The 72089-nt window shown below is 41.5% G+C and overlaps 1 protein-coding gene across 1 annotated transcript; it reads left to right on the forward strand.

Moving 5' to 3' along the window:
- Positions 1-9936: 9936 nt before the first annotated feature.
- LOC123750850 (uncharacterized) lies at positions 9937-49198 on the forward strand. The gene is made up of 4 exons (XM_069325037.1): positions 9937-9949; positions 10612-10729; positions 10898-11066; positions 48250-49198. The coding sequence occupies exons 1-4, from the start codon at positions 9937-9939 to the stop codon at positions 48460-48462; spliced, it is 513 nt and encodes a 170-aa protein (XP_069181138.1). The 3' UTR covers positions 48463-49198.
- The last annotated feature ends 22891 nt before the right edge of the window (positions 49199-72089 follow it).

Consider the following 72089-nt stretch of genomic DNA (forward strand, 5'->3'; position numbering starts at 1 on the left):
GGGAATGTATTATACACTATACACACTACCTGGCATTGCCCGAGTCTCTCTCTGTCTACTATCTGTCCATTTATCTATTGATCTATCCATTTACCTATCCAGCTATCTATCCATCCATTTATCTATTTATTCATCTATCTATCCATCTATGTATTTATCCATGTTATTATTCATCTATCCATCATATATTTATCCATGTATCTGTCTATCTATCAATCTATTCATCTACCCATACATCTATCTATTCATATATCTATCCATGAATCTATTCATCTGTTTATCCATTAATCTATTTAACTATCTATTTATCCATCTATCCATCTATCTATCCATCTATGCATACATCTCTCCATCATCTATCCATTCATCTATCATGTATCCATTCATATATTTTCTTTCACATTAATCAACAAAAAAGAGATTTGAAAAGGACATTGCAGCAAAAGTAAAGAAGCAACCCAAATTGCTTTAGAGCTTCAACAGGAGTAAAATAACAGTTTGGGAACAAGTGATCACACTCATTATAGGGAAGGACTCAGTCGTTGAGAACGACAGGGAAGTATATGAGGAACTCTACTTGAGCTTCCGAGAGGTCTTTACAGTATAGCAACAAATCAATTTCCTGAGTCAAGAGGCATGGCACCAAATCATGCAATACTGGAGGATGTTGATCTAACATAAGACTAACTAAAAAGGCACTTGGTGGAGCTGGACTATTCTGTGGCTGTAGGAACAGACATCATATTACAATGGACACTATGAAAGGTATAAGAAGCCTTGTACTTACCGCTTACTTTAATATAATCCAAGTCACTAGGAACAGGAGAAGTACCATTGTGTTCGAAGACACCCAAAAATATTGCCACTATCCAAAAACATGTATAATAAAAACGTTAATATTGAGAGAGGTAATTAGCGCCAGGTATGAACCGCAAGGAGATGGGGCATAAAGAGCTAGATCTCACTTCCCCCATAGTCACTGACTGGTAAACAGAGAGCCACACAGGAGGCATTAAACTACAGACCGGTGGCTCTCACTAGTATATTATGTAAGGCGATGAAAACAATCCTTAAGAATAGGCAAGTTGAACATCTGGAGAATAGGACCTCTTTAACATAACATCACCAAGGGTTCAGAGACGGCAAACACAAATCTGATAGAGTTCTGTGAACGAGTGATTGAGATTATACAAAAAAAGATGGCCACATTGCATATATTTTCATTGAAACCTTTGACATAGCACCCCACAGGAGACTGATGCATACAATGGAGATAGAGACAGGAGTGACAGGGAAGGTACTCCACTTGATAACGGAGTACCTCGGCAGCAGTAGACAGAGAGCCACAGTGAGAGAAGAAAATTCAGATTGGTTGCATATTACCAGTGGCATCCCAAAACGATCAGTACAGAGAACAGTCATATTCCTGTTATATTCTTGACAGTCAAGGCTCCTTTAAGAGTGCAATAAATGCACCAGACAAGATGAGAACGAAGACAAAAAATTCTTTCCAATTTTTGTAGCCTGAATAAATATAATATTATTAGTTGATAAACCTTAGTATGTCACCTACATATGTGTATTTGCCTCCCTACATTTTAATAGTACAAAATATTACTACATAAAAAATTGTGGTGCTCTTAAATTTATGACGTAAATACTAAATTTTCTTCATAAATACTATGGTGCTCTTAAGGGGGCATAACTGCGTTCCTTACAAGTTGTTCAAGTTCAACCAATCTTTTTTGACTAGTTGTTTATGAAAAGAGCTGCAATTGTTCCAAGTTTCAGTATTGCAGCCTAAATAGAAAGTTTTTTTTTATTTTTTTTAACGAATTTTACACATTTTCAAATCGAAACTACAACCACAAGTTTCAAATGAAATAATTTCTAGGACACTTTCTATCACATTAGCATATAATAAAAGGATCTGTTTAACGGATTTTTAAAAAAATATGTTTAGTTTTACTAATACAAATAGTCAAAGTTCCATAAAAAAAATATGCAAATATATCATGGTTTATTACTATTATAAAATCAATAAATGAACTTAGGAAAATATTTTTTTACAGATTTATAGAGACATACATTCTACATATAATGTGTAAGTTTCATGTAAATTGAATAAAAAATGAAAAAGTTATAGGAACGTTTATGATACTTGAAAATAATAAGTAAAAAATAAAGTCTAAGGTGCTGCCATCTGTGGCTGAGGTTGACATCAACCAATTTCCTGTCACCATTACAGATAGGTTCACGTGCAGTCAGGTGTATAAGTTTCATGCAAATCGTCCGATAAAAAAATAAAAAAAGAAAGAAAAAAAGAAAAGAAAAAAAATAATATTTTCTTGGATAAAACTAATTAATAAATATTTTTATTATATGCTATTGTGATAGCTGAGAGCCATAGACATGATTTCAGTTGACACTTGTGTTTGATGTTAATTTTTAACCATTTTGTAATTTTGTTGACACATAATTCAATATTTTTTCTCCTTTCCTATTTATGATACGATGCTGAGACTTGGACCAGATAAAACCCTTTTTCATATACAACTCAAATATTGCATATTTTTTGACTGATGACTGATGACATGAAATTAATGACAAAAATACAAAATTTCTACATAAACACTATGGTGCTCTAAAATTAATATAATACAAAATACATGTGAACTTGAATGTGTGATTTCATGTGTTCTATACAGAGAATATGTGCACGTTGTGGGGGCCAGGCCTGGGTGTGAACACCGGAGTCTTCACGTACATCACACCTGTGTCGCCAGACCACCTGCAGGAGGTGCCCCAAGGAACCGACGCCTACGCCAGCCCTGACTATGTCGAGTAAATACTTAGGTCTTTGCACCGGGTCTTGTGTGTGTGTGTAATTACCTAAGTGTAATTCCCTAAGTTTAGTTGCACGATGAGAGCTACGCTCGTGGTGTCCCGTCTACCCAGCACTCTTTGTCATATAACGCTTTGAAACTACTGACGGTTTTGGGGTTTTGTGTATGTGTGTTTGTGTACTCACCTAGTTGTACTCACCTAGTTGTGTTTGCTAAGGTTGAGCTCTGGCTCTTTGGTCCCGCCTCTCAACCGTCAATCAACAGGTCTACAGATTCCTGAGCCTATTGGGCTCTATCATATCTACACTTGAAACTGTGTATGGAGTCAGCCTCCACCACATCACTTCCTAATGCATTCCATTTGTCAACCACTCTGACACTAAAAAAGTTCTTTCTAATATCTCTGTGGCTCATTTGGGCGCTCAGTTTCCACCTGTGTCCCCTTGTGCGTGTGCCAATTGTGTTAAACAGCCTGTCTTTATCTACCCTATCAATTCCCTTCAGAATCTTGAATGTGATGATCATGTCCCTCCCTAACTCTTCTGTCTTCCAGCGAAGTGAGGTTTAATTCCCGTAGTCTCTCCTCGTAGCTCATACCTCTCAGCTCGGGTACTAGTCTGATGGCAAACCTTTGAACCTTTTCCTGTTTAGTCTTATCCTTGACTAGATATGGACTCCATGCTGGGGCTGCATACTCCAGGATTGGCCTGACATATGTGGTATACAAAGTTCTGAATGATTCTGTACACAAGTTTCTGAATGCCGTTCGTATGTTGGCCAACCTGGCATATGCCGCTGATGTTATCCTCTTGATATGTGCTGCAGGAGACAGGTCTGGCATGATATCAACCCCCAAGTCTTTTTCTTTCTCTGACTCCTGAAGAATTTCCTCTCCCAGATAATACCTTGTTTCTGGCCTCCTGCTCCCTACACCTATCTTCATTACATTACATTTGGTTGGGTTAAACTCTAACAACCATTTGTTCGACCATACCTTCAGCTTGTCTAGGTCTTCTTGAAGCCTCAAACAGTCCTCTTCTGTCTTAATCCTTCTCATAATTTTGGCATCGTCCGCAAACATTGAGAGAAATGAATCTATACCCTCCGGGAGATCATTTACATATATCAGAAACAAGATAGGACCGAGTCACCAGTGGAGTCCCTGTGGGACTCCACTGGTGACTTCACGCCAATCGGAGGTCTCACTCCTCTCCGTAACTCTCTGCTTCCTATTGCTTAAGTACTCCCTTATCCACTGGAGCACCTTACCAGCTACACCTGTCTGTCTCTCCAGCTTTTGTACCTGCCTCTTATGCGGTACTGTGTCAAAGGCTTTCCGACAATCCAAGAAAATGCAGTTCGCCCAGCCCTCTCTTTCTTGCTTAATCTTTGTTACCTGGTCATAGAATTCTATTAAGCCAGTCAGGCAAGATTTACCCTCCATGAACCCATGTTGGCGATTTGTCACGAAGTCCCTTCTCTCCAGATGTGCTACCAGGTTTTTTCTCACGATCTTCTCCATCACCTTACATGGTATAGAAGTCAAGGACACTGGCCTGTAGTTCAGTGCCTCTTGCCTGTCGCCCTTTTTGTATACTGGGACCATATTTGCCGTCTTCCAATTTCTGGTAGGTCTTCCATCTCCAATGACCTACTATACACTATGGAGAGTGGCAAGCAAAGTGCCTCTGCACACTCTTTCAATACCCATGGCGAGATCCCGTCTGGACCAACAGCCATTCTAACATACAGATCCAGCAGGTGTTTCTTGACCTCCTTTCTCGTAATTTCGAACCCTTCCAAGGCCGCCTGGTTTACTTCCCTTTCTCCTAGCACAGTGACTCACCTTGTTCTGTTGTGAAGACCTCCTGGAACCTCTTGTAGAGTTCTTCACACACCTCTTTGTCATTCTCTGTATACCTGTCCTCGCCTGTTCTAAGTTTCACTACTTGTTCTTTCACTGTGGTTTTCCTTCTGATGTGACTGTGGAGTAGCTTTGGTTCGGTCTTGGCTTTGTTTGCTATATCATTTTCATAACTTTTCTCTGCTTCTCTTCTCACCCTGACACACTCATTCCTGGTTCTCTGGTATCTCTCTCTGCTTTCTGGTGTTCTGTTATTCCGGAAGTTCCTCCACGCCCTTTTGTTCAGTTTCTGTGCTTCCATACATGCCCTATTATACCATGGATTCTTCTTTTGCTTCTCGGATTTTTCCTTTTGGGCCGAGATGTACCTGCTTACTGCCTCCTGACACTTTTGGGTGACACAGTCCATCATATCTTGTACAGACTTAGCTCTGAGGTCTGTGTCCCAAGGTATTTCCCTTAGGAAGCTTCTCATCTCGCACATCTGTGTGTGTGTGTGTACTCACCTATTTGCACTCACCTATTTGTGCTTGCGATGGTTGAGCTTTGGCTCTTTGGTCCCGCCTCTCAACTGTCAATCAACTGGTGTACAGATTCCTGAGCCTATTGGGCTCTATCATGTCTACATTTGAAACTGTGTATGGAGTCAGCCTCCACCACATCACTGCCTAATGCATTCCATCCGTTAACTACTCTGACACTGAAAAAGTTCCTTCTAACGTCTCTGTGGCTCATGTGGGTACTCAGTTTCCACCTGTGTCCCCTTGTTCGCGTCCCACCAGTGTTGAATAGTTTATCCTTGTTTACACGGTCGATTCCTCTGAGGATTTTGTAGGTTGTGATCATGTCTCCCCTTACTCTTCTGTCTTCCAGTGTCGTAAGGTGCATTTCCCGCAGCCTTTCCTCGTAACTCATGCCTCTTAGTTCTGGGACTAGTCTAGTGGCATACCTTTGGACTTTTTCCACCTTCGTCTTGTGCTCGACAAGATACGGGCTCCATGCAAGGACCGCATACTCCAGGATTGGTCTTACATATGTGGTGTACAAGATTCTGAATGATTCCTTACACAGGTTCCTGAATGCTGTTCTGATGTTAGCCAGCCTCGCATATGACGCAGACGTTATTCTTTTTATGTGGGCTTCAGGAGACAGGTTTGGTGTGATATCAACTCCTAGATCTTTCTCTCTGTCCGTTTCATTAAGTACTTCATCTTCTATTCTGTATCCTGTGTCTGGCCTCCTGTTTCCACTGCCTAGTTTCATTACTTTGTATTTACTCGGGTTGAACTTCAACAGTCATTTGTTGGACCATTCACTCAGTCTGTCTAAGTCATCTTGTAGCCTCCTACTATCGTCCTCAGTTTCAATCCTCCTCATAATTTTTGCATCATCGGCAAACATTGAGAGAAATGATTCTATACCCTCTGGGAGATCATTTACATATATCAGAAACAGTATAGGTCCAAGGACTGACCCCTGCGGGACTCCACTCGTAACGTCTCGCCAATCTGAGACCTCATCCCTCACACTGACTCGTTGTCTCCTGTTGCTTAGGTACTCCTGTATCCAACGGAGTACCTTCCCTTTCACTCCAGCCTGCATCTCCAGCTTTTTCACTAGCCTCTTGTGTGGCACTGTATCAAAGGCTTTCTGACAATCCAAAAATATGCAGTCTGCCCACCCTTCTCTTTCTTGCCTTATTTTTGTTGCCTGGTCGTAGAATTCAAGTAACCCTGTGAGGCAGGACCTGCCATCCCTGAATCCATGTTGGTGCTGTGTTACAAAGTTCTTTCTCTCCAGGTGCTTCACTAGCTTTCTTCGCACAATCTTCTCCATCAGCTTGCATGGTATGCAGGTTAGGGACACTGGCCTGTAATTCAGTGCCTCCTGTCTATCCCCTTTCTTGTATATCGGGACTACGTTAGCTGCTTTCCAAATATCTGGCAGTTCCCCTGTTGCCAGAGATTTGTTATACACTATGGAGAGTGGGAGGCACAGTTCTTCTGCTCCTTCCTTTAGTATCCAAGGGGAGATTACATCTGGGCCTATAGCCGGTGTGTGTGTGTGTGTGTGTGTGTGTGTGTGTGTGTGTGTGTGTGTGTGTGTGTGTGTGTGTGTGTGTGTGTGTGTGTGTGTGTGTGTGTGTGTTCCTTGGCAACGGAATGCCTTGACAGAAACATAATCTAAAACCTCCTTAATGGCAGAGTTACACTGAATGATAGACCTCTCTGGTGCACCACAAAATTGCTCACAAGAAACCACCGAACTAAGAACGGACCGAATTCTACAAGCTAACAACATAGAAATGATTTTATAATCAACATTCAGCAGTATAATCGGTCTCCAACACGCCCCCCCCCCAAAAAAAACGAAGATCGCCATGGTTAGGCAAAAGCCTCACAGCCCCCATATTCTGGGAACCAGACAGTCGATTAGACAGTAAACAGTCCCTTATCCTCAAGAAAGTCATCGCCAATCACACCCCAAAACCACACATAAAACTCCGCGTGCAGCCCCCCCTCACTCCCTGGGGATTTTACCTTTCTCTTAACCCCGTACCAAGCCCCAGACTTCCTCCGCTTCCTCTTAAGTAATCATGGACGCACTATTCCCTGGAGAAATCAATGGAGAGCAGTGACTCATTAACGAGTCCCACAAACGAGCATTCACCCCCTCCACCTTTCGATACAAAGTTTCCAATTCACACGGAAAGTATTGTAGCATTTCCAATGTGCTGGAGGCCTCTACTTCATCCAGCGTTCTTAAACCAGCCACCAAAGGTGAAGTCCTGGGAGCCTTCTCTTTCTGCAACAAAAACTTGACAAACGTTCCCAATAAAGGCGTTCATTCAAACGCATCCGTATGTTCACACCCTCTGTCACCTCAGCCCCCCAAACCATTTTGACCTGCTTAACAACGACCAATGTCTTCAAAGTTATTCAATCCCACAGACATCTGTCCATACAATTCAACTCAACGAGCCTTCAAAAGACTGAACAGGCCAAAACGCTCTGCAGCCTTCCTCTTTGCTAAAGACATTATAAAACGTTTACAACGACCTTACAAAAATTCCATTACTCCAAAAGACAAACAAACTCATTCTTACGGCCTACTTGGCGTGGCCATAACTCCTTAACACCCTCAACAATCTCCTCCTCTTGGGACAAACTACAGTTCAATTTCCAGAAACCCTTACCCACCTCATACTGCTGACTTACCACCACCCTTAAAACAACCAAACTCTGATCGGAGAAACTTACAGGACACAACACCAGCATTTGATTTGTGAACATACAAACGGTCCAGATAGGACACCTAATGACGAGAAACAAATAATGAAACTCTCAGATAATCAGTAACACTAACAACATCAATTAAGCCACAACACCGCAAATTGGCAACAAGCGTCCTTGATACGCCAGCCTGTGCCTGGCTACTACAGTTCCGAGGGGACGCCATACAAGTAAAATCACACCAAAATGATGCCCCAGATGTCATGCTGGAGATAGTACAAAAGTCACTCACAAAATGAAGCTTCCCGCTTATCCCTCCCCACTGGCCCAGATGGGGCATAACTACACCAAAAACAGAAACCCCTCGCATATAGCACCCAACCACAATAATCACTTTCAGTGTGAAACACAGAAACAAATATAACATCATCGCATCCCCTCTCAAAAGAGGTGACAAATTCAACACAATCTCAAAATCATTCGCGAGGGAAGCTAATACAGATACATCCTTCACATTGTGTTCCTTCAGGAAAAGAACATCAATACGATGCTGCCGAGCTAGTGAAAGCACATCCATTTGTTTCCTCATGCAATAAATCCCATTAACATTTAGAGTGGGACATTCTAATGAGACATGTATTGGAACTTAGGGTCCCGGTAGTAGAGTTGGGTTCATTATCGATACACAATTGAGAATTCCGGGTTCAACTCGCGGGCGAGACAGAAATGGTTGGGCACTTTTCCTTTCACCTAATGCTTCTGTTCACCTATCAGCAAGTAGGTACTCAGGAGTTAGTCAGCTTTATGTGGGATTGCATCTTGGGTTAGGGTTAGTAATTCGATCCTGGGGATCGGGGAGGGGGGGAGCTTCATAAAAGCCTAACTTGTATGAATACACTCTGGCTTCCTGTCCCCCGACACAGGGAAATATTGATTGAATTAAAAGGAGAACAAAAACCTAGAATTACATGTCTACAATTCGCTACTTTCAAGGACATCCCAAAGGAAACATAATTCCGTGATCACTCTTCACACTGGCAACCACCAACTCGTGGCCCAGCTTAGTGATGGACCCCGCTCAGTCAGTTCCCTAACTCTCAACCTGCAGTTAAATACACTGTTCATCATCCGCTTCCACCGTATCCAAATCAACCAGGCCCAAATAGGACATAAGCGTGTTACTAGGGACATCTAGTCTAGACACGTCTCCCAGAGTTTTATCATACGGAATCTCACTTGGATCAGCACCCGAACCAACCTTCTCAAGGGAGGCAGAAGGTGCAGAAATTCTTTCGAAATTTTAACCACAAATCCATGCAAGGGCATGCGGTTGTTATACTTCAACTGCCACTCATGGGGTCAACATCAATTTCCACTACACCCTCCCTATGGACGACTTCCTGGAGCCAGGGAACTGGTAATTTATTTGCACAAAGTTCAGCGTGCACATAAGCCTCCACCACACGGCTACACTTCACTAAGTCACCTTTGCTCCTGGTGCGACGTTTCCATTCAAGGCCCTGATCATCAGAAGGGTCTACAGGAACAAGATCCACGAGTGCAAGAGGGTCAGCTGTTTACAACACACATCACAGCCGAATCAACAGCTGTACTTAGAAGCACACACATCAGAGATGCGTCACCGGAAGGCAGGGGGACATCCGGAGGAAAATCCTTCACAGGAACTGAAGGAGCACACGATACTACCTCGGGAACCGCCACCACCGGACAATGCACACTACCCACACCCGGGTCCTCTGTCTCGCATACCGGCAGCCTCACTTCACAAGACTCAGCATTGGCTACCACAACCTCTACAAGGGTTGCACTGCTCGCAGACTTTGACAGTCTGGGAAAATCACTATCACGAAAAAGGTTCACTCTGTCCTTCACCTCATCTGAACACGCTGTTGGCAGATGGCCAGGCAGTCCACACTTGAAGCACGTACGTTGTTGGCCCGAATATAAGGCTCCAAGCCGAAAACCGACCACAATGATCGTTGAAGGTACGTGACGAGAGAATACGACTCGCACCGTCTGGACACTACTTACTATGCCATTACACAACCCATATGTAAAATCGGTGTGTCGAACTCTAGGAACTTTTCCATACCTGCCAAGAACACCAGCAATTAACTCGTCGGGAATTTCAAAGGGAGCATCTTTAACGGACAAATAAGTCACTTAGACACTATAATTCACCACCGTGACGGTCTCATGTCTCCCAAGTAAGGGCATTATATGCCCCTCGTACGTGTTGGGACAGCCATCAATGCCGCAGGGGTACCAACCTTCACCAACACCACGCCTGTAGACAGCCGCTGAAAGTTGAAAATATTTTGCATGGAAAACGTCGAACAGGGCGACGCTCACTAAAGGGTAATCTGGCTTGCACGAGAACCTGAGGCCCACCATATTACAACGGCGTACCAAGGGGATCCATAGCAAACACTGTCGACTCCTGCCCTGTCAAACGACGACAGGCAGGGGCACACAAAACAACAAACGTCCGGGAACCACACAAACTGCCGAGTCAGGATCGCAACGAGTCATGTTTGTCTTCCACGGTGGGTCTACCAGCTCTCCTTCCAGCCATTACTCACTTTCTTATTAATTTGATGACGGTGTGAGTCCGTAACTGCTCCAGTAGCACTATTGCTTTCTCTAGACCAGAAACTTCACTACTCTGTGGACACCACAAGAGGAGGACTACCCAGAGAAGAGTCCAACTCCAATAGTGTACTCAGAGAGTGTACTCAGTGTTCTGAGAGTCATTGGAGAGATTGGTCAGCTTAAACAAGACGTCAGTCACTTTTGATTTGATAACGTAGCTGCAATAGTAGTCAAGAAAAGCAATAATATCTTTTATTATATAATTTCTTTATATACACTATAGCCCTTGTCACATGAATCAATGTAAATACGGCATTAATCTAAACATTGTATTTCAACAGTAACGTGGCATCCAGGGGGGACGATAACAACCTGACCACCTACTACCACTCACAGCCGGGACTGGTGTACCCTTGGTGGGTGCTGGACCTCGGCAACACCCATATCATACACCACATCAACATCCTACCTAGACCTGGCTACTACTCCTTCAGGTTCCACAACATTGAGGTTGGTCACACGTTATTTGGCTTTCGGAGTTGTAACAAAGGTTACTGTACACAATAACAGAAGAAAGGCGAATGTGACATAGCGACAGGTGCCAAATTCACTATGTCAAGTAAACTCCCTGCAGATCACCACTTGGTAAACTATGTAGAACAGAGCAATGTGTGAGATATGCTGGGAGTGAGAAACGCTAGGAGTCAAGAAATTAGTAATAGGACTGAAGTGTGATAGAGAAACTGTAGGAATGAACTGTTAATGAACGTAAAATGTTACAATTACGTAACCCATCAAGTCCTGCTCACTCAGTCAATATTCACTGCATAAATAACATAATCACTTTTCATCACTACATGAATCAGTATTTTATGACTCCCCGCTACACAGGCCCTAATCCCTAATCAGAGGCTTAGGGCCCCGTGCAAGAATATTCCTGCCAAAAATTAAAAATAAATAGTATTGAATAATCTTATTGTTAATATAATTGCCTTTCTCCTAACTGCCTATTTTTATTCTTCATTATTTCTAATATTTTTACATGCCTCTCAAATCGCCTAATTCTTCACTTCAGTCATGTGTTTCTGACCGATTATACTTAACCCTTTACACTTCACATGACATTAAAATGGAATTTGCTACATGTTACAATGTTGCAAGCACAGCAAACGTGAATTTTGCAATGTTGCAACATGAACTAATAGGGTAAGAAGGGAGTATGTGGTGAACGAAGTTAAAAGGGGGAATCCCAAAACGTTTCATACAGTTTAAAAAAATTATACAATAGACCATTAGCTACACTAAATATTGTTTTCAACCACAGATTTTAATTCCAAAGTTAAAAGGGAAAACTCGAGGGGGAATTCCAAATGCTTCGTACAGTTTCAAAATTAATCATACAAAAGATAATTTCGTATACTGTAATTATGGTTTTGCAACTACAGATTGTATTGTAACATGGCAATAGGCTTACGTTTAGGTAGGAGAATGTTTAGGGAAAACGTATGAAATTGATTTTGACAGTTTCAGTGAAGAAATTAATTAAAAAAAAGTAGATATGCTTTTCACTTTCATTTGCAAGCATGACTGAAGTTTCCAAATTAACATACAAGTAAGCTCATTCATCACTATCCACACCTCCTCCTCGTCGTCTGATCTTTATCACGTAAATAGTGTCTAAGCATCATTAATCATCCTTACCTGACCCAATTAGATCTACTGTATATAATTAGAAGTGAAGAGAGAGAGAGAGAGATTCAAAGAAAGAGGTAGAGGTAGAGAGGAGTGACTTTTGGGAAACGCCTGTGGTGTGAACGTACGTTCAAGGGGAATACTTTGAGGTAACCTGAATCACTAAGGAGAAAAAGTAGTAGAACATTTCGTTCAGTGGAATGCAATTCAAATGAAATTACAGAATTTTGCATAGTGTAGAGAGGCACTGCAATGTACCTTCCAAAAATGTAAGGGCAAAAGAAGCATTAGCATGAGTGTTGGATCAGTACAGGTGTAGATAAGATCAAGAGTAATAAAGACGCCGGTTGCCAGCCTCGCTCTACTGGTTCGCTCTTCCTCTCCTCTTGATCCTATTGCATCCTTCCATACTTCCTCTTCCCAATCATCCTCCTCCTCTTCCTCGCAGACCCCCATCCAACTAATCCCCCTCTCTCCCCATTCCTCCTGCAACACCATGCAACCCCGTCCCCTACTCTCCCCTCGTAACGGCTTCCTCTCCTTCCCTCCCTCCCTAGTCCCTACGCCCATCAACTCACCTTCTTTCTCCCCTCCATTCCTTAGCTCTGGAACAGAGACCGAGCCCCATTGCAATATAGTTCCACGGATCTTACATCATCTTCCACGTCCTAGACCTCACCCACCAAGCTCCACATCATCGTCCTAGAGTTCAGCCAACAACTCCACCTGCTTCCTCTCCACCAGCCTATCCTGCTGCACGTGCCAGCACTTCCACCGGCTGTCGCTCCACGCGCCAACATTTCCTCCACCTCCATTCGCACTTCCACCATGACCATACCCGTGATGTTCTCCAGCATGTCAACTCCTGCTTAACGACTCAATCGGTCAGCGCTCTTCTCAAATGTTTAATCTATCCCGCCTTTCATTCATTCAAAAGCATAAATTTTAAGATAGATGTGTAATTTATGAAAATAAGTAGTTGTTCCTTACACAGATCTTAAACCCATTACCGAAGCCTTATCGCTTCGATCAATGACCATGTCAAACCCCAGTGAATAGCATTACAATGCATGTTAGGCTTATTGGATGAAAAATTGCGAGCAATGCAACTTGATCTAGAGGAGTCATGCAAATTTGCAGTAGGGAGATGTCATATTCCCCATGTCATTGCATGACAAAACGAGCACATCGCATAGCAACATTTAGCTGAAGAACACAACACATATTTTCATGGAACTAAATGTTATCACAAATTCTATCTAAACACTTTATTTCCAGTTGCTTATCACATCCATTGTATCTTATCGAGTTTAGTAATTCTGTTCAAGTTGTCGGAAATACCGACACCATTTACTAATGTTCAATACAATATGCAGATAATATTGCCGCTGATTTCATATTAAAGAATTAACACAAAAGTATTTCGTTTAATCATTCAAAGAATATTAGAATTGTGGAATTTTTCCCGAGAAAATGAGGATATAACACTCACGTCACCAGAATAAACACCATTAAATATTAATTAGTCAATAATTTAAAACACCAGTCTATGAGTTTAAATTGATAAAAAAGTATTCTCTTTGACTGGATTTAATTTTTTTACCAATAAAATTAGGGGTCTCCGTCCTATTGTCCACCAAGTGGTTTGGCTCCATTCCTTTCCCCCTTGTCCCATTCCAAATCCTTATCCTGACTCCTTCCCAGTGCTATATAGTCGTAATGGCTTGGTGGTCCCCCTCCCTCCCTGATCCCTGTCCTTCCTATTGTTAATAAAAGGGCAGAATTTGAACCGGTTTCTCGGTGCGTCTTCTGATCGGGGAAGGAGGAGAGACGCCATTATTAACAACAACAAAGTCTTGACTGGGAGCACTCTCGCAAGCCCCACGAATATTTTCCTCGAGTTCAAGTATTGTGGAATGCCAAATCTCCCAATCATCAGTACGACTTCACTAGCCTATAGGAAAGTGTTCTATACCCGTTTGACAAATATTAATCTACTTTTATGATTATTTTAGTATATCGTGTCAAAGGGTTAGGATGCTGGTAAGCTACCCGGAACGGGTAAGCCCAAATTAGTAAAAAAGAATAATTATTTTCCCTGATGCAGCCATCATATACTGGTTACGATTCATTACTGTGTGTCATTTTGACAGGTGAAATTGAAGGGAACAAGAAATTAGCAGCACTACCTGGTACAACACGTGACACGTGATGATGCCATAGCCTCATTTTGCCTCCTCATAGCCTCCTCATACAAGGAGACTCATTTTGTGTGATCTTTCGTGTCCGAGTCTGGTTGACCAGGTCACATTCAAGATAACAGCTAAGCTGTACATTTTTCATTTTTTTTCACTAATCATTGTAGACTAACCTTTAGAAGCACATTTAAACGAATTGATTAATGTCGATTTGGAAGACTATGTAATTCAACCTCCCAACTTGTGTAAAAAACTACTTGTGGGAAATTCGGTATCATACAGTCCACTGTCGAAATAAATAAATTTATAAACAATGAATTATATTAAATCATAAGTAACTAAGTAAATATATATTAATAATTGTAATTAAATGAATAATAAAATACCACAAGTCAATTTTCCCCACACAAGTATTCTTCAATATTAGTGAATCGGTTTTAAAAAACATGTATACACTTAGCAAGCGCTTATTCTCATACTACCCCATATTCTTTTTTTTTATTTATCGCTACCATTCAGTATGATTACTCATGAATCAAATTATTCATAATCTCTTGCACAAATATAACGATCAAACAAAAATTTTCTCAATTAGTTAAATCACTTGATGGTTTTCAAACAGTTGCACTTTTTCACTAAAATACGTTCTCATTCACATTCACACTCTTTGTCTCGTACATAAATCACTTGCTCATATAATTATTCATTCAAAACACACTTCACACAAATGCATGCAAAGTCATTTCCTACATATGCAATCGTGTTCATCGATATTACACAAATTTTCATAGACACATACACACTTACACAAAGACACATACTATTGCTCTTTTTTTCCCTTACATGCTATCATAAACTTGCACATTCATATCCCTTCCTCAACCTTACTCAGTCTCATTGCACAAAGGCACAGAATTACACACTTTTTCAAATACAAAGTCACTTCTAATCAATTAACACAAACTCACTTCATCTCATGTGCGCTACATCCTTATTCTCTTGCACAAATTTTCAAACTCACAAAATATCCATTTCTCAACTCTACACTGTCTCATTACACATATACAAAATCTTACACAGACTTTCTCAAAACAAGCTAGCACAAAATCACTTCTACACTGACTCTCAAGCACACAAATTTGAGCAATTCTCAATCTCTTACACAAAAGCACATACACTAATTCACTCATCTTTCATCCCAATGTATCCATCCCTCTAATCTATGTTACTATGCCTTCGCAATTTTACAGTCATCTCTCCTCTGTGCACCTCTTGAATATCGTGAGGTACAAGCCCAGCTTCTCACCTGCAAGCTCCTTCCCTCCCTAGTCCCTACACCTTTCCTACACTCGGTCTTTCCTACACTCACTCCTTAGGTCTAGAAAAGAAACCGAACCCCATTACAACATACAGTTCCTACCTATTCATTTCTACTTATCTTAGTCTTAAATACTCAACTTTCTACTATGCTTCTCTGAATAAACATTCACTAACTCATTACATAAATTCTCTTCACTTTTTTCTGAATCAAACTCTTATGTACTTTGCAAGAGAAATCTCTTTGTTTCTGTATAAGTTTATTGAGCATGTCCTCTAATATTTCTTGCTTCATCTTGTGAGGATACTTTCATCTTCTTCTTTTTATTAAATCTTGATTTAGGTAACGTGATTTCCACCTCTCGTTTTTTCATCACAAATATCCATCCGGTTTCACAAGTTCTCAATACAAACTTTATTCTCGCCCAGAAGGTGTTCTTGGTCATATTAGCCAATATTGTGCACGTAAGTAGTGTATCCAGTATTCATACAAAGTTCAATATTTCTAACTTTAAGATGTAAACAGCTCTTTTCACCTTCCCCGCCTTCGAACCGTTAAACCCATGCATTAGGCAGGCAGTACTAAATACGCTCACTTGGTGTCACTGAGGTGTACAAATGCTCGGTCATTTCACAATTTCAAAGATACAAAATACCCCCTTCACACTCAAACACCCGCTCATCACAACTCATTCAACCTAACAAAGTGTTTATTTGTAAATTCACAACTGTCTTCTGAGCAACACTGAATAAGGATATACCATCTTATCACTGACTAAAATCTAACACGGTGCACAGTTACAAACCCATTACGATTTCAACTTAGATTCAACAGAGTAGAAGAAGTCGTTAAACACATATGGAAAAATCTTACTGAAGCAACCATACGAGTCATAAATACTCATATTCCGCCCAAGTAAAACAGAAACAAACAACACTTAGTGGGCCAGCCAGAGACTTAGGGCCTGTGTAGGAATATCCCTGCAAAAAAACAACAACAACAAAAAACTGACTAAAACTTTCATCTAAATCTCATCACAACTTTTCTGTATCATACTCTTTCTACTGCATGAGAGATGACTTTGTTTAAACGTCCTGATATCCGATCACACAATGCTTCTCTGCTCTACTTTCTTTTCCGAGCTTATCTATCAGTTCGTTATTTAACGAGTAAATCTCACTTCAGGTAACCGTCATTATTTCCAATACTCTCTGATAAATTACTGTTGAAGTGATGCAAGATTTCTGATCTTACCCTCATATTACTCAATTCATCCCCCTGCATATTTAATCAGAGGTTAGTGGTAAAGTCCCCAATTCCATCTTGCTTAGGTGATGGTATTCTGATACTTGGTTAGTATCATTTCAATACATGAACTGCAAAATTAGGTTCTCGTAGGTTTATCCTTACATATATTTTCCAGAGAAGAGCTCTTTCCATTAAAGAAAACCAACCGAACCTAACCTGACCTAGTGAGCCATTAGCGTGTTAGGGCGACGTATGTGCAAATGTAGTTTAGACAACTGTTTCCTCAATATATTTTAGCTATTCCCTTGGTATTTCCAATTATGAACTTGTCAATACTTCTACAGTCTTTTCTTATTAACAAGGAACTTTTCCAATATAAGGAACTTGTAGGTCATCGAATATCCATGCAATATCCCTACTTTTTTTCTAGAGAACTTTGTCTTTTCCAATAACAGGATGAATCACTTACAAGCAACATTTCTACAGATAAACCTACTATTACCATTCTCAAACTTTCTCATCATAGGTTCATTTTGATACAAGATTGCAAAATATCCACCTTGTTACACTTTGCCCCAGTCAGTCTCTGAAAACTCCATTATAAATTTTGTCTCTTGATCTGAGTATATTTTAAAAGAAATTATTATGTATGAAAAGAGATTTCAATTTAACCTCACCTAGTGAGATTCAGTCTTTCTAGGTTTTGTTTCAAATCAGTGTCGTAATTTTTGGTAAAGAGCCAAGGAACCAATGCGGGAAAATAATATTTTAGATTTAGTGTTAACTAACAGGGAAGCACAAATTAATGACATCGAAATAGGGAGTGAGCTAGGGAACAGTGATCACAAAGTAATCAGATTAACATAGAATGGAATAGACCTGTAGGAGAAAATTCTGTTAAAGTGCCAGATTTTCGAAAAGCTGATTTTAATAGCCTAAGAAATTTTTTGGGTCAAATAGATTGGAAACTCTTGGGTATGGGGTGTGGGCTGGTCTTAGAGCGAGACATGAACCCAGCGATAGGTGACGTAAAAGGGGATTTTGATGTGGAGTTAATATATAACTTATTTAAGAATATTCTAAACAAAGCACAGGAACGTAGTATACCATACAAATTGAATAGGTCGAATACTAATGACCCAAAGTGGATAACAAATAATTTAAAGAACCTTATAGGTAAAAAGAGAGCTTGGTACAAAAGGATTAAGAATGGGGAAGTCAGGTTAGAACAGGAATTCATACAACTGGTTAGAAATGTTAAAAAAGAGATTAGGAAAGCAAAAAGAAACTATGAAGTTCGCATAGCAGAGCAAGCAAAGTCAAATCCTAAAGGGTTTTTTCAGTTATATCGAACTAAGACTAGGGAAAGGATAGGTCCATTGAAATCTGAGACAGGTCAAATAACGGATAATGATAAGGAGATGAGTAGTATTTTTAACAAATATTTTATATCTGTATTTACTAAAGAAGAACTTAACAATATGCCTTCAGCCGAACAAGTCTATGTGGGTGGGGATGAGGACAGGTTGACTAGTTTAGCAGTTACCAGGGAGGATGTAATTAAACAATTAGAAAAACTAAAACCAAACAAATCCCCAGGGCCGGATGAAGTGTTTGCCAGGGTGCTTAAAGAATGCAAAGAGGAGCTTTCCGAGCCACTGTCTACCATATTTAATAAATCAATAGAGTTAGGCAGAGTGCCAGAGTCATGGAAGGTAGCTAATGTGGTACCAATTTTTAAGAAAGGAGATAGATCACTTGCGTCAAACTATCGGCCAATTAGCCTAACGTCTATTGTGGGAAAGTTACTTGAATCAATAATTGCAAATACAATTCGTCTCCATCTTGAAAAACATAAATTAATAAATGAGTCGCAACATGGTTTTACAAATGGCCGTTCATGTTTAACAAATTTGCTAACTTTTTATTCCAGCATAGTTGAGGCAGTTGATAGTGGTAAGGATTGTGATGTTGTGTACCTTGATTTTAGCAAAGCTTTTGATACAGTGCCACATGAAAGACTAATTAAAAAAATAGAGGCTCATGGTATTGGGGGTGCTATATTAACTTGGATTAGGGCATGGCTATTCCAAAGGAAACAGAGAGTTAGTATAAATGGGGTAAAGTCAGAGTGGGATAATGTTGTTAGTGGAGTACCTCAGGGCTCTGTCCTGGGACCTCTGTTGTTTATAATATATATAAATGATTTAGATTCAGGTTTGAGTAGCAACATTTGCAAATTTGCCGATGATACGAAAATCGGTAGGGAAATTAATTCGGAGGAGGACTCACTATCACTTCAAGTTGATCTAGATAGGGTTTTGAAATGGTCATATGATTGGCAAATGCAGTTTAATGCTGATAAATGTAAAGTTCTGAGGCTAGGAAATGATGATAGAGTTACAAGATATGAGCTAGATGGTGTTGAGATTGCGAAGTTGGATTGCGAAAGGGATCTGGGAGTTATGATTAGTAAGAATTTAAAACAAAAGGATCAATGCATGATTGTTCGTAAAAAGGCGAATAGGACACTGGGATTTATTAATCGAAGCGTTAGTAACAAGACACCTGGTGTGGTTCTTAAGCTATATCTTGCTCTGGTTAGGCCCCATTTAGATTATGCAGTTCAGTTTTGGTCGCCGTATTATAGAATGGATATAAATTCACTTGAACGTGTCCAACGTAGGATGACTAAGTTAATTCCCCAAATTAGAAATCTTTCATATGAAGAATGATTAACAAAGCTTAAGTTGCATTCACTGGAAAGGCGAAGAGTTAGGGGTGACATGATAGAGGTTTACAAGTGGATGAATGGACATAACAGGGGGGATATTAATAGGGTATTAAAAATATCAACACAAGACAGAACACGAAACAATGGGTATAAATTGGATAAGTTTAGATTTAGGAAAGACTTGGGTAAATACTGGTTCAGATGGTTCAGAAGCAGGGGATGGTCGTCGACCATCCCCTGCTTCTGTGCGTACGGCAACACGGCCGTCTCGGCAGCCCTCGTACGCTTCTTCAGTGTCGTCTGATTCCTCTATGGGCATGGTTTGCGCTCCCCGGCCTCGTTATGCGACTTGCGTCAGTGATCTTAAGGATTGGCCGATGTCGCCTGATCTGGAGATTCCTGAGTTTATGCTGGCCCCACAGCGGCAGGGGATTCTCATCCCTACTGACTTGGAAGATTTGATTTGGGAGGCCTATAAGATGAAGTACCCTTGGGATTCGTTCCCTGAGGAATATGCTCCTGCCCCTGCGGTCTATGTTCCTCGCCCATGATTTTTTGTATATTGTGTGTTGTGGTTTGTTTCCATTTGTGTGCATGGTTGTGGGGTGCGGGTGGAGAGTGTGTGTGTGTGTGGGTAGGTGGGGCGGGTTATGTTTTCCGTGTTCCTGCGTGCTCCGATTTGTTTTTGTGGGTTTATTTGTATGCCTTGTGTGAGTGTGTACGGTTCCTGTGCGGTCCTTGTTTTGGTTCAGTGTGTGTCTGGTTGTGGATGTCATGTTTTTATGTTCTAATTTTTTTGTGGTTCTATGTTTTTATGGTGCTGTTTGTGCGCTTGTTTGTGTCGTATTGAGTGCCCATCAGGCTGTTGGCGTGCCCCGGCCTGGGTTTATGCTCTTTGTTATGTTTTGCCATTGTGATTTTCCTCTAGTTTGTTACCAAATTTTATTTCCTTGCTTGTTATTATTATTATTATTATCGTTTTTTGTTGGTGCCTCTCCGTCTGTATTTGAGGTGCTGGTAGGCTTGTTCTGTGTAATTTTGTTATGGTTTTTAATTTTTTATTTGTATTCCACTGTGTTTATATTACTTATATTACTTGTTGTGTTTTGTTGTGATTTTTGTTGTTTTGTGGTCGGCCCTTCCGGCTGGTGTTTTTTTTTTTTGTTTCATGCTTTTGTTCCTTTGTAGTTTTGCAAGTTTGTGCTTTGTACTTTTGTTATTTGTTCTATATTGTATTCGTTTTGCTTTTATTGTACTTATAAGTACAATAAAAATAAGTACAATTTGTACTTATTTTTACATGCATGCTTGCATGTAAAAATATTTTTTTTTTTATTTCCTCATCATTTTATATGAGAAGTGATGTTCATGGGTAGTCTGCACAATACTTCAGCTTGATGGGGCATTTTGGGCAATTTCACCATCGCATTGTTAATTCACAGTGTTGATCTTGTCATTTTCAAAGAATATGTTGTCTTACCTAACCTCTCATCGAATCCTTATGAAGTTTGTTTTTCAAAGAAAAACTTAACCTTTCCTCATTACCATACTTTAATTTTGTAATTATTTCATACACAACAAGAAATCACTGCTACGCAAAGTTAATGTTTCGAGCAAGAGTTAATCATGTTGTTTTAACAGCATACTCACTGCAATTGTACCAAAGTGCATGAAATACCTAGTGATTCAGGTACATACTTTATCAAATATATTTGATGAAAGGTTAAAAAGAGAGGAAGGTTAGGTGTAGTCTTAAAAAATTGGAGGGAGTAAGATATTTCAAGTCCAGCAATATAGATAGATGAACCCCATACCTAACCGCTCATTTTAATGTATATGTTACATTACTGGGAAAACAACTTGCTTGATTGTTTTAACTACCATACCAACACCTGACCTAACATAGCTCTTCCTAATATTCTTCCATCTTATTTGAAACTATTCTCTGTTTATCACTGCATTAGAGCATTAGTAGTTAGATAATCAGTCATCTGTTTCTATTTCTTTGCTCTAACAAGACCTTACTGATGTTTCAGTTGTTAGTTTAAATTAAAGGGTATGTGATATGTTACGTATATTCAGGTGTTTATGTGAAAATGCAGGTGAGTGACCCATTTAGTTGTGTTTTTTAAATGAACCTATGTTTCCTGCAGCCTTGCCTTACTTAGTTATAAAATTAAGCAGGATGAAAATTTATTCACTCTCTAACCAAAATACATCTGCAATGGTGTATTGAAAGTAGTCCTGCTTTTAGCAAAGTTCATCTCTCATTTCCGTGGTATTAAATATTCCATTAGCTCTCATTCCTTCCAGAGAACATAGTCATCTCAGTACTATTTTCGCAAAAGAACAGTTTAGCCATGAATCATCACACCTGCAATTGACCGTGTAATTTTCCTTTACCTACAGACCATCAGTCACAGTAATGTGACTGAAAATATGATAACTAAACCACACATCAGAAAATAGAGAAACGTCGTTTCGATCCGTCCTGGACCATTCATTAAGGAAAATGAAAGAATGTATTGGCAAGAAATATGCTCAATTAACTTATACAGAAACAAAAAGATTTCTCTAGCAAAGTACAGAAAGATCACGATTCAGATGGGCGTGTAGAGATTTTGTGTAATGAGTTGGTGAATTGTTATTTAGAGAAATACAGTGGAAAGTTGTGAATTTATCAAGACTAAGATAAGTAGGAATAGTCATGTTGTGAAACTTGTGTTTGTGTAACGATATTCAGAGATGCACAGAGGATAGATGAATGTGAATTATAATGAATACTAAGAGAGGCTGGAATGATAAGTTGAGATGAAAAATTAGTGAATTCGTGTAAGTGCTTTAGTGTAAGAGATTGAGAATTGTACACGTTTGTGTGTTTCGGAGATAGTGTAGAAGTGACTTTGTAATAACTTGTGTTTGAAATAATGTGTGTAATATTGTACATTTGTGCAATGAAAGAGTATAGAGTTGAGAAGCGGATATTTTGTGAGTTTGAGAATTTGTGCAAGAGAATATGGATACAGTGTTCATGGGAGATTGAGTTTGTGTGAATTGACCCCCCTCCCCGCTCAGCTCGTTGTTGCCGTGAGGGGGGCTTAGTGGGAGGCTGCTGGAGTGTGATGCTCCTTGGGACAGTCCTCTGTCCTTTTCTAGCCTTGTGCTCCTGCTGCTGTCCTCTCCAATTCTGCTGGGCACCTTTTCCTTTGCCTTCTGTTTCGTTTTTCTCCCCCCTCTTCTCCTATCTGCTTGCCGTTTCCTGCTGACCTTTTGCTTGCTCTGGTTCTTCCCTTGGACTTCTTCTATTTTGACGCCCGGGTGCTTGAGGAGGCATACTCTTGCACCCGTAGAACTGTAGTACCCGACGTCGAGAGCGAGGGGAACCTTTTATTGTCAATCCCCCTTTCGTCACTGAACCCGATCTCGACGGACTGTCGGTTTCTTAAGGTGGCGTTTGTGGGGCGTATACTCACGACGCACCCCTAGGAGGCCCCGGCAAGATCGGCGATAGCTTCTTGTTGGGTGTCCTGCCTCTAATTGTGGCTCCATGGTGGGTGTGGGGGCACATTCGTGAATGAATATTCCTTTTCGTAATGATGATGACCCCTGTTTCGGCTGTTTCTGCTTTACCTTCTCAGGCTCGTGGGGTGGGCGACCAAGCCCCCGAGTCGGTCCGTGTTGGAAGACCGGGCTCTGTAGCCTCCGCTGCATTGGGCCCCGACCTTGCTCCTCCTTTGGCCTCTCTGACTCCTTCCCCTGGCTCCCCTCCCTCCTCTGTGGTTGGGTCGAGCCCCAAGCCCCCTGTGGTGACTACCTCGTCCCCTGGCGCGGCTCCATCTCTAGTTGTAACTACTGCGCCTTTTAACCCCTCTCTCTCTCTGGGGGTTCTCACCGCCGTCCTCGTCACGGCCGCCCTCGCTCGATTCCTTCCAGTTCTGCTACCTATCAAGCCTTGTTTGGTCCCGCTTCGTGGGGCAAATATTTTGATCTCCTCCCTCTTGATTCTGCGCCTCCTGACGACATCTCGTTGATTCTGTGGATGCCTCCATTACTTTCAACCCCACTCGTCTCGGTACACGTGTCGTTGCTGCTCCTTCTCAGGATGCTGCTTCCCGCTTGGCTGCCTTAACCTGCCTTGGCGAGACCCCTGTTCGGGTCTCGAAGAACGCACAGTTGAATGCCAGTGTTGGCACTATTCTGCTCCCGCCCCATGTTGCGACCGGTGTTCGGGACCTGCGCGACTGCCACGACGATATTTGACATATCCTTGCTGCCCAGGGCCATTCTATTCTCCAGGTGGACACGTTTACTCGTTCCCCTCGTGGTAGTCGCCGTCAACCCCTCCGGGTTGTGAAGATTACCTTCGATGGTCGGACCCTTCCACCCTCTGTCATTCTTGCTGGTGCCAGGTGCTCTGTCCAGGAGTACATTCCTTCTTCTAGGCTCTGTAACAAGTGCTGGAGGTTTGGGCATGGTGCCCTCCGCTGCTCCGGGACTGTCTCTCTCTGTCCTTTGTGTGGTGGCGAAGGTCACTCTAAGTCGGAGTTCACTTCTCCCCAGGCTCGTTGCCTCAACTGCGGTGAGGCCCATCCTACCTTCTCCCGTGAGTGTGTCCATTACAAGCTTGAGGCAGCCGTCCTCAACTTGAAGCACCGGGAGCGTTTATCTTTTCCTGAGGCGAGGCGACAGGTTCGCCGGCTCCCGCCTTATGCTAATATCTCTTATGCTCGCGTGTTGCGCTCCTCCTCTCCTCGTCCTTCCCACCTTCCCCAGACTCACAACCGTTTCCGGGCCTTGGACCCTGATACGCCCACTGCCCCCTCCTCTGTTCCTTTGGGTTCTCTCCCGAAGGATCCACCTCCTGGTCCTCTGTCTGGGGTTCCCCTTCTTTCTACCCGGTCTGTCGTGTCTCCTGTGTCTTCTTCCTCGTCTCCCTCTGTTCCTCCTCCCCATCCTTCCCCTCCGTCTCTTGACTCTCCCCGCCGCCTGTCGGTGCGGGCTGATGTCCATCGCTCTCCAAACGGCCGTCATGTGTGCTCTCGTTCAGCTTCTCCTGTTGAGACGCTAGAATCCGTTGCCCAGTACGTGGTTGCTGGGACACCTGTCTCTTTAAGTCAGAAGCGTAAGCCTGGCTCCTCTCCTTCCTCCTCCCCGGCGGGTAAGAAGGTTTCACTTTCTTCCTCGGCCCCTACTTCTGCCTCTCTCGCTCCTTCCCCTCCCATTTCGGTGGTTGCGCCCCCTGTTCCTGCTGTGGAGGTTTCTTTAGCCCCCGCTTCCCTCTCGGTTACTGCCCTGGCTGAGGTGCGCTCCACTCTTTCTACCCCCCCCCCTCTTCCTGCTCCTGTCCTTGACTGCTCTTCTCCGTTGTCTCCTCCTCTTGCTCCTCCTCCTCCTCCTACTCCGGACCCCGCTCGCCCACCTCTGGTCTGTTCTCCCGCCTCCTTCCCTCCGTCTTTGCTCAGTTTACCCATGCCCCCTAACCCTCACTTTGCTGACCCTGATCCCGACCATGATATTCTTTAACGTGCTCTGTTGCTCTTTCGCCTTTGTTTCTTCCTTGTTCTCTGTTGTTGTCCTTTCTCTTCTCGTCGTTGTCCATTCTTCAATGGAACGTTCGAGGTTATTACGCCAATTTCCTCGAACTCCAACTTCTGATTTCGCGATTTTCGCCCCTTTGTGTCTGTCTCCAGGACCCGATGCTTGGTGCTCGTCCTGGTCGTTTTCGTGGCTATTCCTTTCTCTACCCCCCCCCCCCCCCCAGCCGTTGCTGGGGCTTCTAATTCTTCTGCTTTCTTGATTCGTGCTGATGTTCCCTTTGTTCCTTTACTTTTTCCTTCACCTCTCCATTGTTCTGCTGCTCGTATCTTTGTGGGGAAATGGTACACAGTTTGTTCCATTTATCTCCCCCCGAGTGTCCCACTTTCCCTTCCTGATTTGAAACACCACCTGGACTCCTTGCCGGAGCCTGTGCTCCTGCTGGGTGACTTCAATTGTCGTCATTCTCTTTGGGGTGACGTTCTGACGAATACCCGGGGTCACCTTCTTGAGCCGTTTCTACTCTCTTCTTCCTTGTCTCTTCTGAATTCTGGTGAGCCCACTCATTTGGACTCTCGGACTCGCACCCTTTCTTGTCTTGATCTTTCTCTCTGCTCTTCTTCTCTTTACTTAGATTTCACATGGCAGGTTCTTGATGACCTCCATGGAAGTGATCATTTCCCCATCCTTGTTTCCTTTTTCTCTTTTCGCCCTTCCTTCTCTTTCCCTAGGTGGCAGTTTGCTAAGGCGGACTGGACCCTATTTACCCTCAGTGCTGCTCTCTCTGACCTCTCCCTTCTGCCTCTCTCTCGCGCTCTCCTCCTTTTTCATGACACTGTCTTCAACACTGCCCTCCGCTCTATCCCTCGCTCTTCCTCTCGGGGTCCACGGAAGTGCGTTCCCTGGTGGAATGCGGACTGTGCTCGGGCTGTCCGCTGTAAGCGTGCAGCCTGGAAGAGGCACCGCTGTAGGCAGACTACCGATTCTTTTCTTTTCTTTTGGAAAGCGAGTGCGGTGGCCCGTAGGGCCATCCGTACGGCTAAACGTGAATGTTGGGCATCTTATGTCTCAACAATTACGTCCGAAACTCCTCTAGCCCAGATCTGGAAGCGTATCTGCAAGATAGCGGGTAAGTTCGTTCCCGATGTTTCACCAGTCCTTCACCTCCATGATACTCTTGTGGCGGACCCGTTGCAGGTCGCTTCCGTACTGTGTTCCCACTTTTCTTCTGTTAGCTCTGGTCTTCATCTTCCCCAATCTTTCCTTCTTCGTAAACCTGTCCTTGAGTCTCGTCCTTTAGATTTCTGCACTCATCTTCAGCTTCCCTATAATGATCCCTTCCCTCTCTCTGAACTTCGTTCTGCCCTGGCCCTCTGCGGTTCTACGGTGGCGGGCTCCGATGGTATTCATTATGAGATGCTTCGCCATCTCCCTCCGTGCACGTCTCAGTATTTACTGAGTCTGTATAATCGGATCTGGGAGTCGTCGTCAGTCCCTGAGGACTGGCTCGATGCCATTGTCCTCCCTGTTCGCAAACCGGGGTCTCTGGGTTCTTCCCCTAAGGACTTTCGCCCTATTGCTCTAACAAGTTGTGTCTGCAAACTCTTTGACGTATGGTTAACGTTCGTCTGATGTGGTTCCTGGAACACCATCACCTCCTCTCCCCTTCTCAATTTGGTTTCCGCAAGTGCCGCAGCACGACAGATGTCCTGGTGAACTTGGAAGTCTATATTCGTACTGCTTTTGCTGCGAAGACCTCCGTTGTTGCCGTTCTTTTTGACTTGGAAAAGGCTTACGACACCACTTGGCGATATCATATTCTATCTCAACTTCATTCTTTTGGCCTTCGTGGTCATCTCCCTCTCTTTCTCCGCAGCTTCCTCTCTCGTCGTTCCTTTCGGGTGCGCCTTGGTACCACTCTCTCTGCCTCTTTTCAGCAATACGAAGGTGTGCCCCAGGGTAGTGTTCTGAGCACTACTCTTTTTCTGGTTGCCCTCAATGGTCTTCTTTCCTCTCTTCCTTCTGGTGTCTTCTCCGCTCTCTATGTCGATGATCTTACCCTTTGCTGTCAGGGTGATGATTCGCCTCTCCTTCAGCGCCGGCTTCAACTTGCAATTGATGCCGTGTCGTCTTGGGCCACCGATCATGGCTTCAAGTTCTCTACTTCTAAGACTTGTGCCATGACTTTTACGCGGAAACGGGTCGTTCTTCGTCCCTCTTTGTCACTTTATGGTCATCCCATTGAATACAAAGATTCTGCGAAGCTTTTGGGGTTATTCCTTGTCACTCGTTTGTCTTGGTCTCCCCATATCTCTTACCTTCGTGTTGAGTGCTCTAAGGCTCTTACCCTCCTTCGGGTCTTGTCCCATACTTCTTGGGGGGCAGATAGGCGCACTCTCCTTGCTTTACATTCCTCTCTCGTCCTGTCTAAGCTCGATTATGGTTGCCCTGCTTACTCGTCTGCTTCTCCTTCTACTCTTCGCCGTCTTGATGCTTTGCACCATACTGGGTTGCGCCTCAGTTCTGGTGCCTTTCGTTCGACTCCCGTCCTTAGCTTGTATGTTGACACCGGCTTCCTGTCTCTCCAGGACCGCCGTGATCGCTACTGTCTTCGCTATCTTGCGCGGTCCTTACAACATCCTTCCTCTCGCCTCTGTCGTGCTTTAACTTTTACCCCTCCTGCGGTTCCTGTTCCTCTCACCACCTCCCTCTTTCTGTCCGGTTATCTCGCCTCCAGGATTTTCTTTCCGTTCGTATTTCTAATGTTTCTCCTCGTGTTGTTCCTTCTTTGCCCCCATGGAGAGTCCCTCTTCCGCGGTTTTGTACTTCCTTGACCCGTATCACTAAAGCTTTTACCCCTCCTACGGTTCTAAAACGCCTTTTCCTTGAGCACTTTTCTTCTCAATCCCGCTCCGTTTCTGTCTTTACCGATGGGTCTAAGTCTGCGGACGGTGTTGGCTACTCTGTTGTTTTTCCTGATCGCACTTATATGTGTCGCTTACCTCCGGGGACTAGCATCTTTACAGCGGAACTTTATGCTATTCTCTATGCTCTTCGTCTCCTGCTTTCTCGTTGTCAGTCTTCCTTTGTAGTTTTTGTTGACTCTCGTAGTGCCCTCATGGCTCTCGGGTCCTTTAATCCGGTTCATCCAGTAGTTGTCGAGAACCAGCATTGGCTGTTTCTTGTTCACAGTAAATTTAAGTCGGTTGAGTTTTGTTGGGTTCCCAGCCATATTGGTGTGTCTTTAAATGAGCGTGCGGATGCTGCCAACAAGGAAGCTGTCTACTCTTGTCCCATCTCTCGTAAATGAATTCCATATTCCGACTTTTACCCGGTTATCCATTCCTCCATCCTTTGCCGTTGGCAGGCTTCTTGGTCGTCTGTTACTGGTAACAAACTACGTACTCTTAAATGTTGTGTTTCCTCGTGGCCGTCCTCCTACCACCGTAACCGGCGATGGGAAACAGCTCTGGCGAGGTTGCGTATTGGCCATACTCGCTTAACCCATGGTCACTTGATGGAGCGCCGCCCTGCTCCTTATTGTCCTAGTTGCATTGTCCCTCTTACGGTCGTGCATGTCCTTCTTGAATGTCCTGACTTCCAGGACGAGCGTGTGTCTTGCTTTCCAACCACCCCTCGCGGTCACTTGTCCCTCAAAAGAATTCGTGGTGACTCGGATACTTTTGATATCGTTCGCCTTATGCGTTTTTGTTCTCGTATTGGCATCCTTGGTGATATTTAGCGCCCTTTGATTATTCTGCGCATTTGATGGTGCTACATAGCCTTCCCGGTTTGGTGCCTTCTTTTGATAATTACTTACTTACTTACTTGTGTGAATTGAGTAGAAACGACTTTGTTTGATAAAGTGTGTAAAATTGTGCATTTGTGTAATGAGACTGAAAAGGTTAAGGGAGGGATATGAGTAATGGTATGTGTTTTTGTGTAGGAGTGTATGTGTTCATGGAAAATTGTGTATGATCGATGAGAGCGATAGCATACGTAAGAAATGGCTTTGTATGCTTTTGTGTGAAGCACGTTTTAGTGACAAAAATAAATGAGCAAATGATTTGTGTACGAGACAAAGATGATGTACGTGTTTTTTGAGAATTGTAAGTGAAAAGAAGTTTAGTATTTTGTGGAAAAGTTTTTGTGCTCGTGATGTAGAGAGCATTATTCAAATGAGGGCTTAAGGTAGGAAAAAAGTACAACAGTGTGGGAAAATGAGAGTGATTTAACTAAGTGACAGAAAATTTGTGTTTGATCATGATATATGTGTAAGAGATTAAGAAAATGAATCACTGTATAACAGTGAAAATTTGAGTAAGGATGATGTATTGCTTATCTAGTTTGATTCTCAAGTAATCTTATTGAATGGTGGCAATAAAACACAAAATATGGAGTTGTATGAGAATAAGCACATGCCAAGAACATAAATTTTTAAATTACCTTTTAAACACATGTACGCTTTTTTCACACATGCTAAGCTTATTTTTTTAAACTGATTCAGTAATATTGAAAAAATACTTGTTTGTACCGAATTCCTGAACTCGATAAGATACGATGAATAATAAATAAAACTCGGGAAAAGTCCCTAGATAAAATTTGTGATACCATTTAGATCCATGAAAATATGTGTTGCACTCTTTAGCTAAATGTTGCTATGTCATGTGCTCGTCTTGTCATGTAATGACACGGGGAATATGACATCTACCTCCTGCACATGTGCATGCCTCCTTTACATTAAGTTGCATTGCTCCCATTGTTTTCTGTCCAATAAAGCTATTGGAAAAAATGCTATCCTATGCTTTCATTGGGATCTGACATGATCATTGATCGAAGGCGATAAGGCTAGAGTAATGAGTTCAAGATCTGCGTAAGGAACAACTAGATATTTTTATAAACGACACATTTATCTTAAAATTTATGCATCTGTCTGAATGAAAGGCGGGATTGGTTAAACATTTGAGATGAGTGCTGACCGACTGAGTCGTTAAGGAGGAGTTAACAGACTGAAGAACATCAGGGGGGTATGGTCATGGTGGAAGTGCGAATGGAGGTGGAGGAAGTGTTGGCGCGTGGAGCGACCGCCGGTGGAAGGGTTGGCAAGTGCTGCGGAATAGGCTGGGAGAGAGGAAGCAGGTGGAGTAGGAGGTGGAGCTTGGAGGATGAGGGTGAGGACGAGGAGGTGGAGCTTGGAGGATGAGGGTGAAGACGAGGAGGTGGAGCTTGGAGGATGATGGTGAAGACAAGGAGGTAGAGCTTGGATGATGAAGGAGAGGAGGGGGAGTTTGGAGGATGAGGGCGAGGACGAGGAGGTGAAGCTTAGAGGATGAGGGTGAGGACAAATAGGTGGATCTTGGAGAAAGAGGGTGAGGACAAAGAAGTGGAGCTTGGAGGATGAAGGTGAGGAGGTGGAGCTTGGAGGGTGAGGATGAGGACGAGGTGGTGGAGCTTCGAGCATGAGGGTGAGGATGAGGAGATGGAAGATGAAGCAAGATCCGTGAAACTATGTTGCAATGGGGGTTCGATTTCTGTTCGAGAGTTTAGGAATGGTTGGGGGGGACAGGAGGTGAGTGGAAGGGAAGGGACTCGGGAGGGAGGGAGCTGGCAGGAGAGGAAGCCTCAGGCGAGGGAGAGTAGGGGACGAGGTTGCATGGTGGTGCGGGAGGAAAGGGGGATTAGTTGGATGGGGGTCTGCAAGGAAAAGGAGGAGGATGGTGGATGAGGAGGAAGTATGGGTTGATGCAATAGATTCAAGATGAAAGGAAGAGCGAATCTGTAGAGCGAGTCAGGTAACCGGCGTCTTTATTGCTCTTATATACACCTGTACTGATCCAACATTCATACTAATGGTTCTTTTGCCCTTACCTTTTTAGAAAGTTTACATTGCAGGGCATTTCTACACTATGTAAAATTATATAATTTCATCAGAACTACATTCCACTGAACGAAGTGCTCTACTACTCTTTCTCCTTATTGAACCTGTCCAATTCACTTTGAAGTATTTCCCCTAAATGTCAATTCATACCACAGGCGTTTCCCAAACGTCACTTCTCTCTCCATATTTCTTGTAATATCTCTCTCTTTCCTCACTTCTGCTGACATACAGATGATCTAGGTACGGATTGTTCATTGTTTTAATATATACAAGAGTTCTTACAATGTTGTAAAGCCACTAATACACACAGCGTTTCGGGCAAGTCCTTTATCCTAATGTTCCCAGGAAAACATTTAACAACCAGGTACCCACTTTACTCTTCGGTAAGTAGAGGCTACAGTTAAGACATGGTGCACAGTAAATCCTGCCCGGCCAGGATACGAACCAAGGCCAATGCACTCTCGAAATGCCAGGCAGGTGCTCTACCACTTTGTCACGGGAACTGTTAATTAACTGTTTAATGATGCAAATACATTATTTACATGATAAAGAGTAGAAGGGGAGGAGGATGTCGGAAATTCCGACAAGTTACTAACCCCCTGACATACCTAATTAAAATGGTTATGTCAGGTATTTACTAATAATACTAACATTGCTTAATTTATAAAAAAGAGAGTGTACCTGGTGACTCCCAACAAATAATGCGAAATTGTTGCGTCATCCAAGCAGCCGAGGTAGCTATTGTTTCTCCAAATGAATATAATATTTCAAATCTAAGAGTTAAAATTCGAAGAAAAATATTTATCAACACAGGATATCCCAATAAATTGTGAATAAATAAAGAACTTCTTCCTGTAACCGATAATTCAATAAGAGAAAACTTGAAGCGTCAAAAACGTATCTTGGGAGGAGGAGGCGGGCTCAAGTGACGCCAAGCGAGTACTTTCATGGTAGTCGAGACGCACCGATGTATTAATTCGCCTCAAATTTGATGCCATACTTGTGTACCCACTGAAGCCAAAGTACAAGTGTTTGATATAATCGACACGTACATCTTTCCTGAGCCTCGATCACAGGAACATCTAGATTTTGCCCAACTGACGACTCTACTTACAGGAAAGTGTTGTTTTCGAGAATATGTTTCATAGTTATGTGGTGGTCATTATAATAATCTTGTTAAACATTGCCCTATTATGACGCAGGCGAAATGAAAAAATGCAAAGCCAAATTATTAATGCTTAGTCCTTCAATTTGTATATACTTAGCTTGTAGATACAACGTGATACTTATCACTTATTCGGTGGGTAATGTAACAGAGAGAGACGCGGGATCACCTACAGTTTTATGAGGTTACACCAGACTCCAGATGCCATTATCCTGTCTACCAACAAGGTTCCTTGTCTGTGATTGAGGGAGATCTAGGGGCTTCTTTTCAGGTCATTACTACGTTGGAGCTAAGCCATTTAAATTTGTACTTACTAACTTGTAGTTAACTAATATTTGTAGTCTTGTTATCCACCTCAGGTGGTATAGTTTATGAAATCAAACCACCTAATGTATGTGGAGTAGGTAACACCTGGCAGGAACCTAATTTAAATCTACAGTCCGCCTAAAATAACTTAAAATTACAGTCCATTTATTAATCTTTAATTATTTAATTAAATTAATAAATAAATATATAAATTAACAATCAATAAATTCCTGCTAGGAAATTCCCCAACATAATTTATGGTCCTGCGAATCAGGACCATGTTTATGATCCAATAAATAACCAGTACAGTGTATATATAAATTATAGGGTACCTCCTGCTATATATATATAAATTCCCAGCCAAACTCAACAAACCTCAGTCAACAATCAAATTGATTGAGACGACAGCTGCCATTAAACACTTAGCCTGATGTTCAAGGTGGCAATCGTTGGTCATAACTAAATACCCAGAGAATTTGCCACCATACCAGAAGTAGAGGTAAGAATATTCAGGTCACCAGTAGCTACTGATCATAATTTTTACAATAATTCAATATTACCAGCAGCACTACAATGGTACCATCATTTAACCATAATATATCTAGTGGGTGATGATATACACTCATCACGTAACCCAGCGGAGATTATTATTCACCTCAGGAGCATAACTAACTCCTTGAAATCAAGTAATTCAACTGTAGTGTTTACTCTAATAGAATCATGCCGACCACCTGAAAAAAATAGTTGGGGTGTAAGTTCTGAGATCTATAAACGTATAGCTGACTATATCAAATTATGGTCTCAGGAAAAGGGTATGGTTAGGAGCCACCTATATTCACTTCACAGCTCGACCATTTGTGAGAACACTTCTCCAAACAGAGTACATCTCTCACGAGAATCTCGAGCACACGTAGTTAATAAACTATTTAACATTATTAAGTACCATAAGAGGTTGTGGCGAGAAGGCCATACGTAAAGTGTGTGTATGTGTATATATATATATATATATATATATATATATATATATATATATATATATATATATATATATATATATATATATATATATACATATATTAGTATATTTTGGTAGCAGTCTTTCCTGTAGACATATATTATTAAATATGACCGAAAAAGTAAGATTAATAATTCTAACACGAATTTTCTCAATCTTTCGTACATTTCTTTTCACTGTTGGAGGTAAATCAAAAATCAATTCTCCAAAATTCATTTTTATTTCTAGTCTGACGCGACACGAGCGCGTTTCGTAAAACTTATTACATTTTCAAAGACTTTTAGTTTACAAATACACAACTGAATAGAACTTACGCATCTCCGATTTTATATCTACATTTGAGTGAGGTGGATGGGGTGAGGTGGCATTAATAGGGTATTAATTTCATCAACACAAGACAGAACAAGAGGTGGCATTAATAGGGTATTAATTTCATCAACACAAGACAGAACACGAAACAATGGGTATTGAATAGAAGTGTTTGTAGAAAGCCTATTGGTCCATATTTCTTGATGCTTCTATATTGGAGCGGAGTCTTGAGGCGGTTAGAATATAGCTGTGCATTAATTGGCTGTTGATTGCTGGTGTTGACTTCTTAATGTGTAGTGCCTCGCAAACGTCAAGCCGTCTGCTATCGCTGTATCTATCGATGATTTCTGTGTTGTTTACTAGGATTTCTCTGGCGATGGTTTGGTTGTGGGAAGAGATTATATGTTCCTTAATGGAGCCCTGTTGCTTATGAATCGTTAAACGCCTAGAAAGAGATGTTGTTGTCTTGTTGGAACTCTGCTCCGCAGCACAGAGCAGAGTTCCGTGCTGCGTTTCACTTACGAGATGGAAAAGGATGGGAAGCTGCCCTTTCTAGATGTAACAGTCATGGAAAAGAGCGGAGGTTTCCACACTGCAGTCTACACTAAGGAAACGAACATAGGAATGTGCCTAAATGCCAACAGCGACTGCCCAGACAGGTACAAGAGGAGTGTTGTTAACGCATATGTCGAACATGCTCTCAGCCACAGCTCAGAATGGAAGCAAGTCGACGAAGAACTCTGTAGGGTAAGGCAGGTCCTAGTCATCAACGGCTTCTCCAATGGTTTCGTCGAAGACATCATAAGAAGGAAAGTGAAACGCCATGCAACCTCTGAAGAGACAACTAACACAACACCTATACCCCCTATTAGACTATTTTACAGGAACTTCTTCTCCACAGCTCATGAAACGGAGGAAAGGGTCCTGAAAGATATTGTTAATAGAAACGTTATCCCTACAGACAAAAATCAGAGGATACAACTGACGATTTACTATAAAACCAGAAAAACGGCCAGCCTACTCATGAGAAACTCTCCAGACACAAAGCAAAACGCCTTAAAAGAGACCAACGTCGTCTATGCCTTCAAATGCCCTCTTGGGGACTGTAAGCTCCAAAAAACTCAGTATATAGGCAAGACAACAACATCTCTTTCTAGGCGTTTAACGATGCATAAGCAACAGGGCTCCATTAAGGAACATATAATCTCTTCCCACAACCAAACCATCGCCAGAGAAATCCTAGTAAACAACACAGAAATCATCGATAGATACAGCGATAGCAGACGGCTTGACGTTTGCGAGGCACTACACATTAAGAAGTCAACACCAGCAATCAACAGCCAATTAATGCACAACTATATTCTACCCACCTCAAGACTCCGCTCCAATATAGAAGCATCAAGAAATATGGACCAATAGGCTTTCAACAATCACTTCCATTCAATACCCATTGTTTCTTGTTCTGTCTTGTGTTGATGAATTTAATACCCTATTAATACCACCTCACCCCATCCACCTCACTCAAATGTAAATATAAACAAATCGGAGATGTGTAAGTTCTATTCAGTTGTGTATGTGTAAACTAAAGTCTTTGAAAATGTAATAAGTTTTACGAAACGCGCTCAAGTGTCGCGTCAGACTAGAAATAAAAATGAATTTTGGTGAATTGATTTTTGAATTACCACCAGCAGTGAAAAGAAATGTACGAAAGATTGAGAAAATTCGTGTTAAAATTATTAATCTTACTTTTTCGGTCATATTTAATAATATATGTCTACAGGAAAGACTGCTACCAAAATATACTAATATATATATATATATATATATATATATATATATATATATATATATATATATATATATATATATATATATATATATATATATATATATATATATATGCGAACAAGCCTGAATGGTCCCCAGGACATATGCAACTGAAAACTCACACCCCAGAAGTGACTCGAACCCATACTCCCAGAAGCAACGCATCTGGTATGTACAAGACGCCTTAATCCACTTGACCATCACGACCGGACAAAATGAGGTGATAGCCGAGGCTATATGAACCACCCCACCGCCGGCACTCGGATAGTTATCTTGGGCATAGCATTTTACCAAATCACCTCATTCTTTGGGGCACACGTGAGGAACACAAATGCGAACAAGCCTGAATGGTCCCCAGGACATATGCAACTGAAAACTCACACCCCAGAAGTGACTCGAACCCATACTCCCAGAAGCAACGCATCTGGTATGTACAAGACGCCTTAATCCACTTGACCATCACGACCGGACAAAATGAGGTGATAGCCGAGGCTATATGAACCACCCCACCGCCGGCACTCGGATAGTTATCTTGGGCATAGCATTTTACCAAATCACCTCATTCTTTGGGGCACACGTGAGGAACACAAATGCGAACAAGCCTGAATGGTCCCCAGGACATATGCAACTGAAAACTCACACCCCAGAAGTGACTCGAACCCATACTCCCAGAAGCAACGCATCTGGTATGTACAAGACGCCTTAATCCACTTGACCATCACGACCGGACAAAATGAGGTGATAGCCGAGGCTATATGAACCACCCCACCGCCGGCACTCGGATAGTTATCTTGGGCATAGCATTTTACCAAATCACCTCATTCTTTGGGGCACACGTGAGGAACACAAATGCGAACAAGCCTGAATGGTCCCCAGGACATATGCAACTGAAAACTCACACCCCAGAAGTGACTCGAACCCATACTCCCAGAAGCAACGCATCTGGTATGTACAAGACGCCTTAATCCACTTGACCATCACGACCGGACAAAATGAGGTGATAGCCGAGGCTATATGAACCACCCCACCGCCGGCACTCGGATAGTTATCTTGGGCATAGCATTTTACCAAATCACCTCATTCTTTGGGGCACACGTGAGGAACACAAATGCGAACAAGCCTGAATGGTCCCCAGGACATATGCAACTGAAAACTCACACCCCAGAAGTGACTCGAACCCATACTCCCAGAAGCAACGCATCTGGTATGTACAAGACGCCTTAATCCACTTGACCATCACGACCGGACAAAATGAGGTGATAGCCGAGGCTATATGAACCACCCCACCGCCGGCACTCGGATAGTTATCTTGGGCATAGCATTACCAAATCACCTCATTCTTTGGGGCACACGTGAGGAACACAAATGCGAACAAGCCTGAATGGTCCCCAGGACATATGCAACTGAAAACTCACACCCCAGAAGTGACTCGAACCCATACTCCCAGAAGCAACGCATCTGGTATGTACAAGACGCCTTAATCCACTTGACCATCACGACCGGACAAAATGAGGTGATAGCCGAGGCTATATGAACCACCCCACCGCCGGCACTCGGATAGTTATCTTGGGCATAGCATTTTACCAAATCACCTCATTCTTTGGGGCACACGTGAGGAACACAAATGCGAACAAGCCTGAATGGTCCCCAGGACATATGCAACTGAAAACTCACACCCCAGAAGTGACTCGAACCCATACTCCCAGAAGCAACGCATCTGGTATGTACAAGACGCCTTAATCCACTTGACCATCACGACCGGACAAAATGAGGTGATAGCCGAGGCTATATGAACCACCCCACCGCCGGCACTCGGATAGTTATCTTGGGCATAGCATTTTACCAAATCACCTCATTCTTTGGGGCACACGTGAGGAACACAAATGCGAACAAGCCTGAATGGTCCCCAGGACATATGCAACTGAAAACTCACACCCCAGAAGTGACTCGAACCCATACTCCCAGAAGCAACGCATCTGGTATGTACAAGACGCCTTAATCCACTTGACCATCACGACCGGACAAAATGAGGTGATAGCCGAGGCTATATGAACCACCCCACCGCCGGCACTCGGATAGTTATCTTGGGCATAGCATTTTACCAAATCACCTCATTCTTTGGGGCACACGTGAGGAACACAAATGCGAACAAGCCTGAATGGTCCCCAGGACATATGCAACTGAAAACTCACACCCCAGAAGTGACTCGAACCCATACTCCCAGAAGCAACGCATCTGGTATGTACAAGACGCCTTAATCGACTTGACCATCACGACCGGACAAAATGAGGTGATAGCCGAGGCTATATGAACCACCCCACCGCCGGCACTCGGATAGTTATCTTGGGCATAGCATTTTACCAAATCACCTCATTCTTTGGGGCACACGTGAGGAACACAAATGCGAACAAGCCTGAATGGTCCCCAGGACATATGCAACTGAAAACTCACACCCCAGAAGTGACTCGAACCCATACTCCCAGAAGCAACGCATCTGGTATGTACAAGACGCCTTAATCCACTTGACCATCACGACCGGACAAAATGAGGTGATAGCCGAGGCTATATGAACCACCCCACCGCCGGCACTCGGATAGTTATCTTGGGCATAGCATTTTACCAAATCACCTCATTCTTTGGGGCACACGTGAGGAACACAAATGCGAACAAGCCTGAATGGTCCCCAGGACATATGCAACTATCCGAGTGCCGGCGGTGGGGTGGTTCATATAGCCTCGGCTATCACCTCATTTTGTCCGGTCGTGATGGTCAAGTGGATTAAGGCGTCTTGTACATACCAGATGCGTTGCTTCTGGGAGTATGGGTTCGAGTCACTTCTGGGGTGTGAGTTTTCAGTTGCATATGTCCTGGGGACCATTCAGGCTTGTTCGCATTTGTGTTCCTCACGTGTGCCCCAAAGAATGAGGTGATTTGGTAAAATGCTATGCCCAAGATAACTATCCGAGTGCCGGCGGTGAGGTGGTTCATATAGCCTCGGCTATCACCTCATTTTGTCCGGTCGTGATGGTCAAGTGGATTAAGGCGTCTTGTACATACCAGATGCGTTGCTTCTGGGAGTATGGGTTCGAGTCACTTCTGGGGTGTGAGTTTTCAGTTGCATATGTCCTGGGGACCATTCAGGCTTGTTCGCATTTGTGTTCCTCACGTGTGCCCCAAAGAATGAGGTGATTTGGTAAAATGCTATGCCCAAGATAACTATCCGAGTGCCGGCGGTGGGGTGGTTCATATAGCCTCGGCTATCACCTCATTTTGTCCGGTCGTGATGGTCAAGTGGATTAAGGCGTCTTGTACATACCAGATGCGTTGCTTCTGGGAGTATGGGTTCGAGTCACTTCTGGGGTGTGAGTTTTCAGTTGCATATGTCCTGGGGACCATTCAGGCTTGTTCGCATTTGTGTTCCTCACATGTGCCCCAAAGAATGAGGTGATTTGGTAAAATGCTATGCCCAAGATAACTATCCGAGTGCCGGCGGTGGGGTGGTTCATATAGCCTCGGCTATCACCTCATTTTGTCCGGTCGTGATGGTCAAGTGGATTAAGGCGTCTTGTACATACCAGATGCGTTGCTTCTGGGAGTATGGGTTCGAGTCACTTCTGGGGTGTGAGTTTTCAGTTGCATATGTCCTGGGGACCATTCAGGCTTGTTCGCATTTGTGTTCCTCACGTGTGCCCCAAAGAATGAGGTGATTTGGTAAAATGCTATGCCCAAGATAACTATCCGAGTGCCGGCGGTGGGGTGGTTCATATAGCCTCGGCTATCACCTCATTTTGTCCGGTCGTGATGGTCAAGTGGATTAAGGCGTCTTGTACATACCAGATGCGTTGCTTCTGGGAGTATGGGTTCGAGTCACTTCTGGGGTGTGAGTTTTCAGTTGCATATGTCCTGGGGACCATTCAGGCTTGTTCGCATTTGTGTTCCTCACGTGTGCCCCAAAGAATGAGGTGATTTGGTAAAATGCTATGCCCAAGATAACTATCCGAGTGCCGGCGGTGGGGTGGTTCATATAGCCTCGGCTATCACCTCATTTTGTCCGGTCGTGATGGTCAAGTGGATTAAGGCGTCTTGTACATACCAGATGCGTTGCTTCTGGGAGTATGGGTTCGAGTCACTTCTGGGGTGTGAGTTTTCAGTTGCATATGTCCTGGGGACCATTCAGGCTTGTTCGCATTTGTGTTCCTCACGTGTGCCCCAAAGAATGAGGTGATTTGGTAAAATGCTATGCCCAAGATAACTATCCGAGTGCCGGCGGTGGGGTGGTTCATATAGCCTCGGCTATCACCTCATTTTGTCCGGTCGTGATGGTCAAGTGGATTAAGGCGTCTTATACATACCAGATGCGTTGCTTCTGGGAGTATGGGTTCGAGTCACTTCTGGGGTGTGAGTTTTCAGTTGCATATGTCCTGGGGACCATTCAGGCTTGTTCGCATTTGTGTTCCTCACGTGTGCCCCAAAGAATGAGGTGATTTGGTAAAATGCTATGCCCAAGATAACTATCCGAGTGCCGGCGGTGGGGTGGTTCATATAGCCTCGGCTATCACCTCATTTTGTCCGGTCGTGATGGTCAAGTGGATTAAGGCGTCTTGTACATACCAGATGCGTTGCTTCTGGGAGTATGGGTTCGAGTCACTTCTGGGGTGTGAGTTTTCAGTTGCATATGTCCTGGGGACCATTCAGGCTTGTTCGCATTTGTGTTCCTCACGTGTGCCCCAAAGAATGAGGTGATTTGGTAAAATGCTATGCCCAAGATAACTATCCGAGTGCCGGCGGTGGGGTGGTTCATATAGCCTCGGCTATCACCTCATTTTGTCCGGTCGTGATGGTCAAGTGGATTAAGGCGTCTTGTACATACCAGATGCGTTGCTTCTGGGAGTATGGGTTCGAGTCACTTCTGGGGTGTGAGTTTTCAGTTGCATATGTCCTGGGGACCATTCAGGCTTGTTCGCATTTGTGTTCCTCACGTGTGCCCCAAAGAATGAGGTGATTTGGTAAAATGCTATGCCCAAGATAACTATCCGAGTGCCGGCGGTGGGGTGGTTCATATAGCCTCGGCTATCACCTCATTTTGTCCGGTCGTGATGGTCAAGTGGATTAAGGCGTCTTGTACATACCAGATGCGTTGCTTCTGGGAGTATGGGTTCGAGTCACTTCTGGGGTGTGAGTTTTCAGTTGCATATGTCCTGGGGACCATTCAGGCTTGTTCGCATTTGTGTTCCTCACGTGTGCCCCAAAGAATGAGGTGATTTGGTAAAATGCTATGCCCAAGATAACTATCCGAGTGCCGGCGGTGGGGTGGTTCATATAGCCTCGGCTATCACCTCATTTTGTCCGGTCGTGATGGTCAAGTGGATTAAGGCGTCTTGTACATACCAGATGCGTTGCTTCTGGGAGTATGGGTTCGAGTCACTTCTGGGGTGTGAGTTTTCAGTTGCATATGTCCTGGGGACCATTCAGGCTTGTTCGCATTTGTGTTCCTCACGTGTGCCCCAAAGAATGAGGTGATTTGGTAAAATGCTATGCCCAAGATAACTATCCGAGTGCCGGCGGTGGGGTGGTTCATATAGCCTCGGCTATCACCTCATTTTGTCCGGTCGTGATGGTCAAGTGGATTAAGGCGTCTTGTACATACCAGATGCGTTGCTTCTGGGAGTATGGGTTCGAGTCACTTCTGGGGTGTGAGTTTTCAGTTATATATATATATATATATATATATATATATATATATATATATATATATATATATATATATATATATATATATATATATATATATATATATCCTATTTAAATATATAAAATGAAAACTAATGAAATATTGCATCATACTATTTCCTGTACAATATTGAATCACATAATAATTAACTGCCAAACCTTATGTATTGGGAGGGGGGTAGGACAATATTACGCTAGAGCTGAACAAAATAATGGTCAACCTAGCCTAATCCAATTATTTGTGCTGACCCAGTGTAAGGGTGGGATTACACTTGCCTAGGATTGAACTGAATATTGTTCAACCTAGTAAGTATTTAAATATTGTGCAGACCACCAAGAGGTGTGGGATTTATTATCAACAAGATTTGTGTTATATATTTAATTTCTAATATTAGTACAATATTACCAAATTTTATTTCATCTATGAGTGTTATAAAGTATCTCTACTCCATCCTATGATGATAATGATGAGCTAGCCTAGGAACATCCTGTAGTGATACTATGTACTACTCAAATATTTGTATACATCTATTATTTAACATTTGTGTGACAACCTCTACGCAAGGTATGATATCGTAGCTTAGTAAAGAAAACTATAGACTAGGCTACTACCCACAGTACTTGTTCAGCATTTTTACTCACCTATTTGTGTTTGCGGGGGTTGAGCTCTGGCTCTTTGGTCCCGCCTCTCAATTGTCAATCAACTGATGTACAGGTTCCTGAGCCTATTGGGCTCTATCATATCTACACTTGAAACTGTGTATGGAGTCAGCCTCCACCACATCACTGCCTAATGCATTCCTTTTGTCAACTACTCTGACTAACTCTTTAACTAAATTCCGACTAAAAAAAATGCTGACTAACTCTGACTAAAAAAAATTCTTTCTAATATCTCTGTGGCTCATTTGGGCACTCAGTTTCCACATGTGTCCCTTAGTATGTGTGCCCCTTGTGTTAAATAGCCTGTCTTTATCTACCCTGTCAATTCGTCTGAGAATCTTGTACGTGGTGATCATGTACGTGGTCTTCGAGCGATGTGAGGTTTAATTCCTGTAGTCTCTCCTCGTAGCTCATACCTCTCAGCCTGGGTACTAGTCTGGTGGCAAACCTTTGAAGTTTTGCTAGTTTGGTCTTATGCTTGACTAGATATGGACTCCATGCTGAGGCTGCATACTCCAGGATTGGTCTGACATAGATGGTATGCAAAGTTCTGAATGATTCCTTGCACAAGTGTCTGAATGCCATTCTTATGTTAGCCAACCTGGCATATGCTGCTGATGTTATCCTCTTGATATGGGCTTCAGGGGACAGGTCTTGCGTGATATCAACCCCCAGGTCTTCCTCTCTGACTCTTGAAGAATTTCATCTCCCAAATGATACCTTGTAACTAGCCTCCTGCTCCCTACACCTATTTTCATTACATTACATTTGCTTGGGTTAAACTCTAACAACCATTTGTTCGACCATTCCTTTAGTTTGTCTAGGTCTTCTTGAAGCCTCAAGCAGTCCTCCTTTGTCTAAATTCTTCTCATAATTTTGGCATCGTCAGCAAACATTGAGAAGAATAAGTCTATACCTTCCGGGAGATCATTTACGTATATCAGAAGCAGGATAGAACCGAGTACAGAGCCCTGTGGGACTCCACTGGTGACTTCACGCCAATTTGAGGTCTCACCCCTCACTGTAACTCTTTGCTTCCTATTTCTTAGGTATTCCCTTATTCATTGGAGCACTTTACCAGTTACTCTTGCCTGTCTCTCCAGCTTATATACCAGCCTCTTATGGGGGATTGTATCAAAGGCTTTCCGACAGTCCAAAAAATTGCAATCTGCCCAGCCTTCTCTTTCTTGCTTAATCTTTGGCACGTGATCGTAGAATTTTATTAAACCAGTAAAGCAAGAATTACCCTCCCTGAACCCATGTTGGCGATTTGTCACGAAGTTCCTTCTCTCCAGATGTGTTACTAGATTTTTTCTCATGATCTTCTCCATCACTTTGCATGGTATACAAGTCAAGGACACTGGCCTGTAATTCAGTGCCTCTTGTCTGTCGCCCTTTTTGTATATTGGGACCACATTAGCCGCCTTCCATATTTCTGGAAGGTTTTCCATCTCCAGTGACCTACTATACACTATGGAGAGTGGCAAGCAGAGTGCCTCTGCACACTCTTTCAATAGCCATGGTGGGATCCTGTCTGGACCAACAGCCTTTCTCACATCCAGATCCAACAGGGGTCTCTTGACCTCTTCTCTCGTAATTTCGAACCCTACCAAGGCCACCTGGTTTACTGCCCCCTCTCCTAGCGTAGTGACCTCACCATGTTCTATTGTTCTTGGATATTTGTGGGCAAGTACCCAAGCTACATAAGCAGCAATAGTAGATGCCCGACAAAGCTTTAACAAACAACCACTATGGCTACTCCAGAAAAGGTGAAAAGATCCTTGATAGGCCTTAAAGGTCACCTGAGAAGACAACTCAATAAATGTGAGAAATTGTCACAAGAATCTCCAGTTGATAATAATCAGTTGGAAATATCTCTAAGGGTAGGTGATGGCAAATTTGAACAAGTGAAAGGAATGATCGGGTCGTACATTGGTGTACTTAACGACAGAAACACTGTTCATGATGAAACAATATGGAATCAGCAGAATTTACAATGTACGAAGATGTCACTCAAGAAAATTTCAATCCCTTACTCTACTTACTAAATGCACATAAAGTGACACCTAACTCCACAGTTCAATCCAGTGCAGCTCAGTCAGAGGCATGATTACCCCCCCTCCCTATAGACTTGCCAACTTTTGCTGGACTGGATGAAGAAAATTTGGACACCTTTTGGATGCCCTTAAACACACATGTACATTCTAAAACATCGATATCGAAGGTGACAAAGTTCACATACCTACAAAGCCTCCTCAAAGCGGAAGCTAAGAAAGTTATAGCTAATCTGTCCCTAGATGAGGACACCTATGATATAGCTGTACAGTTGTTGAAAGACAGCTACTACAACAAAGAATTAAGTATAGTTAAGCTTTTTTTTATCAATTAATGGATTTAAATCCTCCTATTAATCCATCAAATTCCCTTCAAGACTTTAGGTTAGAGATGGAGTCACTTGTGAAAGCCCTTAGCACCAAAGTAAATGTGCGGGCTTCCTAATGGTCACTAAAACTGTTTATCCAGAAGAAGCTTCCTCGGGATGTTTTACCAGAAATCTGCTTCCATTATAAAACTGGTATCCTATCCCTTGATGAGGTTTTTGATGGATTAAGAATAACTGTCAATCGGCTGAAAGTTCATGACAGAATAAAATCTGACAATAACAGGTCTACAATAACTAATAAATCAGTAAGACCAAAGAATGCAACAAATAAAACTAATAAGTCTAAACTAACTACATTTACTCCAAGGTGGAAAAACAACAGTGTGTGTGTGTACATACACAGTGAGTCCCTCGAAACCTACAGTCACTGTGTCACCCAAGGCAGTGACTCTCAAAATTACTATAGGATGGAGAGACTGTTGGTTCTGTCAAAAGGAACATTCGTTATACCACTGTCAAAACTACTCTGAATGTACATCCAGAATAGAGCGTCTTAATGAATTGCATAAATGCAACAGATGCTTAAAATGACACAACCCCAGTACCTGTGCAACCCAACTACACACTTGCAACAGGTGCCATAAGGGGTCAACACCATACAGTGCTGTGTGCAGACACTAGACCTAGGTCGCCCAAACCCCTAGGTGGAAGAAGAAACTTTTGCGATAGTACAGTATTGTAAAGTACGACACGATGTAAAGGTACTAACTACAAAATCTGACAATAACGCAACTTTACCGACTGCTCAATTTAACATAACAAATAAGTGGTCCAAGATCACCAATCATGGATTATTTGATCAAGGATCTCAAAAGACGTTTGTCACAAAGAAGGTGGCAGATGCCTTAAAACTTAAACCAATATGTCAAGTAAAATTAAACATTTCAGGGTTCTCGACCAACACGCTACCCCATGAGTATAAAGTAGTAGGGCCACTAGTATGCCATGGCGGCTATACTCGACCAGTACAGGCCATAGTAGTAGATAAAATCCCATTTGACCTTTATGTTCATGGTCTAAGGAACACAGTCAAACTCCTTCAAAGGAAAGGAATCAAGTTGGTTGACAACAAAATTACGTCTGACCACCTCACCGATATTGGTGTACTTGTAGGTGCGGACTATTATTATAAGTTCGTCACTGGAAGTATTAAACAGCAGGGGCGATTTGCTCACTGGTCCAATATTGAGTCAAAGTCAGCCCACACCTGTGGACAACAGACAAGTCAGCCCAGTGATGGCTGCGTGACTAGGCATAGAGCAGCCATCACTTAAATTCAGAGACATGTCCGAGGATGAGCGAGATCCTCCCGCACACAAATTATGGGATCTAGCCACTTTAGGCATTGTCCCTGAACAACCCAGTTCAAACGATACGTGAATTTATAAACAATACCTACACTCAGTCATTTACAAAGAAAATGAACACTGGGTCGGGAATCATGGAAGTTGAACTATTATCAAGTTCCGATGAATTACATCATGGCATTAAATAAATTAAAATCCCAGGTGTTGCACTTTAATAAACAACCTGATAACCTAAAATTGTATCATGAAATAATCAAATAACAACTCGATAATAAATTCATTGAATATGTAACAAAGGATAATCCTAAGAAGGGACACTATTTACCACATCATGCCATACTAAAACATTCAGTTACAACACCTATAAGGAACGTGTTTAACTGTAGTGCTAAAGCAGGTGGTATAGATTATGAAATCAAAACACCCAAATTATGTGGAGTAGGTAACACCTGACAGGAACCTAACTTAAATTAACAGTCCACTTAAAATTACCTAAAATGACGGTCCATGAATTTATCTTTAATTATTTAATTCAATTAAGAAATAAATATATAAATTAGCAATCAAACAAATTCCTGCTAGTAAATTCCCCACAGATGAGGTGTTGACAGTGATTAATTTTGAAAGTTCAATCTTGCTTGGAAATGACCTTACACTGACCTTGCAAAGTATATATACTCCCTGTAAAACTTTAATCGCTTCACTGAAACTGTCTGAATCAAATTGAAACTTTTCTATAAATATTCTCTCACGTTATCCTAAGCCTATTGCTATGTTGTGATGCAATCAATGGTTGCAAAACCATAATTTCAGTGAACGAAGTGATCTACTGTACAATTCAATTGGAAACTGTACAAAACATTTGAAATTCCCCTTGAATTATCTCTTTTACGTTTGTTCATACCCTTCATTCTTACTGCCAAGCTTACCGTTTCAGTGAAAGTCTATAGTTGAAAAACAGTAATTACATTGCAGCTAATGTTCCACTGTACGAAACAATTTGAAAACGGTTTGAAACATTTTTGAATCCCTTCGAAATTTTCCTTTTAACTTCGTTCACTACATACTTACCCTATTATCGTTCTTACTCAATTTTTTCATGTTGCAGTATTAATTTTTTTGTTGCCTATGTTTGCAACATGACAAAATGCTGCAAATTCAAGTTTTATGTGTGTTTGCAATGTTGAATTACGGCATTGCAACATTGCAAGCAAGGATGGAGGGGACGGACATAGTCCTCAATTACCCTTCTGTAATGTGCTGTCCTTGTGATGCAGTCATCATGAGGTGGTGAGTCTGGGAGGAGGTGAGTCAGTGAGAGGTGTGAGTAATGAGAAATGAGAAAATCAGTAGGTGCCATGAGGAGGATTACAACCCGCTCAGTTAGTACTCCCAATCTAGCGCATGAGACCACCATGCCACGACATGGTAAACACAATAGAACCTGGGATTCCTCTGAATCCTCTAGGATTCCTGAGGCTTATAACTGAAACCCAATCAGGATTTTAAGCATTGTCTCTATGCACTATGGCCAATGGTCCATTAGTTCTCCAGCGAATTCAAGAGTGAGTGGGTTCGAATCCCCCCTCATGGTTCCTAATGATTTTCTCACTGATTCATCATGTTAATGTGATTTCAGTGTGTATCATTGCAATAATATAGTCTGTATTATTTTTCTGGATATATTATTAATATATTTTGTTTGAGTACAGAACACAAATATATTAAAGTTATGTACGATTTTAAATTCTACATATACCATAAATAGAATCGATAAAATGTACAAAAACACACACTGAATGATGAATGGAAGATCAGTCCACCGGACTGGAGTACCAGCAACCTTGTCTACCTGACTGTTTCTCCAGAATCAGGCCTACAGGTGGCTTGTAAAAGACTCCTATGTCTGTGTCTTCACACTGTTAAGTGTGAAAAATGTGTGAAATGTTGGGTCCCCAGACCATAATGTTTAATAATGAATGTGCATCTGTGTATCTGAAATAGTAACTTGCTTGGAGAATTGAGCTGATTGTTGATAAAGATGTCGGTGATGACAATTATTGATAGTATGATGAGACGTATATTTTCATCTGTCATTTGTTACTCTGTAAATTGTTGCAACTTCACTGTTGATACTGATTCTTTCCAGGTGTTACTGACTTGTTTACTTTTGTGACTCAGATAAACAAACTAGCAAGGTAGGCAGACCTTGGATACTAAAATATTTCTGTAAATGAATTCCCTACTCAGTCACGCAAGTCTTAACTATCTTTTTATATAGTCTCTAAAACGGAGGAAAATAACATACATACCATGCACGCTCCTCAGGTCCGTGTGGGCAACATCCGGGAGGAGTCTGGCAACTTCTCCTCCTTCAGCTTGTTCTCGACCTACGTGGGGCCCTACAGCGACACTATGGGCAACCTCTCCTGCTACAGGAGGGACGGTGTCACTGGCAGGTACATCAGCGTCCAGCGAGTCACTCCTGAAGATGACATGCTGCAAATCAGTGATGTTAGAGTCTTCGTTTTAATTCAGTAAATAAACAAAGGATTCTTAGCTACTCTCCTAAGTTCTGAGGAGCAGTTAAGCTTAACGTGAACAATGCCAAGAATCACAGCTCACACAAAAACTTGGAATATCACCAGACACATTTTTGGGTGTTAAAAATGAGTATGATGTCCACGTGAAGTGTGTTGAGGATGAAGTCGCGGCAACAATCCTGACCTCAACACTCACCAGTACTGATTGTTAGAAGATATTGGAGCAACGGAAAGAATTGCAATAATGGAAGTTAAATATCGCTTTAAAAATACTTAAATTAGGTAAACTTAGGTTGGATGACCAATATAGTCCTGCGTGTTTGTTATTCCTATAAGTAAACCCAGTCATGTATAATGTTCATAAAAACCTCACCATCACTAGTGTGGTTGTTTACGTTCAGTGTTTAGTGTGGTACCATAAACCTCCAGACCGATCACTCAGGTGACAAAGGCTTAAAACTATATTCTACTCTTACACTGTGAATTAGTTAGCACATTATATAATGAATTTTACAGGCAAAGTACAAGTTTGACTTATACGTTATGTTCCAATAGTTAGGAATCAAATCCAATTAAAAAGGCGTTAAATAAAATGCAGCTGATCACATATTCTGCAACTTGCAACCATCACGGCCGGACGTGTTCTCGTTGCTCCAGCACTTCACTTCACCTCACTTCACTTCATCTCTCTCCTGGCTATATATGTCCAAATCTTCTATCAAATGTACCTGTATTCACCCTTCTGAAGATGTATTATTAAATACGAAAATACTGGAGGAAATTCCTGTTTCAATTCTTTATCCACGGTCTGACACTGCCACATTTTTTAACCCATGTTAATTTTCTTGAATTGCATATATATATATATATATATATATATATATATATATATATATATATATATATATATATATATATATATATGCGAACAAGCTTGAATGGTCCCCAGGACTATATGCAACTGAAAACTCACACCTCAGAAGTGACTCGAATCCAAACTGCCAGGAGCAATGCAACTGGTATGTACAGGACTGGGGTGTGAGTTTTCAGTTTATATATATATGAGACGTGAGTGTGGGTTTTCAGTTTATATATATATATATATATATATATATATATATATATATATATATATATATATATATATATATATATATATATATGTATGTATATTTATAACTGAAAACTCACACCCCAGAAGTGACTCGAACCCATACTGCCAGGAGCAACGCAACTGGTATGTACAGGGCGCCTTAATCCACTCGACCATCACGACCGGACAAAAACTGATGGTAGCCGAGGCTATTTAACCCATCAGCCCGCCGGCACTGTGATAGTAATCTTGGGCATAGCATTTTATCAAATCACCTCATTCTTTGGGGCACACGTGAGGAACACAAATGCGAATAAGCCTGAATGGTCCCCAGGACTATATGCAACTGAAAACTCACACCCCAGAAGTGACTTGAACAAATTTGAGTCACTTTTCAGGGTGTGAGTTTTCAATTGCATATAGTCCTGGGGACCATTCACACATGTTCGCATATATATATATATATATATATATATATATATATATATATATGTCGTACCTAGTAGCCAGAACGCACTTCTCGGCCTACTATGCAAGGTCCGATTTGCCTAATAAGCCAAGTTTTCCTGAATTAATATATTTTCTCTAATTTTTTTATTGTGAAATGATAAAGGAAACCATTTCATTATGTATGAGGTCAATTATTGTTTATTGGAGTTAAAATTAATGTAGATATATGACCGAACCTAACCAACCCTACCTAACCTAACCTAACCTATCTTAATACGTTAGGTTAGGTTAGGTAGCCAAAAAAGTTAGGTTAGGTTAGGTTAGGTAGGTTAGGTAGTGGAAAAACATTAATTCATGAAAACTTGGCTTATTAGGCAAATTGGGCCTTGCATAGTAGGCTGAGAAGTGCGTTCTGGCTACTAGGTACGACATATATATATATATATATATATATATATATATATATATATATATATATATATATATATATATATATATATATATATATATATATATATATTATTAAATATGACCGAAAAAGTAAGATTAATAATTCTAACACGAATTTTCTCAATGTTTCGTACATTTCTTTTCACTGTTGGAGGTAAATCAAAAATCAATTCTCCAAAATTCATTTTTATTTCTAGTCTGACGCGACACGAGCGCGTTTCGTAAAACTTATTACATTTTCAAAGACTTTAGTTCACAAATACACAACTGAATAGAACTTACGCATCTCCGATTTTATATCTACATTTGAGTGAGGTGGAAGGGGTGATGTGGCATTAACACAAGACAGAACAAGATGTGGCATTAATAGGGTATTAATTTCATCAACACAAGACAGAACAAGAAGTGGTATTAATAGGGTACTAATTTCATCAACACATGACAGAACACGAAACAATGGATATTGAATAGTGTGTTTGTAGAAAGCCTATTGGTCCATATTTCTTGATGCTTCTGTATTGGAGCGGAGTCTTGAGGTGGGTAGAATATAGTTGTGCAATAATTGGCTGTTGATTGCTGGTGTATTATATTCCCCAATGATCTTTGGCAGGTGGAGTCCGGATTTCTTGGCGTTCACAGTTTCGATCAGTTTGTTGACCTTTGCTTTTAATTCGGCTGTAGTGTCCTTCGTTACCCTTTGGAACTTAGTTTGGTCAGAGAGTATGATGTTCATTTTCGCCAGATATTCGTCTTTTTTCGCCAGATATTCGTCCAGACAGGTACAAGAGGAGTGTTGTTAACGCATATGTCGACCGTGCTCTCAGCCACAGCTCAGAATGGAAGCAAGTCGACGAAGAACTCTGTAGGGTAAGGCAGGTCCTAGTCAATAACGGCTTCTCCAATGGTTTCGTCGAAGACATCATAAGAAGGAAAGTGAAAAGCCATGCAACCTCTGAAGAGACAACTAACACAACACCTATACCCCCTATTAGACTATTTTACAGGAACTTCTTTTCCACAGCTCATAAAACGGAGGAAAGGGTCCTGAAAGATATTGTTAATAGAAACGTTATCCCTACAGACAAAAATCAGAGGATACAACTGACGATTTACTATAAAACCAGAAAAACGGCCAGCCTACTCATGAGAAACTCTCCAGACACAAAACAGAACGCTTTAAAAGAGACTAACGTCGTCTATGCCTTCAAATGCCCTCTTGGGGACTGTAAGCTCCAAAAAACCCAGTATATAGGCAAGACAACAACATCTCTTTCTAGGCGTTTAACGATGCATAAGCAACAGGGCTCCATTAAGGAACATATAATCTCTTCCCACAACCAAACCATCGCCAGAGAAATCCTAGTAAACAACACAGAAATCATCGATAGATACAGCGATAGCAGGCGGCTTGACGTTTGCGAGGCACTACACATCAAGAAGTCAACACCAGCAATCAACAGCCAATTATTGCACAACTATATTCTACCCACCTCAAGACTCCGCTCCAATATAGAAGCATCAAGAAATATGGACCAATAGGCTTTCTACAAACACACTATTCAATATCCATTGTTTCGTGTTCTGTCTTGCGTTGATGAAATTAATACCCTATTAATACCACTTCTTGTTCTGTCTTGTGTTGATGAAATTAATACCCTATTAATGCCACATCTTGTTCTGTATTGTGTTAATGCCACATCACCCCTTCCACCTCACTCAAATGTAGATATAAAATCGGAGATGCGTAAGTTCTATTCAGTTGTGTATTTGTGAACTAAAGTCTTTAAAAATGTAATAAGTTTTACGAAACGCGCTCGTGTCGCGTCAGACTAGAAATAAAAATGAATTTTGGAGAATTGATTTTTGATTTACCTCCAACAGTGAAAAGAAATGTACGAAAGATTGAGAAAATTCGTGTTAGAATTATTAATCTTACTTTTTCGGTCATATTTAATAATATATGTCTACAGGAAAGACTGCTACCAAAATATACTAATATATATATATATATATATATATATATATATATATATATATATAAATATATAAATAATATATATATATATGTCGTACCTAGTAGCCAGAACGCACTTCTCAGCTTACTATGCAAGGCCCGATTTGCCTAATAAGTCAAGTTTTCATGAATTAATTGTTTTTCGAATACTGCTATCGCTGTATCTATCGATGATTTCTGTGTTGTTTACTAGGATTTCTCTGGCGATGGTTTGGTTGTGGGAAGAGATTATATGTTCCTTAATGGAGCCCTGTTGCTTATGCATCGTTAAACGCCTAGAAAGAGATGTTGTTGTCTTGCCTATATACTGGGTTTTTTGGAGCTTACAGTCCCCAAGAGGGCATTTGAAGGCATAGACGACGTTAGTCTCTTTTAAAGCGTTCTGTTTTGTGTCTGGAGAGTTTCTCATGAGTAGGCTGGCCGTTTTTCTGGTTTTATAGTAAATCGTCAGTTGTATCCTCTGATTTTTGTCTGTAGGGATAACGTTTCTATTAACAATATCTTTCAGGACCCTTTCCTCCGTTTTATGAGCTGTGGAAAAGAAGTTCCTGTAAAATAGTCTAATAGGGGGTATAGGTGTTGTGTTAGTTGTCTCTTCAGAGGTTGCATGGCTTTTCACTTTCCTTCTTATGATGTCTTCGACGAAACCATTGGAGAAGCCGTAGGGTAAGGCAGGTCCTAGTCAATAACGGTAAGATTAATAATATATATATATATATATATATATATATATATATATATATATATATATATATATATATATATATATATATATATATATATATATATATATACACACAACTATAACTGAACCGAGTTTTAAAACAGCTTCGATTTTATACCTGCATTTGGGTGAGGTGATATGTTACAACAGTTTTGGATGAGGTGAAAACAAACTTTCAGCACAAGACAGAACACGAAACAATGGGTATAATATTTTGTAAGTTAAAGGGAAGAATGGAAGTAACTGCAAAGGGCCTATTGGCCCATATTTCTTGATGCTTCTATATTGGTGCGGAGTCTTGAAATGGGTAGAATATAGTTGCGCATTAATTGGCTCCTACATGGGTACCATCGAGCAAAAAGTCTTAGTCGACATGAACTTGAAACCGGCCATATACTGCAGGTATGTTGACGACATTTTTACACAGGTACCTGAAGACATCTGCAGGAGCTGAAGGAGGCATTTGAGTAGAATTCTGTGTTGCGTTTCACTTACGAGATGGAGAAGGATGGGAAGCTGCCCTTTCTAGATGTAACAGTCATGGAAAGGAGCGGAGTTTTCCACACTGCAGTCTACACTAAGGAAACAAACAAAGGAATGTGCCTGAATGCCAACAGTGACTGCCCAGACAGGTACAATAGGAGTGTTGTTAACGCTTATGTCGACCGTGCTCTCAGCCACAGCTCAGAATGGAAGCAAGTCGACGAAGAACTCTGTAGGGTAAGCCAGGTCCTAGTCAACAACGGCTTCTCCAATGGTTTCGTGGAAGACATCATAAGGAAAGTGAAACGCCATTCAACCTCTAAAGAGACAACTAACACAACACCTATACCCTCTATTAGACTATTTTACAGGAACTTCTTTTCCACAGCACATAAAACGGAGGAAAGGGTCCTGAAAGATATTGTTAGTAGAAACGTTATCCCTACAGACAAAAATCAGAAGATACAACTGACAATTTACTATAAAACCAAAAAAACGGCCAGCCTACTCATGAGAAACTCTCCAGACACAAAGCAGAACGCTTTAAAAGAGACCAATGTCGTCTATGCCTTCAAATGCCCTCTTGGGGACTGTAAACCTCAAAAAACTCAGTATATAGGCAAGACAACAACATCTCTTTCCAGGCGATTAACGATGCATAAGCAACAGGGCTCCATTAAGGAACATATAGTCTCTTCCCACAACCAAACCATCACCAGAGAAATCTTAGCAAACAACACAGAAATCATTGATAGATACAGCGATAGCAGGCGGCTTGACGTCTGCGAGGCACTACACATCAAGAAGTCAACACCAGCAATCAACAGCCAATTAATGCACAACTATATTCTACCCACTTCAAGACTCCGCTCCAATATAGAAGCATCAAGAAATATGGGCCAATAAAAATAGGCCTTCTGAAGTTACCTACTTTTAATACCTGTTTGTATTTCATTGTTTCGTGTCCTGTCTTGTGTTAAAAGTTTATTTTCACCTCATCCAAAACTATTGTAGCATGTCACTTCACCCAAATGTAGGTATAAAAACTCGAAAGATGTGTAAGCTCTATTCAGTTAAAGTTGTGAGTGTGTGTGTAAACTAAAGTCTTTGAAAATGTAATAAGTTTTACGAAACGCGCTCAAGTGTCGCGTCAGACTAGAAATAAAAATGAATTTTGGAGAATTGATTTTTGAATTACCATCAATAGTGAAAAGAAACGTAAGAAAGATCGAGAAAATTCGTGTTAGAATTATTAATCTTACTTTTTCGGTCATATTTAATAATATATATATATATATATATATATATATATATATATATATATATATATATATATATATATATATAAATATATATATATATGCGAACAAGCCTGAATGGTCCCCAGAACAATATGCAACTGAAAACTCACACCCCAGAAGTGACTAGAACCCATACTCCCAGGAGCAACGCAACTGGTATGTACAAGACGCCTTAATCCACTTGACCATCACGACCGGACATAATGAGGTGATAGCCGAGGCTATTTTAACCACCCCACCGCCGGCACTCGGATAGTAATCTTGGGCATAGCATTTTACCAAATCACCTCATTCTTTGGGGCACACGTGAGGAACACAAATGCGAACAAGCCTGAATGGTCCCCAGGACAATATGCAACTGAAAACTCACACCCCAGAAGTGACTCGAACCCATACTCCCAGGAGCAACGCAACTGGTATGTACAAGACGCCTTAATCCACTTGACCATCACGACGTCAAGTGGATTAAGGCGAGTGGATATGGGATCAAGTGGATATGGGTTCGAGTCACTTCTGGGGTGTGAGTTTTCAGTATATATATATATATATATATATATATATATATATATATATATATATATATATATATATATATATATATATATATATATATATATATATATATATATATATATATATATATTGTGACGGTGTTCCCCCCTTATATTTCTCCCACGCCTGCTGTAAGAGTCTTGTCCACTTTACCCGAGCGTTCTCTACGTCGCAGGCATCAGTTTGATATATGTGGGAGAGTGTAGTGTTCCCAAGGTGGCGAGAAATTTGTAAAAGAAGAGTATTTTGGCCTGTGGTATAGGCCCTTTAGGGAGCCAATATGGCGCTGGCCCCTCCGTTTTGCCGCCAAAACTGTGTGACGTCAGTGGCGCCAGATTGGTCACCGACAGCGACGTGGCACAGGGAGCCAATGAAAACCTCTCTTGGCAAGTATGACGTCACGGAGGAAGGGGGGTCCGGTCATCGCGCTGCGGTGGCACGACCAGTCTGAGACAGCACGTCAAGGAGGTCGGACGTGCGCTGGGGGGACCTGTCAGTTGGACAGTTTACCCTGTCTCCGGAGGACTTACGCATCACCAGCGGTTTGACAGCACCTGTGGGGTCTTCCTTCGTTCATGTGTTGGACCAGAGAGGGAATTGACAGAATATTGAGCAACAAGTGCTTCCGGGACAGGTGTTGTGCAGGTGAAGTCTAGGCAGCAACATATGCGACGGCTGATAGCTTCACAGTGATGACGCAGTGATTGGGCCAATCCTCCGTGAGGGAATCAGTCTGACACGACACGTCAAGGTGGACGGATGTGTGAAGGATGGTCATGTCAGTTTGACAGTTGAACCCCGATCCCGTGGATCTTACGCGTCACCCGTAGTCTGCAAGTACGCCGAGAGGTCTTCCTTCATTCCATGTGTGGACCGAAGAGGGAATTGACGGAATATTGAGCATCAAATGCTCCAGGTTCGGGTGCTGTGCAGGTGAAGTCTAGGCAGTATCGTCTGGGACGTCTGATAGCTTCACAGTGACGACGTAGTGGCTGGGCCAATCCACTGGGAAGCAGTGAAAGAAGACACTAATTGGGAATCCGTACGACTGCAGCCGAGAAGTAGGTTGGCAGCCGTAGTTGTGAGGAGAAGTTGACGGCCGGGAGACCGACTCCAACCCTACAAATACGTGGAGGAGGAGCACGGACCCGCGGAGGACAGAACACGGAGACGACGCGTTTATTTTGGGACGTTGATTGGGTTCGTGGAGGACACGACAGGGTGTGTGTGGGGGCGTTCCCTACATGAGGCGGGAGCCTGGACCAGGAGCAACACTTCAACTCTCACCGGAGGATAGGTGGAAGTAGGTGATTCTAGTTTCCCTCCCAATTCCCCTTTAGTCAGCTATATATTTAGCCAGAGTATCTTTCACGTCGTGAGCAAGGCTCACTTATGTCTATATCACGGTAGGACACAGTTGTGAGAAGTGGGGCTGTAGAAAGCTCTCACAGGATATTTGCGGTGTGTGGATACACCTATGTTAATATTGAAGAGTTTGCTGTGTTAGATGACGATTTCTTTCATGTGACATTTATGTGACCCATCGCTGCTCTCAGTAATGGGTATATTTTCAGTATAAAAAGTCGTAATTTCAAACTGTGAATACGTGCAGAGAGCCAGAATTTCGCTGCAAAATATGACTCAAGTGTCGAATTTGAGATGTTTGGGATATTTTGAAAACTGCAGGGGGTTTGAGGAAAATGTGACCACTCACAGTAAATGGCCTATTTTTGCTATAAAATTCGAAAGTTCAAACTGCGAATACATGCAGAGAGAGCCAGAATTTGGGTCCTAATTATGGCTCAAGCGTCGAATTTGGGATGTTTGGAATATTTTGAAAACTGCATGGGGGGTTTGGACAAAATGTGACCCATCGCTGCTCTTAGTAATTGGCATTTTTTCGGTATAAAAAGTCGTAATTTCAGACTGCGAATACCTGCAGAGGGCCAGAATTTGGCTCCAAATTATGGGTCAAGGGTCGAATTTGGGATATTTGGGATATTATGTAAACTGCAGGGGGGTTTGGGCAAAATGTGACTTATCGCTGCTCTCAGTAATTGGCATTTTTTCGGTATAAAAAGTCGTAATTCCAAATTGCGAATACGTGCAGAGAGCCAGAATTTGGCTCCAAAATATGGCTCAAGCGTCGAATTTAAGATGTTTGGGATATTTTGAAAACTGCAGGGAGAGTTTGGGCAAAATTTGATCCGTCGTCGCTTTCAGTAATTTGCATATTTTCGGTATAAAATTCGTAATTTCAAACGGCGAATACGTGTATAGAACCACAATTTGGCTCCAAAATATGGCTTATGGGTCGAATTTGGGAAGTTTGGGACATTTTGAAAACTGCAGGGGAGGTTTGGGCAAAATGTGAAGCATCGCTACTCACAATAATTAGCATACAGTCGATATAAAAGTCGTAATTTCAAACTGCGAATACGTGCAGAGAGCGAGATTTTGGCTCCAAAATATGGCTCAAGCGTCGAATTTTGGATGTTTGGGATATTTTGAAAACTGCAGAGGGGGGTTGGCGCAAAGTGTGATCCATCGCTGCTCTCTGAAATTTGCATATTTTCGGTATAAAAATTCGATGTTTCAAACATCGAATACGTGCAGTGAGCCAGAATTTCTCTCCAAAATAAGGCTCAAGCGTCGAATTTGGTATGTATGGGATATTTTGAAAACTGCAGGGAGGGTTTGGGCAAAATGTGATCCATTGCCGATCTCAGTAATTTGCATATATTCGGTATAAAAAGTCGTAATTTCAAACTGCGAATACGTGCAGAGCGCCAGAATTTGGATCAAAAAACATGAATAAAGCGTCGAATTTGGGATGTTTGGGATATTTCGAAAACTGCAGGGAGGGTTTACGCAAAATGTGATCTATTGCCGCTCTCAGCAATTGGCATATTTTCGGTATAAAAAGCCATAATTTCATACTGCGAATACGCGCAGAGCCAGAATTTGGCTCAAGCGTCAAATTTAAGAAGTTTGGGATATTTTGAAAACTGCAGGGAAGTTTAGGCAAAATGTGACCCATCGCGACTCACAGTAATTGGCATATTTTCGGTATATAAGTCGAAAGTTCAAACTGCGAATACGTGCAGTGAGCCAGAATTTGGCTCCAAATTAAGGCTCAAGCATCGAATTTGGGATGTTTGGAATGTTTTGAAAACGGCTGGGAGGGTTTGGGCAAAATGTGATCCATCGCAGCTTTCAGTAATTGGCATATTTTCGGTATAAAAAACCGTAACTTCATTCTGCGAATACGTGCAGAGAGCCAGAGTTCGGCTCCAAAATAATGATCAAGCGTCGAATTTGGGATGTTTGGAATATTTTGAAAACTGCAAGGGGGTTTGGGCAAAGTATGATCCATCGCTTCTCTAAGAAATTTGCATATTTTCGGTATAAAAAGTCGATATTTCAAACGACGAATACGTGAAGAGAGCCAGAATTTGGCTCCTAAATACGGCTCAAGCGTTGAATTTAAGATGTTTGGGATATTTTAAAGACTGCAGGGAGGGTTTTGGCAAAATGTGATCTATCGCCGCTTTTAGTAATTGGCATATTTTCGGTATAAAATACGTAATTTCAAACGGCGAATACGTGCAGAGAGCTAGATTTTGGCTCCAAAATATTGCTCAAGCGTCGAATTTGGGGTGTTTGGGATATTTTGAAAACTGCAGAGAGGGTTTGGGCAAAATATGATCCATTGCCGATCTCAGTAATTGGCATATTTTCGATATAAAAAGTCGTAATTTCAAACTGCGAATATGTGCAGAGAGCCAGAATTTGACTCCAAAATATGGATCAAGGGTCGAATTCGGGATGTTTGGGATATTTTGAAAACTGCAGGGGGGTTTGGGCAAACATCCCAAATTCGGGGGTTTGGGCAAAAACTGCTGGGGTGTTTGGGCAATATGTGACCCATCGCCGCTCTCAGTAATTGGCGTATTTTCGGTATAAAAATTCGTAATTTCAAACTGCGAATACGTGGAGAGAGCCAGAATTTGGCTCCAAAATATGGTTCAAGGGTCGAATTTGGGATGTTTGGGATATTTTGAAAACTGCTGGGGGGGGGGGGGCAAAATGTGACCCATCGCTGATCTCAGTAATTGGCATTTTTTTGGTATAAATATTCGTAATTTCAAATTGCGAATACGTGCAGAGAGCCAGAATTTGGCTCCAAAATATGGCTCAAGCGTTGAATTTGGGATGTTTGGGATATTTTTAAAACTGTCGAGAGGGTTTGGGCAATGTGTGATTCATCGCCGCTTCTAGTAATTGGCCTATTTTCGGTATAAAAAATTCGTAATTTCAAACTGCAAATCCGTGCAGAGAGCAAGAATTTGGCTCCAAAATATGGCTCAAGGGTCGAATTTGGGATGTTTAGGATATTTTGAAAACTGCAGGGGTGTTTGGGCAAAATGAGACCCATTTACGCTCTCAGTAATTGGCCTATTATCGGTATAAAAAGTCGTTATTTCAATCTGCGAACACGTGCTGAGAGCCAGAATTTGGCTCCAAAATATGGCTCAAGCGTCGAATTTGGGAGGTTTTGGATATTTTTAAAACTGCAGGGAGGGTTTGAGCAAAATATGATCCATCGCCGCTTTCAGTAATTGGCCTGTTTTCGGTATAAAAGTCGTCATTTCAATCTTGGAATACGTGCAGAGAGCCAGAATTTGGCTTCAAAATATGACTCATGGGTCGAATTTGGGATGGTTAGGATATTTTGAAAACTGCAGGGGGGTTTGTGCAAAATGTGACCCATCGCCACTCTCAGTAATTGGCATATTTTCGGTGTAAAAATCGTAATTTCAAACTGCGAATACGTGCAGAGAGCCAGTATTTGGCTTCAAAATATGGCTCAAGCGTTGAATTTGGGATGTTTGGGATATTTTGAAAACTGCAGAGAGGGTTTGCGCAAAATGTGATCCATCACTGCTTTCAGTAATTGGCATATTTTCAGTATAAAAAGTCGTAATTTCAAACTGTGAATACGTGCAGAGAGCCAGAATTTGGCTCCAACATATGGCTCAAGCGTCGAATTTTGGATGTTTGGGACATTTTGAAAACTGCAGGGAGGGTTTGGGCAAAATGTTATCCATCGCTGCTTTCAGTATTTAGCATATTTTCGGTGTAAAAGTCGTCATTTCAAACTGCGAATTACAAGCAGAGAGCCAGAACTTGGCTGCAAAATTTGGCTCAAGGGTCGAATTTGGGATGTTTGGAATATTTTGAAAACTGCAAGGGGGGTTTGGGCAAAATGTGACCCTTCGCTGCTCTCAGTAATTGGCATATTTTCGGTATAAATAGAGGTAATTTCAAACTGCGAATACGTGCAGAGAGCCAGAATTTGGCTCCAAAATATGGCTCAAGCGTCGAATTTGGGATGTTTGGGATATTTTGAAAACTGCAGGGAGGGTTTGGGCAAAATGTGATACATCACCGCTTTCAGTAATTTGCCTATTTTCGGTATAAAATGTTGTAATTTCAAACTGCGAATCCGTGCAGAGAGCCAAAATCTGGCTCCAAAATATGGCTCAAGCGTCGAATTTGGGATGGTTGCGATATTTTTAAAACTGCAGGGAGGGTTTGGGCAAAATATGATCCATCGCCGCTTTCAGTAATAGGCCTATTTTCGGTATAAAAGTCGTAATTTCAAACTTCGAATACGTGCAGAGAGCCAGAATTTGGCTTCAAAATATGACTCATGGGTCGAATTTGGGATGCTTAGGATATTTTGAAAACTGCAGGGGGGTTTGTGCAAAATATGACCCATCACCGCTTTCAGTAATTGGCATATTTTTAGTATTAAAAGTCGTAATTTCAAACTGCGAATACGTGCAGAGAGCCAGAATTTGTCTCCAAAATATGGTTTAAGGTTCGAATTTGGGATGTTTTGGATATTTTGAAAAACTGCAAGGGGGGTTTGGGAAAAATGTGATCCATCGCTGCTCTCAGTAATTGGCATATTTTCGGTATAAAAAGTCGTAATTTCAAACTGCAAAATACAAGCAGAGAGCCAGAATTTGGCTCCAAAATATGATTCAAGGGTCGAATTCAAGATGTTTGGGATATTTTGAAAACTGCAGGGAGGGTTTGGGCAAAATGTGATCCTTCGCAACTTTCAGTAATTGGCATATTTTCAGTATAAAAAACCGTAGCTTCATTCTGCGAATACGTGCAGAGAGCCAGAATTCGGCTCCAAAATAATGCTCAAGCGTCGAATTTAGGATGTTTGGAATATTTTGAAAACTGCAGGGGGGTTTTGAGCAAAGTATGATCCATCGCTGCTCTAAGAAATTTGCATATTTTCGGGATAAAAAGTCGATATTTCAAATGACGAATACGTGAAGAGAGCCAGAATTTGGCTTCAAAATATGGCTCAAGCGTTGAATTTAAGATGTTTGTGATATTTTGAAAACTGCAGGGAGGGTTTAGGCAAAATGTGATTCATCGCAGCTTTCAGTAATTGGCATATTTTCGGTATAAAAGTCGTCATTCAAACTTCGAATACTTGCAGAGAGCCAGAATTTGGCTTCAAAATATGACTCATGGGTCGAATTTGGGATGGTTAGGATATTTTGAAAACTGCAGGGAAGGTTTCAGCAAAGTGTGATCCATCGCCGCTATAAGTAATAAAAATTTTTTTTTCGGTATAAAAATTCGTTTTTTCAAACTGCGAATACGTGCAGAGAGCCAGAATTTGGCTCCAAAATATTGCTCTAAGGTCGAATTTGGGATGTTTGGTATATTTTCAAAATGGCAAAGGGTGTTTGGGCAAAATGCGACCAATCGCAGCTCTCAGTAATTGTCATATTTTCGGTGTAAAAATTGTAATTTCAAACTGCAAAAACGTGCAGAGAGCCAGAATTTGGCTCCAAAATATGGCTAAAGCGTTGAATTTGAGATGTTTGGGATATTTTTAAAACTGCAGGGAGGGTTTGGGCAAAATATGATCCATCGCTGCTTTCAGTAATTGGCCTATTTTCGGTATAAAATTCGTCATTCAAACTTCGAATACTTGCAGAGAGCCAGAATTTGGCTTCAAAATATGACTCATGGGTCGAATTTGGGATGGTTAGGATATTTTGAAAACTGCAGGGTGGTTTGTGCAAAATGTGACCCATCGCAGCTCTCAGTAATTGGCATATTTTCGGTGTAAAAATCGTAATTTCAAACTGCGAACACGTGCAGAGAGCCAGTATTTGGCTCCAAAATATGGCTAAAGCGTTGAATTTGAGATGTTTGGGATATTTTGAAAACTGCAGGGAGGGTTTTTTTGCAAAATGTGATCAATCGCAGCTCTCAGTAATTGGCATATTTTCGGTGCAAAAATCGTAATTTCAAACTGCGAATACGTGCAGAGAGCCAGTATTTAGCTCCAAAATATGGCTCAAGCGTTGAATTTAGGATGTTTAGGATATTTTGAAAACTGCAAGGGGGGTTTGGGCAATATGTGACCCTTCGCCGCTCTCACCAATTGGCATATTTTCGGTATAATTAGTAGTAATTTCAAACTGCGAATACGTGTAGAAAGCCAGAATTTGGCTCTAAAATATGGCTCAAGCGTCGCATTTGGGATGTTTGGGATATTTTGAAAACTGCAGGGAAGGTTTGAGCAAAGTGTGATACATCGCCGCTTTCAGTAATTTGCCTATTTTCGGTATAAAAATTCGTAATTTCAAACTGCGAAATACAAGCAGAGAGCCAGAACTTGGCTCCAAAATATGGTTCAAGGGTCGAATTTAAGATGTTTGGGATATTTTGAAAACTGCAGGGGGGAAGGGGGGTTTGGGCAAAATGTTACCCATCGCTGATCTCAGTAATTGGCATATTTTCGGTATAAATAGTCGTAATTTCAAACTGCGAATACGTGCAGAGAGCCAGAATTTTGCTTCAAAATATGATTCAAAGGTCAAATTTGGAATGTTTGGTATATTTTGAAAATGGCAAGGGGTGTTTGGGCAAATTGCGACCAATCGCAGCTCTCAGTAATTGTCATATTTTCGGTGGAAAAATCGTAATTTCAAACTGGGAATACGTGCAGAGAGCCAGAATTTGGCTCCAAAATATGGCTCAAGCGTCGAATTTGGGATGTTTGGGATATTTTGAAAACTGCAGGGAGGGTTTGTGAAAAATGTGACCATCGCAGCTTTCAGTAATTGGCATATTTTCTGTATAAAAATTCGTAATTTCAAACTGCGAATCCATGCACAGAGCCACAATTTGGCTCCAAAATAATGCTCAAGCGTCGAATTTGGGATGTTTGGGATATTTTTAAAACTGCAGGGAGGGTTTGGGCAAAATATGATCCATCGGCGCTTTCAGTAATTGGCCTATTTTCGGTATAAAATTCGTAATTTCAAACTTCGAATACGTGCAGAGAGCCAGAATTTGGCTTCAAAATATGACTCATGGGTCGAATTTGGGATGCTTAGTATATTTTGAAAACTGCAGGGGGGTTTGTGTAAAATGTGACCCATCACCGCCTTCAGTAATTGGCATATTTTTAGTATTAAAAGTCGTAATTTCAAACTGCGAATACGTGCAGAGAGCCAGAATTTGGCTTCAAAATATGACTCAAGGGTCAAATTTGGGATGTTTAGGATATTTTGAAAACTGCAGGGGTGTTTGGGCAAAATGTGACCCATCGCCGCTCTCAGTAATTGGCCTATTTTCGGTATTAAAAGTCGTAATTTCAAAATGTGAATACGTGCAGAGAGCCAGAATTTGGCTCCAAAATATTGCTCTAAGGTCGAATTTGGGATGTTATGTATATTTTGAAAAAGGCAAGGGGTGTTTGGGCAAAATGTGACCCATCGCAGCCCTCAGTAATTGGCCTATTTTCGGTATTAAAAGTCGTAATTTCAAACTGCGAATATGTGCAGAGAGCCAGAATTTGGCTCCAAAATATGGCTCAAGCGTCGAATTTGGGATGTTTGGGATGTTTTGAAAACTGCATAAGGTGGGGGGGCAAAATGTGACCCATCACCGCTCTCAGTAATTGGCCTATTTTCGATATAAAAACTAGTAATTTCAAACTGCGAATACGTGCAGAGAGCTAGTATTTGGTTCCAAAATATGGCTCAAGCTTCGAATTTGGGATGTTTGGGATATTTTGAAAACTGCAGGGAGGGTTTGGGCAAAATGTGATCCATAGCTGCTTTCAGTAATTGGCATATTTTTAGTATTAAAAGTCGTAATTTCAAACAGCGAATACGTGCTGAGAGCCAGAATTTGGCTCCAAAATATGGCTCAAGCGTTGAATTTTGGATATTTTGGATATTTTGAAAACTGCAGGAGTGTTTATGCAAAATGTGACCCATCGCCGCTCTCAGTAATTGGCATATTTTCGGTGAAAAAATCGTAATTTCAAGCTGCGAATACGTGCAGAGAGCCAGAATTTGGCTCCAAAATATAGCTGAAGCGTTGAATTTGGGATGTTAGGAATATTTTTAAAACTGCAGAGAGGGTTTGGGCAATGTGTGATCCATCGCCGCATTCACTAATTGGCCTATTTTCGGTACAAAAATTTGTAATTTCAAACTGCGAACACGTGCAGAGAGCGAGAATTTGGCTCCAAAATATGGCTCAAGCGTCGAATTTTGGATGTTTGGGATATTTTGAAAACTGCAGGAGGGGTTTGTGCAAAATGTGACCCATCGCTGCTCTCAATAAATGGCATATTTTCGGTGTACAAATCGTAATTTCAAACTGCAAATAAGTGCAGAGAGCCAGTATTTGGATCCAAAATATAGCTAAAGCGTTGAATTTGGGATGTTTGGAATATTTTGAAAACTGCATGGACGGTTATGGCAAATTGCGATCCATCACCGCACTCAGGAATTGGCATATTTTTAGTATTAAAAGTCGTAATTTCAAACTGTGAATACGTGCAGCGAGCCAGAATTTAGATCCAAAATACGGCTCAAGGGTCGAATTGGGATGGTTGGAATATTATGAAAACTGCAGGGGGGGTTTTGGGCAAAATGTGATCCATCACCGCTCTCAGTAATTTGCTTATTTTCAGAAAAAAGGCGTAATTTATAAAACTGCGAATACGTGCAGAGAGCCAGGATTTGGCTCCAAAATATGGCTCAAGCGTCTAATTTTGGATATTTGGGATATTTTGAAAACTGCAGGAGTGTTTAGCAAAATGTGACCCATCGCCGCTCTCAGTAATTGGCATATTTTCGGTGTAAAATCGTAATTTCAAGCTGCGAATACGTGCAGAGAGCTAGTATTTTGCTCCAAAATATGGCTAAAGCGTTGAATTTGGGATGTTTGGGATATTTTGAAAACTGCATGGACGGTTAGGGCAAATTGCGATCCATCACCGCTTTCAGTAATTGGCATATTTTTAGTATTAAAAGTCGTAATTTAAAACTGCGAATACGTGCAGAGAGCCAGAATTTGGCTCCAAAATATGGTTCAAGGTTCGAATTTGGGAAGTTTGGGATATTTTAAAAACTGCAAGGGGGGTTTGGGAAAAATGTGATCCATCGCTGCTATGGATATAACTGGCTATGGATATAACTGGCTTATATTCAGTGTAAAAAGTCGTAATTTCAAACTGCGAAATACAAGCAGAGAGCCAGAACTTGGCTCCAAAATATGGTTCAAGGGTCGAATTTAAGATGTTTGGGATATTTTGAAAACTGCTGGGGGGGTTTGGGCAAAATGTGACCCATCGCCAATCTCAGTAATTGGCATATTTTCGGTATAAATATTCGTAATTTCAAACTGCGAATACGTGCAGAGAGCCAGAATTTGGCTCCAAAATATAGCTAAAGCATTGAATTTGGGATGTTTGGGATATTTTGAAAACTGTAGGGAGGGTTTGGGCAAAATGTGATCCATCGCAGCTTTTAGTAATTGGCATATTTTCGTTATAAATAGTCGTAATTTCAAACTGCGAATTCGTGCAGAGAGCCAGAATTTGGCTATAAAATATGGCTCAAGGGTCAAATTTGGGATGTTTAGGATTTTTTGAAAATTGCAGGGGGGTTTAGGCAAAATGTGACCCATCGCCGCTCTCAGTAATTGGCATATTTTGTTTATAAAAAGTCGTAATTTCAAACTGCGAATACGTGGAGAGAGGCAGTATTTGGCTCCAAAATATGGTCAAGCGTCGAATTTGGGATGTTTGGGATATTTTGAAAACTGCAGGGAGGGTTTGGGCAAAATGTGATCAGTCGCTGCTTTCAGTAATTGGCCTATTTTCGGTATAAAAAGTAGTAATTTCAAACATCAAATACGTGTAGAGAACCAGTATTTGGCTCCAAAATATGGCTCAAGCGTTGAATTTGGGATGTTTGGGATATTTTGAAAACTGCAGGGAGGGTTTGCGCAAAATGTGATCCATCGCCGCTTTCAGTAATTGGCATATTTTCAGCATAAAAAGTCGTAATTTCAAACTGCGAAATACAAGCAGAGAGCCAGAACTTAGCTCCAAAATATGGCTCAAGGGTCGAATTTTGGATATTTAGGATATTTTGAAAACTGCAAGGGGGTTTTGAGCAAAATGTGACCCATCGCCGCTCTAAGTATTGGCATATTTTTCGGTGTAAAAATCGTAATTTCAAACTGCGAATACGGGCAAAGAGCAAGAAATTGGACTCAAAATATGGCTCAAGGGTCGAATTTGGGATGTTTGGGATGTTTTAAAAACTGCAGGGAGGGTTTGGGCAAAATGTGATTCATCGCCGATTTCAGTAATAGGCACATTTTCGGTATAAAAAGTCGTAATTTCAAACTGCGAATACATGCAGAGAGCCAGACTTTGGTTCCAAAATATGGCTCAAGCGTCGAATTTGGGATGTTTGGGATATTTTGAAAACTGCAGGGTGGGTTTGGGAAAAGGTGATCCATCGCCTGTTTCAGTAATTGGCATATTTTCAGTATAAAAATTCGTAATTTCAAACTGCGAATAAGTGCAGAGAACCAGAATTTCGCTCGAAAAAATATGGCTCTAGGGTCGAATTTGAGATGTTTGGGATATTCTGAAAACTGCAGGGGGGTTTGGGCAAAATGTGACCCTTCGCCGCTCTCAGTAATTGACATATTTTCGGTATTAAAAGTCGTAATTTCAAACTGCGAATACTTGCAGAGAGCGAGAATTTGGATCCAAAATATTGCTCAAGCATCGAATTTGGGATGTTTGAGATATTTTGAAAACTGCAGTTGGGGTTTGGGCAAAATGTGACCCATTGATGCTCTCAGTAATTGGAATATTTTCGGTATAAAAATTCGTAATTTCAAAATACTAACACGTGCGGAGAGCGAGAATTTGGCTCCAAAATATGGCTCAAGCGTTGAATTTGGGATGTTTGGTATATTTCGAAAATTCTGGGATAGTTTGGGCAAGATGTGATCTATCGCCGCTTTCAGTAATTGGCATATATTCGGTATAAATAATCGTAATTTCAAACTGCGAATATGTGCAGAAAGCCAGAATTTGGCTCCAAAATATTGCTCAAGCGTCGAATTTGGGGTGGTTGGGATATTTTGAAAACTGCAGGGAGGGTTTAGGCAAAATGCGATCAATCGCCGCTTTCAGTAATTGGCATATTTTAGGTAAAAAAGATCGTAATTTCAAACTGCGAATACGTGCAGAGAGCCAGAATTTGGCTCCAAAATATTGCACAAGGGTTCAATTTGGGACGTTTGGGAAATTTTGAAAACTGTAGGGAGGGTTTGGGCAAAATGTGACCCATAGCAGCTCTCAGTAATTGGCATATTTTCGGTATAAAAATTCGTAATTCCAAACTGCAAATAAGTGCAGAGAGCCACAATTTGGCTCCAAAATATGGTTCAAGCGTCGAATTTTGGATATTTGGGATATTATAAAAACTGCAGGAGGGTTTGTGCAAAATGTGACCCATCGCCGCACTCAGCAATAGGTATATTTTCGGTGTAAAAATCATAATTTCAAGCTGCGAATACGTGCAGAGAGCTAGTATTTGGCTCCAAAATATGGCTAAAGCGTTGAATTTGGGATGTTTGGGATATTTTGAAAACTGCAGGGAGGGTTTCGGCAAATTGCGATCCATCACCGCTTTCAGTAATTGGCATATTTTTAGTATTAAAAGTCGTAATTTCAAACTGCGAATACGTGCAGAGAGCCAGAATTTGGCTCCAAAATATAGCTAAAGCATTGAATTTGGGATGTTTGGGATATTTTGAAAACTGTAGGGAGGGTTTGGGCAAAATGTGATCCATCGCAGCTTTTAGTAATTGGCATATTTTCGTTATAAATAGTCGTAATTTCAAACTGCGAATTCGTGCAGAGAGCCAGAATTTGGCTATAAAATATGGCTCAAGGGTCAAATTTGGGATGTTTAGGATTTTTTGAAAATTGCAGGGGGGTTTAGGCAAAATGTGACCCATCGCCGCTCTCAGTAATTGGCATATTTTGTTTATAAAAAGTCGTAATTTCAAACTGCGAATACGTGGAGAGAGGCAGTATTTGGCTCCAAAATATGGTCAAGCGTCGAATTTGGGATGTTTGGGATATTTTGAAAACTGCAGGGAGGGTTTGGGCAAAATGTGATCAGTCGCTGCTTTCAGTAATTGGCCTATTTTCGGTATAAAAAGTAGTAATTTCAAACATCAAATACGTGTAGAGAACCAGTATTTGGCTCCAAAATATGGCTCAAGCGTTGAATTTGGGATGTTTGGGATATTTTGAAAACTGCAGGGAGGGTTTGCGCAAAATGTGATCCATCGCCGCTTTCAGTAATTGGCATATTTTCAGCATAAAAAGTCGTAATTTCAAACTGCGAAATACAAGCAGAGAGCCAGAACTTAGCTCCAAAATATGGCTCAAGGGTCGAATTTTGGATATTTAGGATATTTTGAAAACTGCAAGGGGGTTTTGAGCAAAATGTGACCCATCGCCGCTCTAAGTATTGGCATATTTTTCGGTGTAAAAATCGTAATTTCAAACTGCGAATACGGGCAAAGAGCAAGAAATTGGACTCAAAATATGGCTCAAGGGTCGAATTTGGGATGTTTGGGATGTTTTAAAAACTGCAGGGAGGGTTTGGGCAAAATGTGATTCATCGCCGATTTCAGTAATAGGCACATTTTCGGTATAAAAAGTCGTAATTTCAAACTGCGAATACATGCAGAGAGCCAGACTTTGGTTCCAAAATATGGCTCAAGCGTCGAATTTGGGATGTTTGGGATATTTTGAAAACTGCAGGGTGGGTTTGGGAAAAGGTGATCCATCGCCTGTTTCAGTAATTGGCATATTTTCAGTATAAAAATTCGTAATTTCAAACTGCGAATAAGTGCAGAGAACCAGAATTTCGCTCGAAAAAATATGGCTCTAGGGTCGAATTTGAGATGTTTGGGATATTCTGAAAACTGCAGGGGGGTTTGGGCAAAATGTGACCCTTCGCCGCTCTCAGTAATTGACATATTTTCGGTATTAAAAGTCGTAATTTCAAACTGCGAATACTTGCAGAGAGCGAGAATTTGGATCCAAAATATTGCTCAAGCATCGAATTTGGGATGTTTGAGATATTTTGAAAACTGCAGTTGGGGTTTGGGCAAAATGTGACCCATTGATGCTCTCAGTAATTGGAATATTTTCGGTATAAAAATTCGTAATTTCAAAATACTAACACGTGCGGAGAGCGAGAATTTGGCTCCAAAATATGGCTCAAGCGTTGAATTTGGGATGTTTGGTATATTTCGAAAATTCTGGGATAGTTTGGGCAAGATGTGATCTATCGCCGCTTTCAGTAATTGGCATATATTCGGTATAAATAATCGTAATTTCAAACTGCGAATATGTGCAGAAAGCCAGAATTTGGCTCCAAAATATTGCTCAAGCGTCGAATTTGGGGTGGTTGGGATATTTTGAAAACTGCAGGGAGGGTTTAGGCAAAATGCGATCAATCGCCGCTTTCAGTAATTGGCATATTTTAGGTAAAAAAGATCGTAATTTCAAACTGCGAATACGTGCAGAGAGCCAGAATTTGGCTCCAAAATATTGCACAAGGGTTCAATTTGGGACGTTTGGGAAATTTTGAAAACTGTAGGGAGGGTTTGGGCAAAATGTGACCCATAGCAGCTCTCAGTAATTGGCATATTTTCGGTATAAAAATTCGTAATTCCAAACTGCAAATAAGTGCAGAGAGCCACAATTTGGCTCCAAAATATGGTTCAAGCGTCGAATTTTGGATATTTGGGATATTATAAAAACTGCAGGAGGGTTTGTGCAAAATGTGACCCATCGCCGCACTCAGCAATAGGTATATTTTCGGTGTAAAAATCATAATTTCAAGCTGCGAATACGTGCAGAGAGCTAGTATTTGGCTCCAAAATATGGCTAAAGCGTTGAATTTGGGATGTTTGGGATATTTTGAAAACTGCAGGGAGGGTTTCGGCAAATTGCGATCCATCACCGCTTTCAGTAATTGGCATATTTTTAGTATTAAAAGTCGTAATTTCAAACTGCGAATACGTGCAGAGAGCCAGAATTTGGCTCCAAAATATGGTTCAAGGTTCGAATTTGGGATGTTAGGGATATTTTTAAAACTGCAGAGAGGGTTTGGGCAATGTGTGATCCATCGCCGCATTCACTAATTGGCCTATTTTCGGTACAAAAATTTGTAATTTCAAACTGCGAACACGTGCAGAGAGCCACAATTTGGCTCCAAAATATGGCTCAAGCGTCGAATTTTGGATGTTTGGGATATTTTGAAAACTGCAGGGGGGTTTGTGCAAAATGTGACCCATCGCCGCTCTCAGTAATTGGCATATTTTCGGTGTAAAAATCGTAATTTAAAACTTCAAAAACCAAAACCCGGACTTCAACCCTTCCCCACATTCCAAGGGGTCAGTCAATCAATCTTCAGCTATCCAGAGAATCTATCGAAACTGATGCTCCTACAGGAGGGGACACACAGAGAAATCTGTGCCCTGTACTTGCAACCATTCCGACAGGCTCGAACGCAGGTCTATCCGGATTAAGAACATGTTCTATCCGACTAGGCCACGCTGGAGTTGCCTTTTGAATAAAATTTTGCACTTGTATTTATATCTCGTAGTAAGGTTAGTCAGTATCTATTTATCAACATATGCAATGATTGACGTGTGAAGTTGTTAGTTTGTGTTGACAGTTAGAAATACATGACAGCTTATTCGATGAGGTTGCAGTCCAGTGAGGCAGTTTCATGAACGAATATTGGAGAATTTAGGCAAACTGACATGTGTGTGTGTGTGTGTGTGTGTGTGTGTGTGTGTGTGTGTGTGTGTGTGTGTGTGTGTGTGTGTGTGTGTGTGTGTGTGTGTGTGTGTGTGTGTGTGTGTTTAAAGGTATGTATTAATTAATATTTAGTGTGGTGTGTGTCCAAGTGAGTTTGTGAATCAAGCAATCCAATACCTAATATGTCCTAATTTATGCTTCGTTTTGTATATATATATATATATATATATATATATATATATATATATATATATATATATATATATATATATATATATATATATATATATATATGTGTGTGTGTGTGTGTGTGTGTGTATGCTTTACTAG

This window comes from Procambarus clarkii, chromosome 15 (assembly GCF_040958095.1).
Source record: "Procambarus clarkii isolate CNS0578487 chromosome 15, FALCON_Pclarkii_2.0, whole genome shotgun sequence".
NCBI classification, from domain to species: Eukaryota; Metazoa; Arthropoda; class Malacostraca; order Decapoda; family Cambaridae; genus Procambarus; species Procambarus clarkii.

What these genes read in the sequence shown, in the direction of transcription:
- LOC123750850 (XM_069325037.1), top strand. An exon ending in GAGAGTCATTGGAGAGATTG is followed by an intron (nt 10,730 to 10,897) that starts GTCAGCTTAAAC and finishes GTATTTCAACAG; the next exon opens with TAACGTGGCATCCAGGGGGG. An exon ending in TCAGGTTCCACAACATTGAG is followed by an intron (nt 11,067 to 48,249) that starts GTTGGTCACACG and finishes CACGCTCCTCAG; the next exon opens with GTCCGTGTGGGCAACATCCG.